The sequence below is a fragment of the Vulpes lagopus genome, chromosome 15, assembly GCF_018345385.1.
Source record: "Vulpes lagopus strain Blue_001 chromosome 15, ASM1834538v1, whole genome shotgun sequence".
Classification (NCBI taxonomy): domain Eukaryota; kingdom Metazoa; phylum Chordata; class Mammalia; order Carnivora; family Canidae; genus Vulpes; species Vulpes lagopus.
In genome coordinates this window covers 32,084,930-32,157,018 of record NC_054838.1, presented here as the reverse complement: position 1 = coordinate 32,157,018, position 72,089 = coordinate 32,084,930, and the positions used below count along the sequence as shown (strand labels likewise).

The 72,089-nt window shown below is 35.9% G+C and overlaps 1 pseudogene; it reads left to right on the top strand.

The window, feature by feature from the left end:
• The first annotated feature begins 21,652 nt into the window (after positions 1 to 21,652).
• On the top strand, positions 21,653 to 45,798 carry LOC121476188 (annotated as a pseudogene).
• The last annotated feature ends 26,291 nt before the right edge of the window (positions 45,799 to 72,089 follow it).

The following is a 72,089-nucleotide window of genomic DNA, read 5'->3' as shown; positions in this document are numbered from 1 at the left end:
ATTTTTTTCACTCAAGTGATATCTATGCATATTAAAGTTTGAGTGTCAATGATCTGGATCAAAGATTCTAATCTAGCAAGGTACAATTAACTGAATGAAATACATACCAGGGCCTATTACTTATGCACTCGGGTAGGCTGGCAATAAAGAATATTTAGGGATTTTTGTCAGTAGATGGCACAATTTAAGTGTCAGATGAGGTTGCCTATAATAAGTACAATGCAGTCTTACCTAAGTTAGTATTCACCTACTCATTCATTCATTCCTGTCAATTACTTATTTATACATTTAGTCATTCCATGCACTCTAAGTGTGAAGTAAAAATCAGAGTTTTTCTCTACATTCAGGGATGTTTCCATCTGATAGGGGAGAAAAACAAGATACTTTGAATTACAATATGAATATTAATTGCCATGTTGGATATAACATGCAGTGCTAAGAATGAAATTTGTACCTAACCCAGTTAGTAGTGGATGAAAACTTCAGGTTGAATAGGAGTTAGCTAAGCAAAGGGGAAGGACTGAAGAAAGGATTGTTTCAGGAAAGGAACAGCTTGTGCATAGGTAAGAAGCCAAATACGAGTGTATTTTGAACATGTAAATAGTTGGAGTGGCTGGAGCATAAGGCAGGAGAATAGTGAAAGATGCATCTGGGGCAGTATAATTCTCGAAGCAAGCAGAACTTTAATGCTGTAGTCACTATTTTTATCCTACATGCCCTGATTTCAATGTAATAAGCTTTTCATTTACCATATGGAGATAGTGGCTTAGAACATGTAGAGAAGGTCTTATTTTCCATAGATGAATTATGTTGTCAAATGGTAAACTGCCATATGGCAAAATGTGGTTCTAGAATTAAATTTCTGAGTGAGGCTTTACCAAAGATGTAAAATTGCCTCTGTAAAAGGGAAATGTTTGCTATGAGGGCACTATTATATTGTTATAAAGAGTTATGCGCTAGTTTATTGTGTTTTAATTAACGCTCACTGCCCATCTCTAAGCTATTATATCTTAAAAAAAATCATGGCTAGTTTGACTATTGAATGATATTTTTCTTTCTTTTTCTTCTTTGGTAGATATTTATCCTCCTGTGACATTATTCAAGAAATTGATTTTACCAATTACAATCCAGTTTCATAATTTAGATGGAATTTTGCCATAAAAGGTATGCTAATTATTTGGCCAAAACAACTTACATGTTGAATGAAATTCTTTGAGAAAGTGAGAAGTTTAAATCTCCAGAATAGTATGGATTTGTCTTCTCTAAATGAAGATTTCCTACCAGTTGACTCTTATTAGCAACTATGGTTAACTCAAACAGATGACTACTCCCCATTTATCCATTCAGTGTCCTGCGTGAATTCATGGCATAAATGCCATACATAACATCCTAAGTTTAATGCTGATTTTTGAGCCACTTTCAGGAAAGAAGAGAGACATAGAGGGATAAAAAGACGTCTTGGAGGTAAAAAGGAAAATAAATTTTTAGCAAAGTTTACTAATAGCATACTTTCTGACAGACAGCAAATAAATTATTACTTTTGGGGGTTTGGTTTGGTTTAGGTTTTAGAACTGGCAAGCTATAAGGTCATTGTTAAGTACAAATTAAATAGATCTGTAAAGTATCCCAATCCTATTTTTATTTCCATCTCCCTAATCCCTGCAATAATAGCATACCTCTCCAAATCACCTCCCACTCTAATATAATCTCCATAGAGCAAATGTGGCCATGCTATTCTTGAGAAGCCTGAATTGCCCATCTCTGAGCATAGACACACACACACACACACACACACACACACACACATACACACACACACACTCTCTCTCTCTCTCTCTCTCTCTCTCACACACACATTTAATGTGATATCCTCCCCTTTTAGATAGGCAGAAAAGACCCTTCAAAATGGACCTGCTTCCTTTTAGCCATATCTCTACCTGTTCGTCATTTTTCAGGGTAGAAAACTAGTTCTTTCATCATTTATAGGACAAAGCCTTTCATGTATCCAGGCCTTTTACATGCTGTTCTCTTTGAGTGGATGCCTTTTGCCATCCCACATGTGGAGGAATAACTGGAACCTTTCCTACACAATAGTGGACAACTTGGATAAAGCTCCCTGTAAGAAGAATATTTTCCCAAACATGTGAGAAACCCTCAGTTTTCACTTTATTTCCTAACATGAAATTCTTATAAAACCTATTCCTCACAAAAGCAGTTTCCATGAACTGCTTCCATTCAGTGTATAGGGAAACTCAAAGACTTTATATAAATCAGAGTAGGCAATGCGTTTGAATTTTAAGTCCCAGACTCTTGATTTTCTTACTCACAGTGCCTGGTTAAGTGGATTTTCAACAGTAACACACTCAAGAAGGAAGAGACAATAACTAAAGGATTCGTGCGATGGGGGTGCACCGTGAGACACCAATTGACTGACTGACCTCAATGTAAAAAATTATAGCTTAGTGCTGAATCCCCTCCCCTACTCTCTGGCAGCTGCTAATTTAGGCTGGTCATCTAAAGCCTCTGAATCTCAATTACCTTGTCTGTAAAATGTAGATTAGTAATACTTAAGAGCTAGCCACTACAGTGCCCATCACTTCCTTGGCCATTAATAAATTATAGTAATATATATACTACTGATAGCAGTAAGGCTCCTAGAATGTTGACCAGTTGTCAAAAAAATGTATGCCTATCTATTTTACTAAGAATATCAAAGAACCATCAAATTGGGTTTTTCTGGTGGAAGATTCTTTTACAGAATGATCTTCAGTCCCCTCTCTTACATGTAATATCACACCTGAAGAAAGAAGAGTAATATGCTTTACTGAGAATTCCACCAGGAATATACTAACCTGTTTATCTGTGGCATAGCAATTTACATTTAGAATCTTGGAATTTCCTAGTAGGAGCTTGAGCCATAAATGGAGACACAACTATAACCAAATCATTGGATTTTAAATGAAATTTTGGTCCTAAGAAAGAGGGTTACACTGAATTTTCTTAGAGCACCAGTGTGTACCTGGTAGCTAGAAGGAGAGAGAAAATTTAGAGATGTTTTATTTGGCCTCAATAAATCCAAATATTTGTTCTGATTTTTGTCAAGTAGATTCAGTTGTTGATCCCTTCAGGAAAGCTAATGGTGTCGGGTACTCTGGCAATGTGGTATATGAAATACAGGATGATAGAAGAAAGAACTATAAGGGAAAAATACCTTAAGAATATTTTAAAAATCAAGATAATAGAAATACTTAAAGAATATGTATGCATGATAAAGTTTTCTAGATGTCTTGTTGAAGCCTGAATTAATATACAAGAATTACTACTAAAATAACTGGTGTCTGTACAGTCTTTTAAGTATGACTTCATTTTCATCTCCCCAGGGCAGAATGTATGGTTTCTTGAACTGGACTCTGTTAGGCACTCAGGATTGAATTTGTATAAAAGCTTGCTTTCTTTCTCTTTCTTTCTTTCTTTCTTTCTTTCTTTCTTTCTTTCTTTCTTTCTTTCTTTTCTTTCTTTCTTTCTTTCTTTCTTTCTTTCTTTCTTTCTTTCTTTCTTTCTTTCTTTCTTTCTTTCTTCTTTCCTATTTTTTTAAAGTTAGTTCTTTCATCCCTGTTTTCCCTCTCTCTCCCAGATGTTTTACAAACTATTTTAAAATAATAGACATATTTAGTATGTTTGTGTATTTTAATAATCCCTACTTTTACCACCATGCCATAAATGTTTTAGACACTTAAGAAACACTTATGGAACAAATATATAAATGAACACAAGAGTTATACAGGGCAGAAATAAATTTGCCATAAAGAGTAATACTGTTTTTATAGAGGGAAGAAAGCTGGTGTGTTTCCTTTCAGCCTGTTTCAAAAGGGGGTTCAACAGTGCTTTAGTGTTGCAGAGATATTTTCCATATACTTAGGAGTTAATGCCTCAATTGCTCTTGCTGACCGACAAATGATTTACTATAAATTATATATAGAAGTAATATGTAATATGTATATATTCAAATTAGCATATGTTCATATATATGTTTTATTAATATGCATTTATATATTATATTTGCATATTCATTCTTTCACTATATTGACATCTTTCATGAAGGGTTTATAGATAGTAATCCACAATTTGTTCACAAAAATGAGAAAGGTTGATTTTAGTTTGTATTCAAACTAGTAAGCTTTTTCAGACACCACCATTTTAGATCTAACAATATCCAGCTAGACTGAAGTAATTTTTTTCTGTGTTACTTTGTGATTTTCCGCCTTTATACCAATTCATTATTTGTCTTCCTTCTGCCTGAAATGCCTTCTTTCATTATATGTTGCTATCTAAACCATATACTTCCAAGACATTCCATCTCAAAAGCTACTTACTCTGGAATTGTTACCTTCTCATCTTCTCAAGTAGAGGCAGTATTAGGTCACATGGTTTCCCATTGACTGTCTCTATATCTCATAAGACATATTTTCTCTTTTATGTGAGAATTATTACACTTGCCATTACATTTTACACTATAAACTTTTTAAGAGTAGGTGATATGTGTGGTTTACTTTTATATTTTGTGAAGGGCTAACAGAGTAATAAATATTTTATGGATTACCAAAAAAGGGAACCAAAAATATAAATTTCAAAGTAAGGTAGAATTTTATTCTATTGACTTACTAAACTTCAGTGAAGACATCACTAAGGTATCAATACAAATATGTTATTTGGATATAAACAACTGCAGTTTTATAAAGTTCCTTGTAAAGAGAATATTCAATAACATATCACTTAAAAGTCATAGAATGAGAACAAGAAATCTTATTTGAAAAAAAACTGATATATGTTAATATGGATGATACATAAAATATGTTTATGTTGTGATAAGCATTCTGAAAGTATAAAACACTTTAATTATAAGATTTCCAGATCTAGTAGTAATGAATAACTGGAAAAAATATTAATTATAAATGAAATTAAAAATAAAAAGCAAGGAAAAACTGAAATCTACAAACTAATTGAAGCAACCAGTTGTATTCTCAAAGAATACCCAGGAGTAATGGTTTATCATACACCTGTTTTTCACATTTTAGAATAAAAATGAACTCAAATGTATATATATATATGTATATATATAGAGAGAGATGATAGATAGATAGATAGATAGGTCTCTTTCTATGATCTTCTTCCACATGCCTTCAAAAATGTATTCCTGATATCTATTGGGAGATATCAATATTTAAACATTATATGACTAAAGAGATTATGATGACTAGAATTATTATATCTTGATGCATTTAGTGGAAAAATGGCATTTATAAGAGATATTACATAAAATTAAAATTCTAATACTGTTTGAAAATGTAACTCTTTGTTTAACCTTAAGAGGATTCAAAGCCTCAGATGAAACTTTGATGTAATCCTAAAGTTACAGTAATCAAAGAACACATTTTGTCTTCTCTATGCAAGAGCTGTTTCATCTGGTCTCTAAGAAAAGACTGGTCTTACGTGATAGGCAGTCATTGGGGATGTCCCTTGATGTCATTAGTTTAATCAGTAGGCAAAAATCCAGGGAAAACCTTTAAGAAATTCTATTATTGTTTCCAATTTCACTTTTTTTTTCTCTTAAGATAAGAAAATGTTTGCATTTGTGTTTTAAAATGTTTCAATCATCATTTATATAGTTCATTTGTAACATTTATTCAGCAAACTCAATGTGGACAGTTTAGAAAATCATCTGTGTATTGGATAATTAAATCTGTTTAAATATGGAATTAGTTATCAGAGCTTGACAAATTCCCATTAACACTTACAGAAATATGGAATGCTGTATACCGTAAAAACAGGAGCAAAGAAACCAGAAAAATTTCAGACTTGATTATTTCTTCAAAGCTTCTTTTTTTTTTTTTTTACCTTTCTAAATATTTTACATAACCACACTGATTGTCATAATATTTTGTGTGTTTAGAAAACTAAATATAAGAATTTCTAAATAATGAGCCAGAAACTTCTGGAATAATGGCTTGGCAGAAAGCAACATTTAATTGACCTCAGACCATTGTAATCTCATGAACCAGTACTTGACTTAATAGATCCTATAGTGACTTGAAAGATCCTATGACAACTTACCACTGTGAATATTTATCTATAGGATTTTAGCAAAATAGAAGAAATATTTATGTGAACTTTGTGGGAATTCAGAGCTCTTAAAGACTGAGGGTTCTTTATTCAAAGTTTTACAGTAGAGAACATTGAGGACTTTTAGAATTTAAGTGAAGTAAAAATGGAGTCTATGGGGCATGCTTAAATAATTCAGTTCTAAACAAGATTTAATTAGTCAATTATCTAATAAACATCAGAATTCATAAACAGTGCACAACTGAGTATGTTGAATAAAAGTTGCAAATTGCCTATATTCATAATGGATGATTGAAACATCATTAAAGATATGTAAATGCAATATCATTTCACTAGAATTTTGAAGAGAGAAAGGTAATTAAAAAAAGAATTGTGAAGTGATATTAGGTATCTTTCCCAGTTGAAATGTGCTAATGATATGTTTCACAAGAAGATGATTGTAGTTCAAGTCCATTTAACAGCCAAGCTGAAGTCTGATTGGCTTTACCCTCTCTCCTTTGTCTAAATTTGGTAGTAAACATGGTATCAGAGAACTTGGAGAATTTTTGTTTATCTCACCTACTAGATTTTGAAAGAGATGTTTGACAGAGTTCAGTTTTTATTGGAAATGAAACTAATGCTACTTAAATTTTCTGAGGATTTTTATTTCACTAACAGTGTGTATCGTTGAGTGCCCCGGAGAATTGGCATGGTTGTCAAAAGAAGCTCAGCTGCTATATTCTCATAAGGTGTACTCTCAGACTTCATTGTTTTAGCTTTTTTTTGAAGGAAGGAACATACCTATTCATAATATCTACATGATTTATATACTGTTATTTAAATAAGGAGACCCGACTGCAGTGGCTCTGATACTTTGGTGGCCTGTGTAAGCAACGGAAAACCTAAGCTAGAGTCAATGCACTCGAATCTAAGAAAATGAAATTTAGTAGCAACCAATCACAAGCAGCAACTGTACTTGCCTGATCAAGGCAACCACCTAAGGTATAACCAAGCAAATAATTTTAAAATCATCTTTATTAAACTAGGCTAGTTAATTTTCTCTTTCCTACACCAATCTTAAAAATATAAACACCCCTTCCTTCACTTTATGCATACTACATCTCCATGAATTAAGGCCTGGTGGTTACTCTCTCTAGATTAGTAATGACCTTGGTTGTTGTTTTCTGTCTTTCTAGCCCAAACTCCAGAACACATCTCCAAATTGGTGGGATCCTCACTATTGCAAGAAATGTTTCTTTCCTTATATGTAGAGACCCAACTTTATAAGTTTACTTAGAGTCACTCAAAATCTGCGGGACTGACTTAACCTAACCAAAGCCATGAGAGAACTTGATGTCTATTTTTATTGGCACTGTCAACTATTTTGCATCACCATCTCTCCTGAGTTATAAAAGCATAAACTTAAAAAAACTAAAAGCATAAACTTCTTTATATTCTTGCATCCAGTGTTTTGTTATCTTCAGTTTGTGCAAACAAGCATGTAGCACTTTATTTGACACATTATAAGTTCTCAATAAAGGTTTGTTAAAGAAGTGAGTATATTACCCTACAGTATCAATAGATCTGATTGGTGGACCAAGGACCATGTCAGCTCTTCAGGACAAATGATTATAACTTGTGACTCTAGTAACCTATAATAGCACTTGCTTCCTGACATTGATGCATTTGTGTGGTCTCCTATGACAAAAGTGATACTTTGACTTCTGAGGTTGGGATTTAAAAGGCATTGCAGCTTTTCTTTTGAACTCTTGGATTGCATTGTGTGGGGAAGCTGGTTGATGACCCGAAACACCCTCATGTAGCCACCAGAGAGGAATTGAAGCCTTCTGGCACTTGTACCAATTTGCCAGCCTTGTGTGTGAACCACCTTGAAAATGGGTTCCCTAGACCCAGTCAGGCTCTCCGATGATTGTCTGAGACATTCTCATTATTGTAACCTAATAGGAGATCCTGAGTCAGAACTTCCCAATCACATTGCTTTCAAATTTCTAACCTACAGAACCTGTGAGAAGTAATAAAGAGTTACTGTTTTAAATCACTCAGTTTTTTAGATGATTTTTTTTGTGCAGAATTAATAACTAATACAATGATCTTATATTAAAAGGTTGGATAGATCTCATCTGAGGTCTGTAGGCCCTATAACCCTTAGGTCAGAATACCAGTCTCTAAAAAACATGGGCAATATCATTAGATTCTTACTTTCCTATTAATTTCACAATGAAATTAAATGGCTGCTGCAAATTACATGACAATATTTATGTCTTATTCAGGTTGGAAACTCCATTTAGTTTGCTGTGATTTCTATATTACTTTAGACTGATCTATATATCTCTATCTACCGATTTATCTATCTATAGATATCTCAGATTATATATCTTCTATATGATGACATAAAAATTACATGATACCAATTGCTATTTTATATATATATATAAATATATACAGTTATATTTATGTATAAATATATACTTTATATGACCCTGACTATATTCTGGTACAATTATAGCCTTTTATACATATTAGTTAATTTAATCTTCATAAAATGGCTGTAAAATAGGTATACTTATTAATCCCTTTTTCAGATGAGGAAACAAGTTCAAATAAGCCAAGCTTATTTTGAACTTTTGGAAGGCTCCAAAGTCTATGCCTCACCGTTATGCTGTGCAAGCTTGCTGCCTATTTGGATAGCAGTGAACAACATCACATTCTGCTACCACGTGCTGAAACATGCTGCATACTAACCACCTTAATATTGGCTCATTTCTGGCATAATCCCAGTGGGGTCCACATATTCTTTAGGTTATGAAACAGAATTTTGGAGCCAAAAGAGTATGATAATGTAGGGATAGAAGAGAGAGCTGAATAGGACAAGTCAACAAGGCATCATTACTTAGAACATCTCCTCCATTTTCCTCCTCTTTGCAACCAAGTGCTCTTCCTTCTTTGTTTAATGGCAGAAAACTATTGGAGAGTCCATGAAGAAAAACCTCATCTTCTTATTAGACAGATGTGAGTCATTAATCACTCTTTTTAAGCTGATAAAATGATTTGATTTCATAATGTGGCCTACATCCCTACAAATTGGCTACCTGTTTCTAATAATGAGTACTGAGCCAAAGAATCTATGGTATATTTTATGGTCAATGTTTTATATAATGATCATATAAAGAAATAAAGATTAAAACAGTAAGAACAACAGCAAGTCTGGTTTTACTTTATTTTGACTTTCCTATTTGCTGCATTTACCCTTCAGTAGTATTTATGAATTCATACCAAATTATCTGGGATATATTTGAATAGATTTGGTTTGGGACTAACTTAGTAATTATGCTTTCAGAACTTTTGAGTTGACCTTTATCGGAACATTCTTAAAAATAAAAACATAGATTGATTCAGATTTTTTTAAGTAAATTAGTCTCCTCCTCATTTTGTATCATCAATCTGACTGAGTTTTTGGCCTTTAAAGCATTATTTTAAGGATTTATTTATTTATTTGAGAGAGAGAGAGAGACAGAGACACTGAGAGCAAGCAGGGGGAGGGGCAGAGGGAGAAGGTGAAAGAATCTTAAGTAGACTCTACACAGAACACAGAGTCTAACTTCAGGCTCGATCTTTCGACGCTGAGATCATCACCTGAGCTGAAACCAAGAGTTGGACTCTTAACCAACTGTACCACCCAGGTGCCCTGGAGTATTATTTTTTCCGTAATTCTCCTCCTATACTTACAACCCCTCTCATCCTGCACCTCATTAGATGCCTCTTATCTCTTTCAGAAGTCTTTTCTTTTGAAAAAAAAAATGCTTTTCATTTTATAGCTGTTCACTCTGAACCAGAGACTACTTGTGCTCATCAGTGTCCCAGGTACCTGGAGCACAGATTCAGGGGTAGCAGTGTGTGTGCCATCTGTCAATCCACCTATCCTGGTTGACACCTCAAGTGTAATATTATATTGCTTTATGAATTGTTGAGAATCCACAGTTAGAGAATCACTGTATGATTATACTACATAAAATAGGCCAGTAATTTTAAAGTTGGCATAATAGCCTTTGAAGTTTTCCTGCTCAAGGTATCTAGATACAGTTTCATGGAATCTTTTGGGTGGAATTTAGAAGCACTTTTTTTTTTATTTTTAATTTTAATAGTAGAAGAGAACACAAATGGCACAGGACATAGAGTTTAAGGAGTAGGATATTAGATTTTATTTTATCTCCACATTTTCTCACTCTGTGACCTTGGGCATGTCTTGAATTTCTCATTGGTTAAGTTGCCCACAATACTAACTGATTTGTTTACTTTCCATGGTTTATGTGAGAAGCAAATGAAGGAGACAGTTTATGAAGGTATTTTAAATATTAATAAATATTTATATATATGTATTATCTTCAATAACAAAGCAGTGCATGCTTGACTATCCCATCTATCCATTTCCCCTCTCCTCATCATAATGGAAGGCAAGAGCTATATTTTATTTGTCCTTTTATCCTCTACACATCAATATCACTGGAGACCAGTAAGCCTATTATCAAATAATCAATAAATGTAAAATAGATTGTGACTGATTGCATTTTGTTTTTCCATGATGTGTGTGCAGAAAAGTGGATGATATCCAAATACAACTATAGTGTTTGGACATGCCTGGGTGGTGGGAAGTGGACATCATGAGGAAACAATATGTTATGTGGTTGCTGATAAATATTTAACAACCAGATTTCCAGTGAAAGTGGGAATGGAAGTTCTGATTTAGAATTTGCTGGCTTATTTCCATAGAATAACTACCATTATTGATTTCAAGTTACCAAAGTGGCCTTACTGAAAGTGGAATTGGAAAGAGATTTGTAGTAGCACACCATTACATGGTATTTTCAGAATATAGAAGCAACAGATATAAGTAATTTCAAGTGTTTAGATAAGAATGAAATGAATGAATAGAAGTATAGAAATAGAGTTAAGAATTAATGACTTTTGAGTACTTATTTTTGTTTTTAACATTATTTAGCTATAAGCTTATAGAATTTATCTTTTTAATGATGGTTGTATTTGTCAATATCTCTGAAAATATCACATTTGGCTCTCATGAGGTCATACAAGCTGGGTCTGCATACATATGACTGTGTCCCTTTGAAATAGCTCTGGCACCACACTGAATCATTATTCACAGTTTACCATAGTTTAGAATTAAGTATTAGTGGGTGTCTGTACTGCAGGCCAGGAATTTTCTTTATTGAAATATTAGGGTGTTTATCCAGTAGATTTTAGGTCCTTACCCTTTTTTATTGCTCCTGTCAAGAATAAAAAATCCTTTATAAATTGTATACTATATTAAGAAATTTGGGATCCCTGGGTGTCTCAGTGGTTTATTGCCTGCCTTTGGCCCAGGGTGTGATCCTGGCGTTCCAGGATCGAATCCCACATCGGGCTCCCTGTATGGAGCCTGCTCCTCCTTCTGCCTGTGTCTCTGCCTCTCTCCCTCCCTCTCTCTCTGTGTCTTTCATGAGTAAATAAAAAAAAAATCTTTTTTTTTTTAAATCTTAAAAAAAAAAGAATTGTACCACTCGATATTATATGCATGTAAACTAAGTAGGTCATATTTTAGATCACTGCTACAACTCGTAGTTCTTACAAATGAAGAATAAAAATAAAGCTTATAAAATTTTATTATTTTTATTGGAGTTCAATTTGCCAACATACAGTATAACACCCAGTACTCATTCTATCAAGTGCCCCCCCAGTGCCCATCCCCCAGTCACCCCAACCCCCTGCCCACCTCCCCTTCCACTACCCCTTGTTCGTTTCCCAGAGTTAGGAGTCATGTTCTGTCATCCTCACAGATATTTCCCACTCATTTTCTCCCCTTTCCCCTTTAATCCCTTTCACTATTTTTTATATTCCCTGAATGAATGAAACCATATAATGTTTGTCCTTCTCTGACTGACTTACTTCACTCCACATAATACCCTTCAGTAAAATCCACGTCGAAGCAAATGGTGGGTATTCGTTGTTTCTAATGGCTGAGATAAAAATTTTAAATAGGAATTACTACTGGTGGCAACAATTCCCTGCATAAAGTACATGGGGTTTTTTTTTTAACTCTTTTAAATTTTATTTTATTCCTTTTATGGCCTTAACACAATACTCTTAACCCTAATTTAGTTATAGAATAAATATCTGAAAATGACAATTCCTCACCCCCATTCCTCCAAGAAGAGTTATCTGTTCAAACCAAAGAAGATTCCTACCATCTACTATCATCTTTTTCCTTCAAATCTTTTTCAGCTTTGTGATTTCCCATCTATTCTTCTTACCCTCTTGCCTAAATCAGGATAATAGTGTTTTCACTTTGGCCAAATCTGAACTAGGTTCTGGCTCCAAAACCCTAAACTGTGAAAAGAAAGGCTGTTTGGAACACGACAGGCAAAAGCTATTATTTTAAAAAGTATTGTGAATTTTATTTTAAAGCTAAAAACAATATGTTTTTAAAGAAGAAAGGTGAAATTATAAACTTTTTAAAAAAGATTTTATTTATTTATTCATAGAAACACACACAGAGAGAAGCAGGTTTCCTGCGGGAAGCCGGATATGGGACTCAATCCTGGAGTCCCGGATCATGCCCTGGACCTGAAGGCAGGTACTCAACCACTGAGCCTCCCAGGCATCCCAAAAGTGAAATTATAAATAAGAATTTTATTTAAAAAAAATGTGTCAGAAATCTCACAGAGGAAGACATTGACATGGCCAACAAGCACATGAGAAAATGCTCTGCATCACTTGCCATCAGGGAAATACAAATCAAAACCACAATGAGATACCACCTCACACCAGTGAGAATGGGGAAAATTAACAAGACAGGAAACAACAACTGTTGGAGAGGATGTGGAGAAAAGGGAACCCTCCTGCACTGTTGGTGGGAATGTGAACTGGTGCAGCCACTCTGGAGAACTGTGTGGAGGTTCCTCAAAGAGTTAAAAATAGACCTGCCCTACGACCCAGCAACTGCACTGCTGGGGATTTACCTCAAAGATACAGATGCAGTGAACCCTGGGACACCTGCACCCCCATGTTTCTAGCAGCAATGTCCACAATAGCCAAACTGTGGAAGGAGCCTCGGTGTCCATCGAAAGATGAATGGATAAAGGAGATGTGGTTTATGTATACAATGGAATATTACTCAGCAATTAGAAACTACAAATACCCACCATTTGCTTCAACGTGGATGGAACTGGAGGGTATTATGCTGAGTGAAATAAGTCAATCGGAGAAGGACAAACATTATATGGTCTCATTCATTTGGGGAATATAAAAAATAGTGAAAGGGAATAAAGGGGAAAGGAGAAAAAATGAGTGGGAAATATCAGAAAGGGAGGCAGAACATGAGAGACTCCTTACTCTGGGAAACGAACAAGGGGTGGTAGAAAGGGAAGTGGGCGGAGGGTGGGGGTGACTGGGTGACGGGCATTGAGGGGGGCACTTGATGGGATGAGCATTGGGTGTTACGCTATATGTTGGCAAATTGAACTCCAACAACAACAACAACAACAACAAAAAACTAGATTTGGACTTCCCAACATCCGCATTTGGGACAAAATAAATTTCCATTGTTTCAGCCCTCAAAAAAAAAAGTGTCATTATCTTTAACAAACAACAATTATATTTATAATAGGTAGAGGAAGGATTAATGGACAGAAAGCAAAAGAAAGAAGGAATAAATAGATGCAGAGCTGTGGATGGACATACAATATTTACCATCTTATATATATAGTTTTTTCTTCTATTTCTTTTCATATAACATTATTCTATAATCACTTCCTCATATATTAATTATAAATATTCTTTTTTAATTGTTTGAATACCACATCCTACAGATGTGTGATAGAACAATTGTCTTAACTTTGCTCTGCATAGGTTGCTTTCTAACATTTTGAGTTATAAATAGCAATATGTTAAATAAGTTTATATGTGGTGTGCCTGAGTGGCTTAGTTAAGCGTCTGACTCTTGATCTCAGCTCAGTTCTTGATCTCAGGAGTGCCAGTTCAAGTCTCATGGTGGGATCCACACTGGACATGGAGTCTACTTAAAAAAATTATATGCTATTCTTTGTATTTATTTCTTTTTTTTTTAAGACATAATTGATATATCACATTATATTAGTTTTAGGTGTACAACATAATGATTCAATACATGTATATGTTGTGAAATGATCTCCACATTAAGTGTAGTTAACAACATCCATCATCACACAGTTACAATTTTTTTCTTGTGATGAAAACTTTTAGTATCTCTCTCTTAGCAACTTGCAAATACACAATATAGTATTAATCAACTGTATTCATCTTTGATTATTTCCTTATGTTGATTACAGAATATGGAGCTTCTGGGTCATAGACAATGGATATTCTAAAATTGTTATTATGTATATTGTGAAATTTTGAGAAAATATTTTACATCTAGTGAAAAAGGCTGACCTTGGTAGTGAAAAAGGCTGACTCATGCTTCCCTGCATCCATGTCTATGCCAGAAAACTATGGCATTGATATCAAGCCATCAAATCATGTTTGTGAGTAATAAAGCAGAAGTGTTCACGTGATATATCAAGAGCTCACAGCTTGTGAGAAAAAGAGATCAGGTTTTTGTTTGTTTGTTTGTTTGTTTAAGCCAGAGCCTAACTCAGGCTTGAACTCATGATCCTGAGATCAACACCTGAGTTGAGATCAAGAGTCAGATGCTTAACCAACTGAGCCTTCCAGGCACCTCTAGATCAGGTTTTAAACCGTGCATTTCACACATACTAACTATGAATGTGTTCAAGTTGTTTATTGTGTATGCGTTTATCTCACCATCTATAAGGAATATGTTAGAATTACCTTCAGGAGTGTTGTAAGGATTACAAATAATGTATGTAAAGTGAGTTGACAATGTTGATTCTGAGTAGATGGTATTTATTTATTTATTTATTTATTTATTCATTCATTCATTCATCCATTCATCCATTCGTTTATTTATTTATTTGATGGTAGTTATTTATAAAGTCCAGGAATAATTTCGGGAAATATTTCCATAAACTGAATTGGATTTCAGCCAAAGAATACAGCTCTTCTCAGCATGTAAAATCAGCTCTTTAATGACCTTACATGGGCAAAACCTGGATTTCACCCCTCAGGTTAACTCTAAACCTGCTTTTATGAGTGAGATGCAACACCTTCATAATTATAGCATTATCTCTCCCACCATGAAAATTCATTAGTGCATCTGCCTTGTTTTTTTCAAGGATTAGTAGGGAAATATTGTGATTCTCATTGGAAAAAATGAAAACGATCTTCATAGTAAAAAACACATGATGAAATTAAAAGTAAGTGCTTTGCCTATAATTTTTAACACAGGTAATTTATAATCACTTAAATATACAAATATGTATTTAAATATATTTTTGAAACTATGTATATTTACTTATGATTACCTAAGTGTTTCTAATACTTATGAATCAGGATTTAAATAAAAGATGTATTTTAGATTCTTTTATGTGAAGAGCTAACTCTTGGCAAGCATTTGCAATAAAATTCTTTTTATGATATTTAAATTTTAAAGCAACTAATTTATTCTGGTATATATCCTTTTGTCCATATAGGGATTGGTCTCTTTATTCCCATGGCAGCAGCTGTTCTATTCTGGGTCTTTGCAATTTCTTAAATAAATTAAAATTAAAGGAGTTTTAATAGTGATCATCAGAATTTCAACATATATAGAAAATGCATGCATTCACCAGATCATCATTGCTCCATAAATTCCTTTCGTTACCCATTGATGGTACCTGCTTAGTCCCCAAAGATCTTATTTTTCCATGTTTATCCTCCACTGTCACTGGAGTATCCTTTCTGTTCTCAAATTTGATTAAAATAATCTGCTTCTCAAGAATCCTCACTGGCTCCCTATTAGCCTCCTGTACATTTTCACATGTCAGTCACGATCCTTTATTTACCTTTAAACTTTGTTTTTGCAGGTAGGAAAAGGGAACTAACATTTTTGAGGCCCTAGTATTTTGCAGAGATTGTGCTATGCATTTTGCACATTTTTTTTCTTTTGCATTTTTAGTCCTCATAACAATCCTGTATTTTAAAAATAAACAGAGCTTAAGAGATAATAAGTAACTTTGTCCAAGGAAAAAAGCTATAAATGGCAAAGCTAGAATTATTTAAACCAATGTCTACCTCACTTCAAGTCTTTTGCTTTTTCTACTATCCCAGTGGAAGAGTAATTGGGCAGGGATCCTTAAAACACCAAAAATGCATGTGTGTAGGAGTAGAATGAAATCAATCTAAATGGTAAATTGAATTAATCATGTTGTATAGCTATAATGTTGACTTTAACAAATTAATGAAGTATGACAATGGCCAATGAATAGTATGTTAGAAAAACACTGTTATAAATGTATATTAGGAATGATAGAAAATGATGCAGTTATGGGAACAGTAATTTTGGGAGAAAAAACACTAAAGGCACAAGAGAGCAGGGAAACACATCTTATCTTGAGCTTGAAAAAGAACCATTGAGAAAGAATACTTGGGAAGGCACTTTTAGCCAACACAAATGGCTCTCTGAAGGCAGACTGAGTCTGTAAAGGGATTGAGAACTAAAGATGCTGACAACATAAAATGTAGTTCAAGATAACAGGCTCCATTAACTTGATATGCTCTTTAATTTAAGTACAAGTAACTAAGAATGAACCTTCTGAGAACAGAAAACTATAAAATGTTAGCACGCCTATTCTGATGGTTTTCTGTCACTTAAAAATATCTCTTTTAATTTAAGATTTTTTTGAGATTTTTCTTCTCAAATCATTTTTTATGCCTGAGGACTGTTATTTATAATAAGGTTTTTTAATGACTTTTTTGAGTCATACAGCATATCATTGTTGCAGTGTAAAATGTAGATGTAAAGCAGAAGAATTAATGGTTATTCTTCTTTCCTTTTAACAGCCATGTAATGAACACCACCAGTTTTATGCTGGGCTAACTCTGTGAGACCCATAACGATGAATAATGAAGCAGCTATTCATATAAGGGCTAAGATGAGCAGGGCAGGCAAGCACAAATGCATACGATGTCAACACTTGTTACAAAATGCATTTCATGAGTGATATTGAGAATTGAAGAGTCTAAGGGAGGGAAAGATCAATTTGATTTTTTGAATATCAAGGAAGACATCATGAGGTCCATAGATTAAATACAGTATTTGTGGACAAGTAAGGCAGAAGACCCAAATCCAAGGTGTTCTCTTGCTTTTTATAGCTCACTTGACTATTCTTATTTCTACCAGATTTAAAACTTTTGCCTTATGAAGAGATTGCATATCTAAGCAAAAAAGGTGAAAAAAAGATTTAGAAGAAATCATAGGAGAAAATCTTTATCTTTATATTAGAATAGGAAAAGATTTATTAAATAGTACCCTAAGAGTTTTAGAATCTTAACCTTATCCTTTGTCTCTATTAACCAGCAAGAGAGTGAAAGACAAAACAGAAGATATGAAGATATTTGTGGTGATATTATGTGTGGAAAATGACTGATATTTGAAATATATTTTAGAAATCTCAGAATTGAATAAGGAAAATAATACACTGATAAATAGGTGAAAGACTTATCACATCACAAGATAGGATGCTTATATGCCTCATATACTTACAAAGTTTTACCTTCATTGATTATTGGAGAAATGCAAAATGAAACCATGATATGATTTTACCAGAGGAGCTGAAATGAAGAATGAATTTTCCAAATGATGAGGAGGATGTGGAGGAACTAGAACTCTCATGTACTTACTCTTAGTAAAAGTATAAACTGGCAAAACAACTTTGGGAGCTGTTCGACAGTTTTCAATAAAGTTATGTATAAACTTACCCTGTGACTTCAGCAAATCTTTGCACTAGTCATATAACTGTATTTTTTATTGCTGCTATAACAAGGTACTATAAATATAGTGGCTTAAAACAACACAAATTTATTATCTTACAATTCTTTAGATCAAAAATCCAAAGGAGTTTCCTTGGGCAATAATAAAGATATCTTATTCCTTTTGGACTCTAGGTTAGAATGCCTTCCCATGCCACTCATATCTTCTAGAAATGTGCTGCATTCTTATAGCTCATTGCTGCTTCCTTCATTTTTAAAGCCAGCAATGTTGGATTCTTTCATCCTTTTTCCCTTATCATATCTCTCTCTATCTCTCTCTGTCCCTATCATTCTCTCTGTAACTTTCTCTCCTTTTCTCTCTGTGTCTCTATATCTTTCTCTGTCTCTCCCTCACCATAGCCAGGAAAGTTTCTCTGTTTTTAAGGACCTATGTGATTACACTGGGCTCACTTGAATAACAAACCAAGGACAATTACCCCATCTCAAAGCCCTTAACTTAATCACATCTGCTAAATCCCATTAGTCATGTAACATATTAACAGATTTGGGGAATTGGAAAGTGGATATAAAGTTTTAAAACAGGCAGAATTAATCAATATATTAGGAATCATGATAGGTGGTATCTTGGGGTTGATGTAATTTATGATTAGAATAAAACATGAGTGGGGCAACTTTCTGGGGTGATGATGGAACTCATATATATTTTTTAAAGATTTTATTTATTCATGAGAGACACAGAGAGAAAGAGAGAGGCAGAGACACAGGTAGAGGGAGGAGTAGGCTCCATGCAGGGAGCCCAATGTGGGACTCGATCCTGGGACTCCAGGATCACGCCCTGAACCAAAGACAGGCACTCAACTGCTGAACCACCCAGGCAGGCGTCCCTATTTTTTTTTTTTTTTTAAGATTTTATTTATTTATTTGAAAGAGAGTGAGAAAGCATGCATGAACAGGGAGAGGGGCAGAGGGAGAAGGAGAGAAAATCTCAAGCAGACTCCATATAAGCATGGAATCCAAGGCAGAGCTCAATCTCAGGACCCTGAGATCATGACCTGAGCCAAATCATAAGTTGAACACTTAACTGACTGAGCCACCCAGGTGGCCCAGAACTGTTGTATTTCTTCACCTAGGCAATGCATAACTTTTAGTTTGTGAAATTGTGAATGTTTTACTTAGATATTATATTAAAAATGTGTTGCACTAACTTCACAGAACTGTAGATAAAATAATCAAATGCTGTAACAGTACTGGGGATTCTCTTATTGGAATTATTTAACAGATGTTTCACTACATTTTTTTCTGTTCTCACATAGCCAATAAGAGAAATATTATCAGCACCATTTAACAAATGATGAGGCTAAGAAACAGAAGTGTTTAAGTGGCATAACTAATAAAGATTAGCACCTTGACTCAAACCAGTGCTTGTACTTCAAAGTCCATGAGTTTCCTTCCATGATATTGGGATTAGGATAATTTATCAGATCTGCAGAATTCTTGGGAAGTTGCTGGAATGTGGACACTCAAGAGTAAGCACCACAGGGTCTGGTCATATTATGTGGAAATAAAAATGCTAAGAAAATTCTAAATCATAAAACAAATGTCATTAGATATAGCATCTAGGGAAAAAAATTATGCACTGAGTTAATCTGCTCTTTTTAGAACCTTTCCTCCATTCTCCAGATTTGATCAGCCAGCCCTACCTCTAGTCAAAGAAGTCACGTACCATTGTAGACCAAAGGTTCCTTATCCAGTTCTCATTTGGTAAGGAAATGTTTGAGCTGTGTTTCTCTTTCATTTTCTAATAGTGGAAAACTTTGACAGAATTTTTGACAGTCATTACTTTCTGAATCAGGAATCTGTGACCTGCATGGTACCACATGGACCTCTCTTTAAGGTTTCTCACATGTGGTTTACCCCCAGAATTATGTGGTGATAAGAGGGAACTAGAGCAAGAACAAGAGACAGAGAGAGCATAACTTGAAAGGGACATACCACCCCTTCTGCCCTTTTCTCTTGACCACACAGATAAACTCTAGTACATTGTAGGAAAGGATTATACAAAAGTGTGTATACCAAGAGGACAGGATCATTGGAGACCCACTTGGAGGCTCATTAATCATTAGTATGGATATAATCTTTATTTATTTATTTATTTATTTATTTATTTATTTATTTATTTATTCATTTATTTAATTTATTTACTTTTTACAAGAAATTGTAGCTTAAACAAATATTTAAGTACTGCAAAGCATTAGCAGGCACTATAGGGTAGTATTAAAAAATAATGCATTTGGATCTCCAAGATACACAGTACTACGCAGAATTGTGTGGTAAAGAAGCCAGTATACTGACATAATTTGCTTCCCAAACTGACTGTTTTTCTGGAACACAACTGAGGATTTATATAAAATAGGTCATGCATGTAAAGTTATTAATACTTATTTTGTTTGCAGGAATGATCCATCATTAACAGCAGACAGGATCACACTCACAACACATTACAGTTTTTTCCCTTTGTATTCCTGCCCTTTTCCAAGCCTATTGACCTTGACCTTAAACTCCGAGTGACAACATATCCTACTTTTGCTCTTAACCTGATCTTAAAGGATTCCTTCAAACTTACAATGTTACTGTGCTGCTTATTTTAATTCTTACAAGAGACTGACAAAGATTTTTGCTATTTTTCTGAATATCTTCACATGATTTTTTTGGGAGATCCAGAAAAAAATGTATAAATTTACTGAGAAATACTGAGAAGGAATTCCTTCATAGAAATGCTACTCTCCAGCGGGTTTTGAGTAAAGTCCAAACATAGAACAGCTAGTTAAATTTTAATTTCAAATTTAAAAAAATTGAGTATAATTATATACCGTGCAATATTTGGGACATGGTTATGCTAAAAGATTATTATTGTTTATATGAGAATATAAACATATTATTTATATGAGAATCAAATTTAACCAGCATCCTGTATTTTTATTTGCTTAATCTGACAAACCTACCAGACTAGCATTATGTGACAGTGTAATTCACCTGGGCAGCAGTTTCTTGCCAAACCTCAGAATCTATATTCTGTTGTTTCATTGTCTTTAGGTTTCAGATTCATTCTTGCTTAGTTGTGTGTCCAGATAGCTTACCATTTGGAATAGGGTATTTTCTCTGAGTACCATCTTAACTTGCCTGGGTTCCCAAGTTCTATTTCTTTTCAGTTTCTTTCAACAAGAGCTGGTTCGTCCTGTGACTCTAGGCACTCCATCCAGGATATATTGATTAGGAGACATTATCCAGAACTATAGCCAAACTCTGTCTCAGCAAAACTGTCCACTATTGCAACTGTTGAATTAATTAAAACTGTCCCCTAGATGGCATTATACCTGAATGAGATACAATGGAGTGGCCCATTAGAAGTGAAAGAGTTTGTTTTTTTTTCCCTGTCTATAATTCTAGATGTTGATTCCCTGATTGTGCTGAAATCTAAAAGATCAGCCTGAGTACTTTGAGTTTAGGAAAGAAAACCAGCATGCTTCTCACCACAGCTGTAGTCAAGGGGAGGAAGCAGCATCCCATCTCAAAGATAATGCCAGAGTTCATATGATCCCAAACAAGTCTTCAAAGGAAAAATGCTTAGGCCAGAATGGCTTGCAGAAGTACAGATTCCATTTTGGGAACAGCAGGGACCTGCTTGGGAGCAAGACCTGCTAGGAATAGAAAAGGAAAACTAACAGCATTTAGATCATTGCACTTCAGTGAGCAAAAGACCTCTGCAGGGCCTTTACATGTCAATAGCAGGGTATGTGCATGGGGAGAAAAGGTCCATTTTGGGAGACAGCTGGTCAGTATACAAAGCTCATATTCATTACCTTTCCATTGCTGTTTCTCAGTCCTTACAGGCCCTGGACATAAGGGATGTATCTGGAACAATATTTCCATATTGTTATTGATAGTAACATACAGAAAAGTGTAGTATCTATAGCCAGATTGCAAAGGTCTAACCTCAGCAATCTCATTTGCTGTCTGTGTCATCTCGGGAAATGCACTTAATTCCTCAGCCTAAATTGCCACATCTGATTGACATTAGGGTTGAATGGATTGCATAGAAAAGTGTTTGGAATATGAGGACTATATACATATTAGCTGCTATTAATATTATTAATTGGTGTTATTTGGTCAAGACGGACTTCTCTCAGCATACCCCTGTGTAGTAAGAAAATGGGCAAAGTAGAAGAGAACTAATTCCTCTTGAGTGAAGCAACATTCTAAGAGCTTTCCTTACAACATATTGAAGCTACATGGCCATCAAGAAAGATTGATACTATCAATGGCCATTTGGCGGATAAAAAAAAAACTGAGGCTTAGGAAGGGAAAGCAACTGATAAAGGTTACACAGCAACAAAGTGATGGCTCAGAATTTAAATACTTCTCTATCATTTTTGAAGGCTTCTGTTCATTTAACACAGTAAGAAGAATTTTCATAAAGCATGCATTTTAACTCTTTCTTGACCTTGAAAAGCAGGTGATTAACTTCATTTGAAGAAACTGACCCCAAACATATGTCCTTTCTGTCTTTCAGTGTTAGGAGTGTATATTTCTTGGTGCTGGTTCTAAAGAAACAGGTTGGGTAAATAACTATTCAGAAACCATTGGCAGGAGTAGAAGGCAAGTAGGGAGATTCAGAATTTCAATAGCCATGGTTGCCTCCTTCTTAGCTCTAGGGATTTTAAAGGTATAAAAATGAGGTAGACCATACCACAGTAGAGTCCACAAGCTGTCTTTGTTACTGACAGCTTTATTTCACAAAAAACATTTGGAACTTCCTGTTTTCACATGGACCCAAGCTTTGCTTTATACACATACCACATAGATATTCAAGATATTGTTAAATGAAAAGATTATATGAAACACTGAAATTGGTACTAGAGAGAGCTTTAAGATAGGGATATAATCTCTAGAAAGACATATTTTGTCTCCTATTAATGGAATCACATTAAAATGCCTAAGGCAGAAAGCAATGTGAAGAGTTGTTTAAATTTTCTTTCCTTTTATGAAGACAATTCCAGTGCTTTGTTTTAAATAGGTAATTACATATTCTAAGTCAGAATCACTTACATCTTTGTTCTTCATTTCATAGCTTACAAATGAAATAAATTTAGGACAGAAGATGAGACTCTAATCAAGCTCTTATGAGCTTCCCCTCCTACTACCAGTACTACTACTGGTATTGTTTCTACTACTGCTACTGATGCTACCACTACTGATGTTAACATTATAGTGTTCCTCAACATTATAGAGTTGTTAACATGTGCTGACATTCTGTTGGGCACTTTACTTAGCTGATTTATTTCATTGAACCCAAAAAAGTTCTACAGGTGAAGAAGTTGAAGTGAATTGATCTTTAGAAAAATCAAGATTATTCTCCTAGTAAAATAGTTTATCTCTTGGCTCTCTGGGAGTTGAATTTTGACTCTGCCAAATTATCTAAAAATTACTTTTGGTCATTTGACCCCATTCTGGGCCTCAATCCCCTCCTCTATTAAATGCAAATAATAGGGTCTGCTGCATTGGAAATGCTGTTAGGATAATGAAGGAGTTATTAAAGAGAAAACACTTTGAACCAAGAACAAATGCTACCTATTATTACTTAATATGATCTGCCTTAGGTCACAAAGCTTTGTGTGACATAATTAAGCAAAAGCAATTATCCCACAAAAGTTGAACAGATGAAGCCTGATTATAGTATTCTAGGTCTGAAAATATTACAGCCAGTGTATCTAAAATAAATACTTAATCAGAGCAGAAATCTTATTGCTTCTTGAATGGGAGTGAGAAGGCCAGTCCCAGAGACCTGTAGTAGTTGGAGTGAAGTTTCTGGAAGGGCACCTCCTCTTTGGAGGGAGCCTGAATACTTGCTTGGCAGAGGCGCTACATGATGCCAAAGCCGTCACTAATGAAGGTGTCTCCAACACTACCCACATGTTTGCATTTAATAAGTGCAAGAGGATTTTACTTGTTTGCGTATCTGATCAAAGCAGAAAACCTTACCATATAAATAATATTTAACCTTATTGAAATTAAGAATTATATAGAAGAGTACATAATTTTGTAAGAGTTCCTTCTTTAGGAGGAATTTCTCTTAGTAACAATTGCATCCATGAACATAAGTATTTTTATTTGTGCTTATGGATGTGCCTAGTGTGTACATCTACCTGCTATGTGCATATGTGTACATTTATCTATGTGTATGTGTATGTTTGCAGGTATGCCTTACACATTTGCTAATTAATAGTCCTTTACATAAATGCATTAGATTTTTGGTAACTGACTTTTTCATAATTATATGTTCACGATGCACATTTGCAATTTCAAACATAATTTATGTTAAATATAATTTCTTAACCATTTTTACATTTTTATATTTACAAGAATAATTACAATTTGGTTTATTTATGAGGGAATTGAGGTTTAGAGATTTTAAGTAATTTACTGCAGGTCACACCCCTGTAGGTCCATGTGGAACTAAATCCTATAACTTTTCATTTGTGCTATATCTAGCTTACTTTTTTCATACCGTGCTATTACATTTTAAGTTAAAAAAAATAAACATCTCTCTCTCACTTTCCTTCTCTTAATTAGTGAAGTAATTAGGTTTTCCTATAGGATAATAGACATTATTATCATACTCTTGCTATATATATATATATATATATATATAAATATGTATATAAAACCATACACAATTTATCATACTTTGTTTTCAAGCAAAGCTGAAATAACTTAGATTTAGATAAATTCAGTAGCATTTATCAAGCATCTATAATATACCATGTAGTCAGGATATACTCTTGAGGATAAGAATCTCACTATCTTATACTTAAGATAATTGTAACAGTAAAGCTATATTCGATATGATAGATCAGGGAATGGCTCTTTTATGACTTTTGCCATGATGATTTTAGGGGACTGTATTCATCTGATATGTTTTCTCACAGAAGAATGGCATCCCCCTCCCTTTTAATATAAATTCCATGGATAAGATAATTTAGATTAGACATCATAAAACCCATGATTTTGCCCCTAATATTACATACTATGTATAACTCCAGAGGTGCTTATTATGTGGTTCTGAATGAGTGTAAATTATCTAACATTTTAAAATGCCAAACTCTGCATTCTAACATATTAACATTGAGCTAATAGATTCATTTTAGAGTGTGTAAGTTCTTTATTCTACAGAAAAGTCAACTCATAGCAAGTTACGTGAAATTAATTTACCAAAATCACAAATTGAAAGAGACATCAAAGTATAGTAATATATGAAAATGCCATCCCACTGTCAATGAAGAGCTAATAATGAAATTATAAACACTATATAATGTAATTTGACTCAACATAATTTAAGTGAACATTATTAATATCTTTATTATTAATAATTAATATTATTACTATTTTTATTGGAGTTCGATTTGCCAACATATAGTATAACACTCAGTACTCATTCCATCAAGTGCCCCCCCAGTGCCTGTCACCCAGTCACCCAGTCACCCCATCCCCCTGCCCACCTCCCCTTCCACTACCCCTTGTTCATTTCCCAGAGTTAGGAGTCTCTCATGTTTTGTCACCATCTGATTTTTCCCACTCGTTTTCTCTCCTTTCCCCTATAATCCCTTTCACTATTTTTTATATTCCCTGTATGAGTGAAACCGTATAATGATTGTCCTTCTCCGATTGACTTACTTCACTCAGCATAATACCCTCCAGTTCCATCCATGTTGAAGCAAATGGTGGGTGTTTGTCATTTCTAATGGCTGAGTAATATTCCATTGTATACATAAACCACATCTTCTTTATCCATTCATCTTTCGATGGACACCGAGGCTCCTTCCACACTTTGGCTATTGTGGACATTGCTGCTATAAACATTGGGGTGCAGGTGTCTCGGCTTTTCACTGCATCTGTATCTTTGGGATAAATCCCCATTAGTGCAATTTTCTGGGCTGTAGGGTAGCTCTATTTTTAACTCTTTGAGGAACCGCCACACAGTTTTCCAGAGTGGCTGTACCAGGTCACATTCCCACCAACAGTGCAAGAGGGTTCCCCTTTCTCCACATCCTCTCCAACATTTGCTGTTTCCTGTCTTGTTAATTTCCCCCATTCTCATTGGTGTGAGGTGGTATCTCCTTGTGGTTTTGATTTGTATTTCCCTAATGGCAAGTGATGTGGAGCATTTTCTCATGTGCTTGTTGGCCTGTGTATGTCTTCTTTGGTGAAATTTCTGTTCATTGTCTTCTTTGGTGAAATTTCTTGCCCATTTTATGATGGGATTGTTTGTTTCTTTGCTGTCGAGTTTAATAAGTTCTTTATAGATCTTGGATACTAGCCCTTTATCTCATAGGTATTTGCAAATATCTTCTCCCATTCTATAGATTGTCTTTTAGTTTTGTTGACTGTTTCTTTTGCTGTACAGAAGCTTTTATCTTGATGAAGTCCCAATAGTTCCTTTTTGCTTTTGTTTCCCTTTCCTTCCTAGATGTATCTCAAAAGAAGTTGCTGTGGCCACGTTCAAAAAGGGTGTTGCCTGTGTTCTCCTCTGGGATTTTGATGGATTCTTGTCTCACATTGAGACCTTTCACCCATTTTGAGTTTATCTTTGTGTATGGTGCAAGAGAGTGGTCTAGTTTCATTCTTCTGCATGTGGATGTCCAATTTTCCCAGCACCATTTATTGAAGAGACTGTCCTTTTTCCAGTGGATAGTCTTTCTTGCTTTGTCAAATATTAGTTGACCATAGAGTTGAGGGTCCATTCCTGGATTTTTTATTCTGTTCCATTGATCTATGTGTCTGCTTTTGTGCCAGTACCACACTGTCTTGATGACCACAACTTTGTAGTACAACTTGAAATCCGGCATTGAGATGCCCCCGACTCTGGTGTTCTTTTTCAATATTCCCCTGGCTATTAGGGGTCCTTTCTGATTCCACACAAATCTTAAGATTATTTGTTCCAACTCTAGGAACTTTTGGTAGTGTACATAATTGTCATTCAGGTTCACATGAGGGCTTTTGTGCTTAAGAAACCTTTAAACATTCATGGGTGCTCACACACACACTTCAAAGTATGCAACTGTAGATACAGGACAGGATACCCACAGTAAAAAGTCTGTTTTTAGAAAGGAAAGAAGACGAAAACCATAGCAGTCACTGGTTCACACCATTGATGGAATCTTATTGACATTTTGTGAGAAACTCTGCAGTTGAAAAAGTCCTTTAAGTAGAAACTGGATCTGTTTTCTGAGGTAATTCCATTGTCATTGTTCTGCACAACTCCTGCTCTGAATTGGAAAGTTCTTTTTTGTTCAATATCCTCATTGGAGATCTGAAGTGGGTTTTGCAAAGTACTCTCTGGGCTGCTTACTTGTCAGTGAGGATTAGGATTTCTGAGGACCGATTATCAGTCATGAACTTTTGGGACAATATGAATTCCCTTGAAAATTTTTGAGACTGTTAGTCCTTTTACTTCTATAACTATCATGTTAACATACAATCCGTCAACACCACCAAATTTCTTTCCTAAACATAGAACTCGTATCTGTACATTTCTTTGCTGCTTCCTCAATTCTGTGTTCCCCCTTTTCTGATTCTCTCTCTCTCCCTCTCTCCTTTCTGTCTTATTCTTAATCTGGTTTTTGTCAAAGGGTTTACTCTCTGTGTTCAATTTAGAATTATTAATAGACTTCTATTCCTTAAAATATTTGTTCATCTCATTTTCTCCTATACTAAATTCAGAAACAATGAACTTTTCTAACTCTGCAACTACCCAAATTTTCTGGATTCTCTCTTTCCTTCCATTTATCCTCTCAAAGCAAATAATTCTTAGCAGAGCTCATCCTTTTTGTTTAAAGTCTTAACATGGGAAGTAACTTCTAATACACACTAATATTTCTTCTTTTTTCACCGCTCTCCCCTTGAACTACAGACTTCTAAGCACTTGGTCTGCCTTTCAAGTTATTACAAGCAAGAGCTTCACCAACTATTTTATCATCAAATTAAATGGATCTCTATTATTCTAGGCTCTAATTGTTATTTTCTTGTCACCTTCAAATGCCATAGTTTATATTTTTGTTACAGCAACATCCCACTCCAAGGTACTAATTCTTCCATTATTTAGCATAGGATATTCTACAATAATAGGTAGACCCAAAAGTTGTAGTGGCTTAAACAACAGCCTGAGGTGGATGTTTCTGATCTATAAGCAGTTGTCTTCTTTGCAAAGACCTGTTTTCTTCTGGCTTCATGATCTTCTATGGTCTTGTTATCATTACATCCAGCTGACAGGGGAAGGAGCATGGAGGCATGTAGAGAGCATGTACATCTCTTATAAAGCTTGGCCTCGGAATGATAGATAATATTTCCGTTCATATCAGGCACATGGCTACATCACACTGCAAAAGAAGCTATGAAATATAATCTAAATGTGTGTGAGGAAAAAAACCAAATGAATGTTTGTAAACATTTATGCCTGCTATAAGGTCTGTGTGACAGATTCCCCATGGTTAAAATAGTGTGGCTGCTAAAAATAAAATTATTTTATGTATTATTTAAACTTATTTTTTTTCCTATAGGAGGATAAAGAGGGTGAATAACTGATAGAGAATGGTTATGTGCTCATCTTATTATGGTTTTGTTTTTGTTTTTTTACCATTTGGATAAATTGTAGGCTCCTTTAAGAATGGACTCAGGGTCTTACATTTCGAGTCTTTATAGTGCCCTAAGCATAAACATGATAGCATAACGGTACTAAATAAATCATTGTTTTTCTGTTCACTATTGAATGCTCTAGAGCAGAGTTTAGCAATTTTTTTTTAATATGGCCAGACAGTAAACAATTTAGGCCTTTCTAGCCACATAGTCTCTATTGCAACTATGCAAATTTGTTTTAGTGTAAAAGCAGCATAGACAATAAATAAATGAATAAATGTGTCTGTCTTCCAAAAAATACTTTATTTATAAAAACAGGAAGGGATGCCTGGGTGGCTCAGGGGCTGAGCATCTGCCTTTGGCTCAGGGCATGATCCCGGAGTCCCGGGATCAAGACCTGCATCGGGCTTCGTGCATGTGCTCCCTCTGCCTGTGTCTCTGCCTCTCTCTCTGTGTCTCTCATGAATAAATAAATAAAATATGTTTAAAAAAACAGACAGCAGGCAGGAGGACCCTAGAGGTAATTATCATTTTGCTCTTACCAGTTGCTTGATACAGGGCAACTTGCTAAGACTCTCTGAGTCTCTGAATTCTAATGTAAAGTGGAGAAAGCTATTGCCTATAGGTAGTTTTAAATTTGTGATAATGTGAGAATTGCCAGTCACAGAGCCTTGAACAGAGGAGCTTCTCATTCAGTAGACACATATCATCATCACATTTATTCCATATCAAATGTTTATAGGTGAGAAAGTTAATTTTGAATGTCTTCCTAGTCTTTTGATAGTATAAAGAACATTGGAGGACTGAAACTATTATTTTTCCTTTTATTTCTCACCATGAGTTTGATAACGGATGCTCAATAAATATTTAACTAAGGACTTGAAGATGCGTGTTTCTGTGTTGTCACATACTAATCACATGAGGACCCATAACATTGCTCTGGAACAGTGATTCTTAACCTTTCTGATTTTATATTCCTCCCATTACTACATCAAAGAACGAGGATCTCAACATGATAGAAATAAAAGGACACTTTATTCTGAGAAATATATAGAGATGTTTATAGACCTTGTGTTGTTTCATTTATCATTGATGGTAAATTTTAAGGACAGGATTACTGCTCTTGTATTGATGGGAACCAGTTTTACAGCTCTGGCTTTAAAATAAAATGATTCTGTTCAGTTTTGAAATGTATATAGTTTCGTAATGATATAGATGAGAAAGAAAGATATTGCCATGGTAACTGTGGAACCCAAAGATAATAATAATTTTTAAATTGAAGTCATATTATTGTCAGGTGAGGTTGGCAGGAGAAATCTACCATACTGGATAAAGGATATAACAAGTGAAGGATGGTAGATTGTTAAGAATTCTTTTGAAAAACTTCAGCCCATTAAGACATTTTCTTGTTCCTTCAGGGTGAGGCTTGTAGTTGGTTAATCATAACTCTGTAGAGAAGCTGAGAGAAAAAAATTCCATATTCCTTCCTAGATTTTAGAAATTCATGTGATGGCTCCATATAAGTACTTAGTGTGAATGGAATTTTTAACTTGGAGTAAAGAATACTCCCTTTTAAATGTATGAAAAAAATGATTGTTACAGTTAATTTTTTTCAGATGTTATTTAATCAGTATTTGAAGTACCACCATATTCCAAAAGCAGTGGTGAGTAATTAGGGCATCAAGTGAATGAGATTATTTATATATTTGAGACTCTAATGTACTAGTGGAACAAACAAGTAGGTGCATTTAATACAATGCTACCAGCTATAGAGACGGAGACAAAGTATTATTAGCAAAAGAACAAACACTAAGTTCAAATCAGGTATTCAAAGGTTGATGTGTGAAGTGAGTCCCAAAGATTGAAGATATCTTCCTCCAAAAATTAAGATGGGAAGGAAATTCAGAGAAGGAAATTCCAGGAAGACATATAGAACAAAACCCACTCATGTTTCTTATATATTGCTTCACCTTTCCTTGAATTTGCACATCGTTTTTCTTCATTTGTAAATACCTTTGTTGCCTCTTCTCTACCTGTTAAAAATCATTATTCTTCAAAAATCAACTCAGATATCTTCTATTTGTGAAAGTTTCTCTGTCTTTCATAAACACACTGAATCAACCTTCCCTTTGTTCAACAAATGTTATGCTTCTGTTATAACTCGACATCAAACTGCCAAACTCGTCTGTTTGGCAAATATTTTTTCACTTGCTTTTTTTTCCTCCTTAAATTAGAGGCATCTCATGGACAAGCATTACTGTTGGCAAACAATTGATCATTAAATCTTTGTTAGTTGTATAAATAAACAAATATTTTCTTATTCTCTTTTGACTAATAGTCTCTTATCTCCAACTAGATCATTGGCTTCTTAGTGGAAGTCATAATTTCTAATTATCTAATGTCTAGTTTTTGCATCATCTAAGGAATTTAATATATCATTATATAGGTCAGTGCATATCTGTTATAAATATTAAATGGATTACTTCTTGATTTGATTATTTTCATTGTGTAGAATCATATGTCAATCAAGTGACACTATTATTCCTTTTCTTTCATCACATTATTTAAAGCAATGGCTATCTAAAATAGATTTAAAACATTATCAAGGTACTATTTTAAAAATCCAGTGCATCCTTTTATTTGTTAAAGTGACATTGTAGTTAGTCATTTCTTATTTGTGAGCAATTATAACTTTATGGCAACCAGAATAGTATTAAATTCTGTCTCTCACATTTTTTCTTGCTTCTACCCAGAAATTAAAATCTGTGAAACTATTTAGGTCCAGACCAGTAAGAAAGTCTTAGAAAAAGATATGTGTATGTTTATATATACATACACTCCCTTTTAAGGTATGAAAAAATGATTGTTACAGTTAATTTTTGTAAACATAAAGTTAATATTAAAATATAAACATCACCTACTTAGACCTTTCATATCTGAGAATTTACAAATATCTCTCTACCTACAGCATTTACAAACCACCTCATTTATAGGATTCGCACAGATCATTCTATTTGAATCTACCAAGACTCTTGTGGGTTAAGTGTAGCATTTATGTTTTAACTCCAATTTTAAAGATTATAAAAAGGAGAGAGAAGTGATTTGTCCAAGGCCACACAGGTAATAAATGGCGGTATCAGCTTTAGAACCAAGCTCTTCCTAAACATTTCTCATTCTGTGTGAATTATTACTATAGTTAACATCTGGAAGAATGATTTACAGAATTCAAAATAATATCCTGGAATCTTGTCAATTACTTAAAGATATTACCTGGAGAAGGAACATGATATACTGAGAGAACAATAGGTAAAAATTCAGATGGTGAGAATTAAGGCCCTGGCACAAACATTAGTGATGCTTCTAACCAGGTGGAAGTCACTTGATCTGTTTTCATATCTAGAAAACTGATATGGTAGTAGCTTCCCTAACCATACCCAAATTGCTGTGAAGATCACGGAACTTTATAAACTATAAATCATTGTCTAGTCATAGATTATCGTGATAAAGTTGTACAATAATAAATGCAGAGAACAGTACACCCTGCCTTGTGGTGAAATACCTGTTATGCTTTTATATAGTAGCTAGGACATAGAAGTTCTAACTTTGGCTCTGCTACTACTTGACTGTATGTCTTTGAAAAGTTCCCATAACCTCTGTCTGTTTCCTGATCTGCAGTATTAGGATGAACTATATAATCTCTAAAGCCTTTTCCGTGTTGAAATGTATGATTCTAAGTGAATCCAACCATACTTTTTGGCTTAGACTCCCTAATCATCAGCAGAATAAATTGCAGAGACAGCTGGCTGGTGTTAGGGGTACAGTCTCTGGCCACAGAAGTGCATAAACTGAGGGGAGCACATAGTCATCAAACAGATGACAGAGCTCTCATTAGCAATGTGCTGAAGCTAGTGACATCCAGGGACAATGGCAGCTGGCATTTTCTCCCTGTTAGAATGCCTGTTCAATTAGTTTTTTGGTCCTAGTTCAGTCTGAACTCACCCTCTGAAAAATCAAGAAAGTGTTCTTTGCTTAATAATCAGAGTCAGGGCAATAATCATTAAGTTAACACTTTATAGCATGTCTATTATGTGTATGCCGACATGCTATGTAATGGTAAAAATTGAAAAAAACCCTTCTGTTTTGGAAGGAGCATGTGTTTTGATACTGAAGAGCTTTGAATTTGGGGCCTGATTTCTTGCTCATAGGCTATATCTCTTTTATAAATTGCCCTTAAGTTCACTAACACCATACTTGACAAAAGTAGATACCTGTTATGTGTTGACCAAATAGATATTATTTGATTATACCATATTTTCTCTAAGTTTCTTCAGAGAAAATGGGATTAATAACACCCAGTTTATAGAGTGGTTGTGAAGATTAAGTGAAATAAGAACGGAAAGACCTTTGCATGGTGATTACTCAGTAAATACCCCCTTTTTTTGCACAACTCTCCTACTTTTCCTTATATTCTAGTGTGAGGGAAGTATCAAAGACATTCGCCAGCACAGATTTAAAAGTAAAATAGTCTACATAAATAAATAAATCATATCAGCAAAAGGAGCAGTTAATTCAGATTGAGAGATGAGTATGATAAAAATAAAAAAATGCAAGTAACTGAAAGCCACTGATGTGACCACTTTGGTTAGAGAGGTGTATAAAGAAGCCAAACATGGTGGAAGCCCCACATCCCCCTGTTCTTACTGTCCATCACGACAATGAGATGTATCAAAACTGCTAACATGAACACACTTGGAAGGATTGCTCAAAATTGAAAACTACTCTAGATTAGAATTAAAGAGAATGTGTTGGGGAAGTACCCATAGTGATCGGACAGCAGGATTTTTTTGTGTACTATTTTTTAAAAAAGAAAAATGGCATTACCTAAGAAAGAAAACTTTTAGGTGAGAGTCATAGAGATCCAAGTTCAAGTTATACCTCTAATACTTGGATGTTGTGAAAACAGGAACAAGTAATTTAATCTTTATAGTCATCAAATGCTATCACCAGAAAAAAAATGGAGATAAAAATACTGATTTTGCAGAGTGATTGTGAGGATTAAGTGAAATTATGTAACCAGCACATTGCAAGAACAGACTACTGCCACAGTGTAGACTACTGCCACAGAGTCCAAAATTTAGTAGATACTCAATATGTATTTACTGGTAACTCAAAAGTCACTGAATTAATTATTAAATTGGGGTAACTATAGAAGGAATAGATGATGGAAGGAAGATATGATGATTTAATATGAACTTATTTATAATAATAGTAAGTACTCAAAAATATTTCCTTCCTTTGACTTAGTAGAAGAATTATTAGAAATGTAAGAGAATATAATTAGGATCAACTGAACTTTTGGAGGTTTGGTTGATTAACTCAAATAAGAATAATTCAGAAACCACAGTACATGTAAACACTCCACATTCAGAGAAAATCCTGGTTTCTCTATTACTTACTGCTTAGAACACTTTATTGCCAAGGTTAGCAGAGCTGGCTTCATGAGGATGTGACCAATGCAGTGTTCAGAGGCTAGCAAGAAGGGCCTTTCCTGTGGAATGTGAAACTCAATGTTGAAATTCTTAATAATTTGGTCTTTGTATTTGTGTTTTGTAAGTGAATCCCGGTGATATAATGGAACATTTCCCTGAGGAATTGGGTCTTTGGCTCATAAGTGATACTGCCTCCCACCTCCTCTCCACCTTCCTGGGATGGGCTTCTCTGTTGCCTGCTTTCTGCTCCCTGGAACCCAGGGTCACAGTCTTGCTTCCTTTTTCTGCCTCTGCCCAGCAACTGCTGACCTCTCCACCTAGGGAGACTATTTGATCACATGAATAGGAGGTGAATGTTCTGCTGTGCCACTGCCACTCCCTGATTTGGGCCCATGTAAATAAGGATTGAGAGTCAGGCACACACCCTGAATTTTCTTTTTTTTTTTTTTTAATTAATTAATTAATTAATTTTTTTACACCCTGCTTTTTCTTGGGCTAGGCAAGATGCAGGCACTCTTGAACTTCATAACAGTGCCATTGCACATTCAGCAGGATTTCACCATGGCCCTTATAACCACTCCCCTTAACTAGATTCTGAGCACATTGAAGCAGAGAGAGGTTTTAGGTACCCTGGGTTAAAGTGGTGGACTCGTGGGAAGGAGAGATAAACTTGCCTACCCTCTAGCAGGGGCCCGCCTGCACATTTCGTGCTGGATCTCACAAATGAGGTAGCAGAACTTGAACATGAGGGACACAATATAACTGAGGCCAAAGCTAGCACATAATCTCAAATTCAAATGGCTTAATTAACACTCAGAATCACTCTATCCAACCCTGCCCTGACTCCCCATCTGATTATTTTCCAAGAATGTCATGATTATCTTTTTCCCTTTTACATTCTAAGAATTCAGTCACATTTGAAAAATCTTTGTCTCTCACCCCTTTAGGTGATATTTGTGAATTATGGCTCATAGAATTTAGTTTCAAAATATCTCTTTAGTCTAGCCATTTCTCTTTGTCCTCACTGTCATCATCTTAATGTAAGCTCCCACAACTTGTCTGATCAACTATATCCACTCTCTCCTGCCCTCAGCATCTAGGATGATCTTTTTTGCAAAGCATTTCTGGTTATATTACTTCCTTTACATTAAACTTTTAAGCTTCTGATTTCTCTTAGGAAGAAAGAGCAAATTCTTAACTTGACCTGAAACACCCTGCAAGATCTACCTTCCCCTGTCCATCCCTTCAGCCTTGTCACACATCATGCTCTTTGATACTACCCAGGCGTTGGACACACACTGCATTTTTTTCTAACTCCTTTGAATGTGAGTGTGCTCATGCTGGTTTAGTAAGTCATCTTCCCAACCTTCTAATCAACTGAAACCAACTTTTCTTCAATTGCAGCTCACTTAACAGTTCCTTGGAAGAGACTGTTCCAATTTTTAGAATTATCACACAATGCAGAGTACAATGTAACATGTTTTTGTAATAACATATTTAATCTTTTTATTTATATGTATGATTCTTTGATTGATATCTGCCTCCCCTCACTAGACTAAGGCCAGATATATTGTATCTCCAGGGTTTCATTTGAGTGAATGGTACATAAGGAGCTGCTTAATAAGTATTGATTAATTCATTGAATGAATGAATGTGCATTTAGTATGTTTTTCTTTAATAAAACCTTTAGGGCAGATAACACAGTTCCTACCATGTAATATGTGGCATGACTAAAAGTCACAGTTTAAGACTGTAACTTTTGGAGTATCGTTTAATCTTTTTGTATGTTAGAGGTACTTAACATATAAATCAGTTGAATAATAGCCTGTCAAAGCTATCTGTCACTTAATAAGGAATTATTTTTTGGTTGCCTGGGTGGCTCAGTTGATTAAGTGGCTGCCTTCAGCTCAGGTCATGATCTCAGGGTCTTGGGATCCAGCCCCTGTGTGGGGCTCTCTGCTCAGCAGAGAGTCTGCCTCTCTCTCTTCCTCTGCCCCTTCCCTTGCATGTGTATACTCTCTCTCAAATAAATAAATAAAATATTTAAAGAAAATAGGGGAGTCTGTTTAAGGAACATTACTTTCTTTTGGCTTTGTATTTTCACATCTTTTGTGTGTTTTGCGTATGTATGTTTTGAAGACGTATATAAAACTGGAGGTGTATTTTGGTTTCATAAAATAATCAGTTCATTTTTCAGTTGTTTTTTTTTTTTTTTTTCTTTTCTTTGCTTGCTAAGTATTTTACATGTTCGTGCCTCTGGATATTTTTTAAGATGTAAACTGTTCACCTTAGTAAGGTTAGAGAGGTGTGCTTGTTTGTGCATGCGTGTAAATGCATGTGAGATTAATATTTTATTCTGCTGTTTTTATTTGTATGTCTCTTTTGGTAAGGTCAAAATCTTTCCTAGAAAACATTCTGATTTCTGTACTAACACACTTCTGCACTTCCATTTAGCAACCTGCCATCCTAGTAGCCTTGGGTAGTCAGTCGTATGTGTTATAACTACATTGGGCCCTCAGGCTTTACCCCAATCTGGTGTCTATTTGGTTGTCAATTTAAGAGCAGTCAGGCTATTGGCCTTGTCTGCATTTTCAGTCTCTTGAACTTCGTGATCAAATTCAATTGTTCAGGGTATTTGTCTGGATTCTTCATAAGGTTGCAAGTATTTTAAAGGTAGGAATAGTTTCTTTTTAAAGTTACATTCCCTAGACCCTAACCTGTAGGGTTCTCACATCTTTGCTGGATGAATGGTTAAATTAGGCCTTGTAGATAGCTAGGAGATGATCGCGTAGGACTCCCCACCACATTATCTTAGTATTGCCATACCTGACTAAGCATACTCTGGAGCACTTTACGGAGAAGAGTCAGTCTGCCAGATGTCTATTTCTCTACTCTGCATGGTCCAGATTTAAGACATTTGTAAAACAGGGCATTTCAAGAACTTGGCAGTGATTAGGACCCTTTCATACTTCTTTCATACTTCAGTGGTGTTCACAAATGGAATTCAAGAGTTTTGGACTCAGGCAACTCAAGGTAAATGCTCGGCAATGCCATCTGTTATCTCTGTGTATCAGAACTAGTCAATTATCTTTAATTCTCCATCAATAAAGTAGGCTTGGTAGTAATGATTTTGCATGGTGGTTGTTAGAATCAAGTGAAATATAAGTGAGGTCACTTTATAAAGAATAAGACACCTTGTTATGCTTGTTATCATTTATTTTCCCTTACTGATTTATGAGCTATTTTATTTTTAAAGACTAGATTGCAAATGTCTTTTGGGAGTATGATTAACACATACCTGTTCAGAAAGGAAATTACTTAATAATAATTCTGTAGATGCCATTTCTGTAGGAGGTTACCAAAGAGAATCTTGAGTCTATAATTTTAAAATACTGAGTCTAAGATATGACTACATATTAACTATATGATGATGGTGATAATAGCAAATTCTATGTGCCTCTCATGTTAAATTTTAAAAGAAAACACTGCTTCATTTGTTGCTCAAAACAGCATGACTTTGAGGTATAATCCCATTGCATAGTTGAGGACACTGAGAAATTAATGAGGACACTGAAAATTTTAGTTTTCCTTTCTTCTTTTCTTTTCCTGTCTTTTCTTTCTTTTCCCTTTAGGACAATAAAACCAGCCAAGAACTAGTGATGGTATTACTCCTTGCATATAATCCAGAGACAAGATAAGTCTTTCAGGTTTTATGAAATGAAATTTATTCAGTATTTGTAATGCTTTCATAAGGATATATTATTTACTTATCTTAACTGATTATCCTTATTAATTGTGTTCCAGGAAACATACTATTTTTTGTCAGTGGATTTAAAATGCATGCAATTATTTGTACTATTTTGTTCTTATTTCAAAAAAGAAATTGTCTTGATCAATCTAATGGAAATTTGGGGGGAAAATCATTTTTTCTACATTTAAAGAGAATACTTTGCACAAGGAAAATAACTCCAATGACAAAAGCCTCGGTTGTTTCTAGTATCAATGTCTGTTTTTTGTTTTTTTGTTTTTTTTCTCTTCAGGAAGAAAAAGAAAGTCATGCGAAAATGTGATTCTTTAGTGGTTTTGAGAAAAAAGCTTTCTCACCATGAAAATTTTGACAATCTCTGTGAAATCAATGCATAATTAATAGTAACTGCGAGCTATTCATGTTTATGGGGTCTAATATATTAGAATAATAGTCTTGGCCATGACAGCTTCTTCTAAATATTTCTCAGCATAGTGGTAGCATAGATAAAAAGCAAATCAACTGTGTGTAATCATGAGAACTAACTTAAAATTTCTCTGCAGGATCTAGACACAAAATTACTGGTGTTAAAGGCCTGTGATTACTTAATTCTCCTTCATTCCAACCTCATTAATTAAAACAATTTTTGTCCACTGACTTAATCATGAGATTTTCCTAAGCTATAATTATATTTTTAAAAATTTTGATATACTAGTACATTTTCTCATAAGGTGATGATTATTGGAAAAAACACTTAGAATTATGCTTTATGTAATGTATTTTGAAGTTCAGTGGAGAGGAGATTTTATTAAACATTCCTGCAGTCCCTTGATCATTTGGAAAATGATCCTAAACTTACATTTCTTCCAGATTTTAGACATGTTTTGAATAAAGCACAGTACCTGCACTCTGTACTTGGACCCCTTTTCAACACAAAGAAGAAAAGAATAAACATGTGAATGGATTCTGTGTGCTTATTATTCTGATATACTTATGTTTTCTCATTTTATTTCTCAATAACTATGTGAAGGGGAAAAAGTGCTAAGATGCATTGAAAAATTGCTATTTGCTAGACTATTTGCTAAGGCAAATACCCTATTTAACTATTTCAGTAATTCTAATGGGTAGTCATATTCCAATTTTACACATGAAAAAACTGAGTCTCAGAAACTTAGTGATGCACCAGGTTCCCCAGGTTGAGAGTAAAAATCTCAGGATCAAAACTTGGGTATTTTTTTTTTAATTTTTATTTATTTATGATAGTCACAGAGAGAGAGAGAGAGGCAGAGACACAGGCAGAGGGAGAAGCAGGCTCCATGCACCGGGAGCTCGACGTGGGATTCGATCCCGGGTCTCCAGGATCGCACCCTGGGCCAAAGGCAGGCGCCAAACCGCTGCGCCACCCAGGGATCCCAAAAACTTGGGTATTTTGATGCAGTCTTAGGCTTCTTTCATATTGTAGCTGCCAGGCTGGCAAAGGTTGCTTCAGAATGAGTGCATGCATAGGCCCCTTTTGGAAACTCATTAAACTATTCAAGCTGATTTCTTTCAACACTCTTCCACAGACACAGACCATGGTCAACAACAATTCTATATTGAAGTGTCAAGTGCAAGGAAAAGACTTGGAAAGAAACTGTTATCCTGACTGGAACAAGAACACACAAAGCACGTTTGTTGAAAATTATCCAGGTACTTTAGGTTGATGAGTTCTCACCAGGAGGATAACATTAAGTACTTACCAGATTATCTTTCTACCATAAAATTAAGGTTCTGATGGATAGAGAGAATCACATTTTCCACGAGTGAATACAAGTTAAATTATGTCTCTGGGACGTCATCTACCATGTATCCATAATATGAAAAGTGCATGCATGACATCTGCATTAATAAAAGTAATTCTGGCTGCACAAACAGAAAACCTTTAAATTGTTAGTGGCTTAAGACAACCTAAGGTTTTCCCTTAACACAGTCTGATGCATCATTCCTAGTCAGGTAGTACTCAGGCACCCACTCTCTTGTCAATACTAGGAGCCTTCTCTGTTCAACCAGGAGATAGGGAGAAACTATAACAATTCAAACTTACTCCTTAACTCCTTTTGCCAGAGTGATATGTTCACTTCAACTCATATCTTACTGGCTAGAACTGATCACAAGACTCTGCCTAGACATACGAGGTGCTGAGACTGTAGCCCCTGATTGAATAGCCAGTGATTATACCCTGAAGGGGAGCAAGAATTATTAAACATTGACTAACTGCCTCTACCAAAGTTTTGGCTTACTATGTTATGGGGAATATTAATGTGTAAGAATACAGAAAAATATAAAGCAGATAGTCCACTGCCAAAGTAAAGGTATAGATGGGGTGTAGGTGAGAAAGGAAAACTGTTAAAATGCAGTCATGAGGTGTGGGCAGTAAATGGTGCTGGTGTTCAAGGTGGTGTTTGCAGAGGGAGGGGATAGTTGGACTTTATCTTGGAAGAATAAAAAGCTTAAAATGAGTGGGTGGACAGAAATTGGGAGAAACAGACATTTAGGAAGCATTTACTGTGGGGGGATGGGATCAGGTGGAAGGGCAGGTAGTGAACGAATTCCCCTGAAGCAGAACAAAGGAGATAGAGGTTTATGGAAGATGCTGCAAGGGAGCCAGGCAGGATAGCAAGAGAGAGACTGCCAGGAGGCAGTGGTGAAGGGCTGGAGTTAAGGGGAAGAGACCAAGTGTGAGAATGTATAGCATTTTCCTTTTTTTTTTTTTTTTTTTTGGTACCTGTGCCCAGTTGTGCGTTGCCCACTGGTCAGCTAGCGTTCATGGGTATTCTTAGTTGGGTCACCTACCTAATGAATGAGCCTGTTTGCATTCAGCCAGTTGGTCACTGCAGGCCTTTTTACCTTACTCAGGTTTCCATCCCTGAAACCTGTTGCCTAAAACAGCCTCTACACTTAACTGTGATCAAGAAGACTGTCAAATGCTTTGCATGTAGCATATCATTTAACCATCAAATCATCATACAAAGTTGATATTGCCAGGGCTTTTTTTAGAGGAAAAAAAAACTAAAAACAAAACTAAGATTTAGACACTAAGCCAATATGCATAGCTAAGATGGCAGAGTGTAGTGGAAAACACGCTCCTGTGTGTACCCTACTCTCCATATTCTACTATAACACTGTTTCACTTTCTAATACCAGATTTCTGGACTTTCCATACATCAGGCAATTCTGCAGCACCAGCTGGGTGTCCTGCAGATAATGTCAGATCCCACAGGTTAAGGGCTCAGTCCTACAAGACTATCGCCTTACTCAACTTCAGATGCAAATCACAAGCCCAGATTGTCACCTGTGCTTGTGACCAAGCGGCTATAGGTCCGAGGTTCCGACCATTCAATTAATTTGCCATTGGCTCATAGAATTCAGGAAGACATTTTACTGTCTAGATAACCAGATTATTATAAAAGAGTAAATAAAACTCAAGAACAGCTAGTTGGAAGATATATATAGGATAACGTGTGTGGGTAGGAACATGGAGCTTCCATGTCCTCTTTGGAAATGCTACCCTCCCAGCATCTCCAGGTGTTTACCCACCAGGGAGCTTTTGAACCCATCCTTTTATGTTTTTATGGAGGCTTCTTATATAGCCAATGATTGAATCATTGGCTATTAGTAATTGAACTCAATTTTCAGCTCCTCTCCCTTCCCCAGTGTTAGGGCGCAGGGCTGAAAATTCTAACCCTCAAATCACAGGCTGGTTCCCCTGGCAACCAGCCTACATCCTTAGGTGCTTTCCAAAAGTCATCTCATTAACATCAATTTAAATGTGATTGTGGAAGGGTTTGTTCTGAATACCAAAAGACAGTATAGGTCTTATTACTTACGAAATTCCAAACGTTTTAGAACTCTGTGCTACAAACAGGGCAAGGCCACATATAGGTTTCTTTTTATAATTCACAATATCTCACAGGGCTATCTCTCAAGCCAAATTCTATGCAACTCAAAATCTTATATACCAAGAACAGGGATAAATTGAAATCTCTTGAAAGACTGTTCCAGACACAATTGCACTTGATTAACTTTTCACTCCAGTTTCCTACATACAAACTTCATACAAGAATCATACAAACTTCAGCTATGATGGGAAGCAATTAGGGAGGGGGACTCAGAGGAAGATCTGTTGGGTAATACACTACACCATAAGTAAATTCTCTCTGATAATGATTTAAAATACAGATCCTTGTGGAGAGGGCTGACATTGAAAGCACTTAGGAAGAGGGAAAGTCCTAGCAGATATTTAGTTGCTACTGTACACCAGAAACTTGTGCTGGCACTTACTGTACCATATTCCATTGAACCTTCATGAATTAATGCTGTTAATATCCTCTCTTTTACATATGTAATGAAACACAGACATAGAGGTTATACAACTCCTGATACACAGAGAGAGTCTGAGCCTGAATTTGAATTCACATTGTCTGACTTAAACTTTCAGGTATAATATGATGCTGTAGTGTAAAGGGAAGATAGAGATACACAAAAGGAGAGTCTGTCTTTGGAAACTTCAATGAACAGAGAGAACGTGGAAATAGAGAATAAAAAGAGAGGACATACTATGCTCTGTTTGTTTTGTTTTGTTTTACTTTTTTTTACTTTTCAGTTTAATGGAAAGACATAGAGGGCAAAGATAATATTTGCTAAGGAAAAATAGAAATATTATGGCTAAAGTATTCAAACTTTAAACATATTTTTTCAGGCTAAGATTTGAAAGAGATTCCTAACTAAAATGTTCTGTAAGCATAAATGCAAAGCCAGGTTAAGTATTTTGGTTAAAATACAACAATAATGAGCAAATCAGACAAAATTCATGGGGTAAGGAATGTGAGATCCTGGATTAAAGCAGTCAATGTGAAAAATAGTTCTGGATTCAGATGACCAAGAGTATGTTGCAAACTTAAAAAGTACCTGTAAATCTGACTGCATTAGGAGAACCATAGTGTCCAAATGATAAGAATTGTCATCTTTTTGAGGCAGAAGCCTTGCCTCTCTTAATTACCACTGTATTTAGCAAGACACAACCCTTTTTGGAAGATAGTTTAAGTGCTCAAAAAATATTTGTTAAATGAATGGGTAAATGAATGAATATTAAAACTGATCACATGATTTGTGCAACTCATAGAATTCTCTTTTCACATTTAAGGGTCTAAGAGAGGCTGATTAAATTATGTTACAAATATTTATTGGGCCTCATGATATCTCAAGTACTCTGGTGGATAAATGAAGATAAAATGATGCCAAGACAGGGTCTGTTTCTCATGGATCCAGTATACTACGGAAACACAGATGGAAGTATCTCCAAATTCTCCTGTATTAGAAAGAGGTGAAGAGAACTCTTTGAGTTATAGAAAAGTAAACTTTAGGATATGTGCATAGAGAAAGTAAATATCTGGAGCAATTTGCAGGGATGCCATGTGGGGAGAAACATTTAATCACTGTGTGTAGCTCCAAAAACCATAACTAGGTGTAATGTATAAAAGTTACAGGAAGGCAACATTCTGCCTAATATTAATGAGAAACTTGTTAAACCATTATTCTTCTCCAAAATAGAAGTTTCTGACTCCTGAAGTGATGAATTCCTTTTCCCAGATGAATTTGAGAAAGGTAATTATCATTATTTTATATACATTTATTTTTTATTGGTGTTCAATTTGCCAACATATAGAATAACACCCAGTGCTCATCCCATCAAGTGCCCCCCTCAGTGCCCGTCCCCCAGTCACCCCCACCCCCCCGCCCACCTCTCCTTCCACCACCCCCTCCCAGTTCGTTTCCCAGAGTTAGGAGTCTCTCATGTTCTGTCTCCCTTTCTGATATTTCCCACTCATTTTTTCTCCTTTCCCATTTATTCCCTTTCACTATTTTTTTATATTCCTCAAATGAATGAGACCATAAAATGTTTGTCCTTCTCCGATTGACTTATTTCACTCAGCATAATACCCTCCAGTTCCATCCACGTCGAAGCAAATGGTGGGTATTTGTCGTTTCTAATAGCTGAGTAATATTCCATTGTATACATAAACCACATCGAGAAAGGTAATTATTATTAATAACAACTACATAGTTGTTATAAAGTTAATTTTTTAGTATTTTGTGCACTTATTTGAATATTTGCAAAAATTTCTAGTAATTGTAGTAAAAGAGACACGGATGTGGAGAAAGATGGTTGGTGGTAGAACAGACAGAAACTTGTCATTTAGATCCATGGAAGAGAGAGAAATTTACCTAGTTTGCACCTTCATGCTTGTCTATTTGCTCAAATTTGGAATAAGAGTACTGTACTGATGTTGTATTAAATCAATCGGGTTAGAGATTGTTTCTCAATTCTTATAGCTCCTGAAAAGGAGTGCACTGGCATAGATTATTTGGGTCAAGCAAAGGTATCTTTAGCATTCCCTTCCATTGCAGAGGGATTTAGGAAATCCTCCATGAATTTCACCTCTGTGGTGAAATTGAGTTAAATATGTCACCAAAAGTTATCTAAAACTTTTCTCTCATATCATACAGGTTTTCTCTGCCTCTAGATAGGATCACCAATTTTTTCAAATAAAAATACAGAATGCCCAATTAAATTTGAATGTAAATTTTAGGATAGCTTTTTGCTGAACGGTTATGCTTTGTTTATCTGACATTCAAATTTGACTCTCTTAGATATGTTATATTATACCACACATTTTATATTAATTTGGCAACCTTACCCTAGAGCAATATTTCATAATGGGACAGGTATCAGCAATAATTCCTGTTAACTTGAAAAGATGAAAATGTATTAATGTGGCAGCCCGCCTGGTGCTGGATGCCAGCCCGGGGGACACCGATGGCGGGAGCCACCTCTCGCCCTGCAGGGCCCCGACGGGCGGGCACGCTGCTCGGGGTCCTCCTCCGGGACCGAGTCCCCGTCAGCTGTGTAGCTCGGTGTTGGGGACCGCGCGGGCCGCAGAGCGCCGCTCGAGGTCAGTCTGGCCATCCTGGGGGCCACGGGGCGGGCAAGTCCGCTCTCACCATGAAGCTTCTGACCAGGGGGTTTATCAGCGAATATGACCCCAACTTGGAGGACACCTACAGCTCCGAGGAGACAGTGGACCACCAGCCTGGCCACCTGAGGATCATGGATGCTGCAGACCCAGACACCCCCCGGAACTGTGAGGCGGCCTGAACCGGGCCCAGGCCTTCCTGGTGGTGTACAGCATGGACAGCCGCCAGCGCTTCGAGGACAGCAGCAGCTACCCGGACCTGCTTGCTTTGCATGCCAAGGAGACACAGCGCAGCTCCCCTGCCCTGCTGCTGGGCAACAAGCTGGACGTGGCCCAGTACAGGCAGGTCACCAAGGCCGAGGGTGCGGCCTTGGCGGGCAAGTTCGGGGGCCTGTTTTTCGAGGTCTCCGCCTGCCTGGACTTTGAGCACGTGCATGTCTTCCACGAGGCGGTGTGGGAGGCGTGGCGGGAGCTGGAGAATTCTCTGCCCCGAACCCGTTCATCTGCGAGGAGAGGGCCCTGCCCCACCAGGCTCCACTCACCACCCGGCATGGTCTGGCCAGCTGTAGCTTCAACACACTTTCCACCGTCAGTCTGAAGGAAATGCCTGCCCTGGCCCAGGCCAAGCTGGTCACGGTGAAGTCATCCCGGGCCCAGAGCAAGCGCAAGGCACCCACCCTGACTCTGTTGAAGGGCTTCAAGATCTTCTGAGGGCACCCCCTAAGTCTGAGGATCCCAGACTCAGCAGCTGGGTGGGGCTGCAGGACAGGGGCTGGCCTCTCCCAGTGGCCTTCCCTCGAACAGAATGATAGCCCTTGCCCTCTGGTGGGCAGCTGACCCCTTTCTGGCATCAAACCAGTTCACAGTGTGAGCTAGAAGGACAGGCAGGAATGCTGCTCTTGCTCACTCCAGGCCTTGGTTTCCATGGTAACCACCGCATTCCCTGACCCTGAAGGGAAATAGCTACTGAGACAACCCAGAGACCTTGGGTCAGCCTGAAGTGGAAGGAAATTGTGGTGTCTGTCATGGTGCCATCACCCCCTTCCTGCTCTAGTGACAGCCAGGCCAGATGTGGCCTCTAGTAGACAGCTCTGCATGGTCCAGCTCTAGAAAGGGTAGGCCGGGATCGGTCTGCAGGAGGCGCACCCTGAGGTCCTAGCACCACCTGGTGAACAGGAAGGGCAGAGTGGCTATGGGTCTTGGGGAGGGGACTTGAGCCTGGCCCTCCTGTTGTCCTCTGACTTCCCAGAAGCCCCAGGCAATAAATCCCAAGTTTATCCAAGTCAAATCTGGCTTAAATAATCCTATGGGACAGGCTGTGAGAAGTAAAATTCCCAGAAGGGCTATTTCATGTGCTTTGGCTTTCAGTGAGGATTGGGGGCTCTGGGTCGTCCAGAGTAGGGAGCCTCCAGTGTTTTTGTTTTACCAGGAGACAGGGCCCCCTTATTTTCCCATCTTAAATTACAGACGCTCTCTACAGAGCCTCAGATCTAGCCTCCTGAAGTTTAATGATCCAAACTGCAGAACAAAATCATTCTCTCTAGTGACCATCACCCAGGACTCCAGGGAACCTGCAACTGGCAGTATCAAGCACCCAGTGGGCACTGTTAGCCTGACCCAGGCTCATAGGTAGAACCACAGTATGCCAGCCGGGAGTCTGGTCTAGCAGGACCCAGTACCTTCAACAATGGCTCTGAGTGTTCTAAGTTCACTCTTGAAAGATAGAACCTAAGGCATTTTGAGTTCATAAAGCAATTTTTTACATAAATTATTTGGGGTCGCCCCCACCAATGGGATTCCATTGTTAGCATAGGGAGTTTCATAGTTTTCTAACGCTGTTTACCGCGGGGCCCCTAAGTCTCTTAGGATCATCAGCAGATAAGCAGGTAAAGGAGAGGGCTCCGGTAGGAGGAAGGAGTGGAAGGGGATTCTGAGCCCAGAACCCTGCTCTTGGCAATCCTAGGACGTGGAGTTAAGAACAAGAGCTCTCCCCGAGCCTTCAGCCATATTCTGTAGATGGAGAAGCTGAGGTCAGAGCGAGGCTGTGAACCCCTCAAGACCACATGGGGAGTCCTAGCCAGGCTTCCTGATCCACAGGCTGGCTCTGGATTTCATGCTTTTGCTCCAAGCTGCTTGTGTTGGACCACTGCCATTTGAACAAACTATGCAATTCCAAATGCCTGCTTCCAGAAGCATTTTAATATAAAGTGGTCCCCCCCCCCAAAAAAAGAAAATGTATTAATGTGAATATAGATTCTTACTATATATAAGAATTGTTCTAGGTGTCACAATTTTTTAAGTGAATTTAAAACTGTCCTTTTTCCCTTATGGATATCATAAGCTAGCAGTAGGTGACAAAAATGTAAACAAAAAAACCCACATCGCATTATAGGTGCTATGAGAGAGGTCTGAGTGGAGTACGGCGGAGGTAATCAAGGAGAGAGTGTAAGATCTGACCTGGCAGGAGGTGAGAAGGGTTCAAGGAATGTTTTATAACAGAGACAGAGTTTAAGTTAAATCTTGACAGGTAAAGTCGTCTTCACTAGGAAGACAAGTTCTACTGTAATGATTATTGGATATGATTTATCAACACCTATCAACACTTATCTACCTACAAGTGTAGAAAGTGTAGAAAGTGTAGCAGTAAAAAGCTTAATATTGAAAGTACTCTTTATTTTTTATTGTACGATATGTATGCTTTCAAACCTATGTTGTTTCTAATTAAATGCTTAGGACTCCCAAGCAGAATCCAGAGAGTGTCTTTAGAATGAAAAGCCGTACTTTAGTGATTGAGTCAGTAATATATTAATTATCATTTTGAACTAGCTTGCTGTTGTCTATTTATTGGCCTTCTCATAAAGTATTTCATTTAAATTTATTGGGATGGATTCTGCTTGTAGCATGTAACAAGCTATTAAAAACAGTGCCAGTGAATAAAACAATTACCCAAAATCATGGCTACCAGCTGAGCCAGAGGCTTGATGGGTTAGTTGTCTGGAAAGCAGTGGCTATGACAAGATGTCTTTATTTAAACCTCTTACAGCCCTGTGCAGAGTCACAAAGAAAATTCATTTGCATATTATCAGCTTTGTATTAGAAAACAGACTGGGGGTGAATTTAAAAGAAAGATAATGTCAAAAGATTTTACAAAGGGACTTGAAGAAAGGTGGAAAAAGAGAAATCAACAATTGAAGAAAAGTAGAAAAAGAGAATCTGCTACATTTTTATATATAATCTCATTTAACCCAAATATAGCACTATAAGTGAAATGTCATTGTATATATATTTATATTTAATACTTGATGTGATAGGTTCTGAGATATTAATCAACTAGAAAAAGAATACATAGCTAAGCAGAAGAACTGAGATGTAAACCAGACTTATCTAACACTAAAGTCCAAACATCTATATTCTACCAAGTTGTAGGTACTCATATTTAATTGATATCATTATTACTATCATAATTATCATCATTGTTACATAGTGATTTGAATTACAGGAAAACAAAACAGACTGCTCCAAAAAAGTGACAAGATGAAGTGTTTCACCCCTCAAATTTCTTTTTGTAAAAAGCTTTTTATTATGATTTATTTGAGAGAGAGGGTAAGGGAACAAGTAAGGGGGAGGGGGAAAAGGAGTGGGAGAAGCAGACTCCTCACTGAGCAGGGAGCCCAACTCAGGCTCAATCCCAGAACCTTAAGATCATGATCTAAGCCAAAGGCAGCCACTTAACTGACTGAGCCACACAGATGCCCCTTTTTTGCCCCTAAAATTTCTAAAGAAGGGCCAGATGACCATAGATGAAAAAGGAGATTTCTGTATAGAGAGGAAGTTCAGACTAAAAAAATCCTTCCCACTTTTTCTAATTCTTCTTTCTCCATCATATTGCATGTGGCTTACTCTCTATCCATTTGAGATTACTTCCTGATATTTAAAAATATCACTTTCAAGAATCTTTATCCATTCTGGTATTGTTTCTTCTTCAAATGCTTTCTTAGTTTATGAACTACTTTTGCCTTGAGAGTAAACTACTTGTTTTTGACTCCTCCTGCTCTTTTAAATTTCTACTTTATTTTAAACATATTTTTATGATTGTTTTACTCTTACTTATTAGAGATAACATATGTGTTTCCAAATCTACATTATAAGCACTGAGCTTATATTATAAGCTCATTGGGGATCAAGAGGAAGTTATTAAAAATTATTAGAGACAAAATAAAAAACTTAACAGCCTTATCTGGAGTTGGGAGTGGGGGAATCTACAAAGCCAAAATTGCTTCTCAAATGGATAGAGAGTAAGCCACATGCACTATGATGGAGAAAGAAAGAATTAGAAAAAGTGGGAAGGATTTTTTAGTCTAAACTTGCTCTCTATACAGAAATATGCCAAAATTGCCTTGTAGATTCCAAAGACATAAACACTGCTATCCCATAAAGCCAGTGTCACCATTCACTTTTCTAGACTATATTTCTAACTCTGTCTAGTCATATTCCTTAAACTATGCCTTCTTTATTCCTATATATGGAAGTTTGCTTATATTCTGTGACTTCTCAGAATAATCTACCTCAGAGATGGCAAGTAAGTTGCCTACAGAATATTAAAATGGTTGAAGGTAGCTGCCTCGGTGTTAGTACAATAAGAAGGGTGACTCTATATGTGTCAAAGAACACCATGAGGACTCAAAAAGTATCTACATGAGTAAAGACAGGGGCAACATGTGTGCCTATGCTGGTGATCTTAATGCTGTATCTTGCATTTTCCTCATTCAAAGATCCCCTCCTAAAACTTGCACTTAACTAGAAAAGACCACATTAAAACCACTACTAAAAATGCAAAGAAAAAGAAAAAAATCAAAATATATCATGAAAGAAAATCAGCATAATATGAAAGAGAGAAAGACAAGAAAGGATCAGAGAAAATCTCCAGAAACAACGACAAAACAAGTAATAAACAGGCAATAAATATGTGTCTATAAATATTTGCTTTGAATATAAATGGATTGAATGCTCTGATCAAAAGACACAGAGTATCAGGATGGATAAAAAAACAAGACATATCTATATGCTGCCTATAAGAGACTCATTTTGGACTAAAAAACACCTGCAGATTGAAAGTGTGGTGATGAAGAAGCATTTGTCATGTAAATGAATGTCAAAGGAAAGCCAGTGTAGCAATACTTGTGTCGGACAAAATAGACTTTTAAAACAAAGACTATAACAATAGACAAAGAATGGCATTGTATAATAATAAAAGGGACAATCCAACAAGATCTAACAATGATAAATATTTATGCCCCCAACATGGGAGCACCAAAATATATAAAGCAATTAATAATAAACTAATAAAGGAACTAATAATAAAATAATGAAGGAACTAATTGGTAATAACAGAGTAATAGTAGGGGACTTTAACACCCTACTTACATCATTGGATAGATTTTCTACAGAAAATAAACAGGAAACAATGGCTTTGAATGACACCCTGGACCAGATGGACTTAAAGATATATTTAGAACATTCTATCCTAAAGCAACAGAATACACAGGCTTTTCAAGTGCACATGGAACAGTCTCTATAATAGATCACATACTAGGCCACAAAACAGGCCTTACCAAATACAAAAGATTGAAATTACATCATGGACCTTTTCTGACCTCTTCTAGCACTGAGAAACTAGAAGTCAACCACAAGAAAAAAATCTGGAAAGACCAGAAATATATGAAGGCTAAATAACATGCTACTAAGCAATGAATGGGTCAATCAGGAAATCAAAGAAGAAATAATAATAAAAAAATACATGGAAACAAATGAAAATGAAAACAACAGTCCAAAATGTTTGAGATGCTGGCAGCCTGGGTGGCTCAGCAGTTTAGTACCACCTTTGGCCCAGGATGTGATCCTAGACACTCAGGATCGAGTCCTGCATCAGGCTCCTTGCGGGGAGCCTGTTTCTCCCTCTGCTTGTGTCTATGCCTCTCTCTCTGTGTCTTCCATGAATAAGTAAATAAAATCTTAAAAAAAAGTTTGAGATGCTACAAAAGCAGTCCCAAGAGGGAAGTATAGAGTAATACCGGCCTACCTCAAGAAGCAAGAAAAGTCTCAAATAAATAACCTAACCTTAAAAGTGCTTGAAAAAGAACAACAATTGAAACCTAAAGCCAGCAGAAGGAAGGAAATAATAAAGACTAGATGAGAGCAGAAATAAGTGATATAAAAACTAAAAAAAACAAGAGAACAGATTTATGAAGCCAGGAGCTAATCCTTTGAAAAACACAATTTATAAACCTCTAGCCAAACTTATCAAAAAGAAAAGAGAAAGCACCCAAATAAATGAAATCGCAAATGAAAGAGGAGGAATAACAACCAGCATCATAGAAATACAAATAATTATAAGAGAATATTATGAAACTATATGCCAACAAGTTGGACAACCAGGAAAAAATGGATAAATTCTTAGAAACATATAAATTACCAAAACTGAAACAGAAAGAAATAGGAAATCTGAACAGACCAATTATCAGCAACAAAATTGAATTAGTAATTAAAAAAAAAAAAAAAAAAAAACAACTCCCAACAAACAAAAGTCTAGGACTGGATGACTTCACAGGCAAATTCTACCAAACATTTAAGGAAGAGTTAATACCTATTCTTCTCAAACTATCCCAAAAATTGAAGGGAAGGAAAACTTCCAAATTCATCCTATGAGGCCAGCACTACCCTGATACCAAACCCACATAAAGACACCAAAAGAGAGAGAGAGAGAACTATGGGCCAAAATCCCTGATGAACATAGGTGTAAAAATCGTCAACAAAATATAGGCAAACTGAATCGAACAATACATTAAAAAAATCATTCCCCATGATCAAATGGGAGCTATTCTTGGGGCTGCAAGGGTGGTTCAGTATTCACAAATCAATCATCACATTAATAAAAGAAAAGATAAGAACAATACAATCCTTTCAATATATGCAGAAAAAGCACTTGACAAAGTACAACAGCCATTCATGATAAAAGCTCCCAACAGAGTAGGTTTAAAGGGAACATACTTCAACATAATGAAAGCCCATTTATGAAAAGCCCACAGCTAATATCATACCAAATGAAGAAAAATGGGGAGCTTTTCCTCTACAGTCAGGAATAAGATATGTCAACTTTCACCACTTTCATTCTACATAGTACTGGCAGTCCTAGCCAGAGCAATAAGACATCCAAATCAGTAGGAAAGAAGTAAAACTTTCACTATTTCCAGATGACATGATTAAAGAAATTGTAGATGATCTGAAGAACAAATGGATCATAGATCTGAAGAACAAATATTGTCAAAATGTCTATACTAACCAAAACAATATACATATTCAGTGAAATCCCTATCCAAATACCAATAGCGTTTTGTCACAGAGCTAGAACAAACAATCCTAAAATTGCATGGAATCACAAAAGACTCCAAGTAACTAAAACAATCTTGAAGAAGAAAAAGCTGGAGACATCACAATTCCAGACTTCAAGTTATATTACAAGGCTATAGTGATCAAAACAGTATGATTTTGACTCAAAATAGGCACATAGAGCAATGGAACAAAATATGAAACCCTGAAATGAACCCACAACTATATGGTTATTTAATCTTTGACAAAGTAGTAGAGAATATCTAATGGGAAAAGCGCAGTCTCTTCAACAAACGGTATTGGGAAAATTGGACAGCAACGTGCAAAAGAATGAAACTGGACCATTTTCTTCAACATACACAAAAATAAACTCAAAATGGATAAAAGACCTAAATGAGTGACCTAACCTACAAAAATCCTTGAAGGGATTACAAGCTGTAACTTCTCTGACATTAGCCCTAACAACTTTTACTAGATATGTCTCCTGAGGGAAGGGAATCAAAAGCAAAAATAAACTATGGGGACTACATCAAAATAAAAAGTGTCTGCACAGCAAAGGAAGTAATTAACAAAACTAAAATGCAATTTTCTGAATGGGAGAAGATATTTACAAATGACATATTTGATAAAGGGTTATTATTAAAAATATATAAAGAACTTAAAAAACTCAGCATTCATGAAATGAATAATCCAATTTAAAAAATGGGAAGAGGACATAAATAGACACTTATCCAAAGGAGACATACAGTGACATCAAATGTCACTTCACATCTCTCAGAAAGACTAAAATCAACAAAGAAACAACAGGTGTTGCTGAGGATGTGAATAAAGAGGAACCCTTTTGCACTGTTTGTGGGAATCAAACCTGTTTGGCCACTCTGTAAAACACTATGGAGATTCCTCAAAAAGTTAAAAATAGAACTACCCTGTGATCCAATAATCACACTGCTATATATTTACCCAAAAATACAGAAATACTAATTCAAAAGGATACATGTACCCTGATGTCTATAGCCACATTATGAACAATAGTCAAATTATGGAAATAGTGCAAATGTCTATTAATTGGTGAATGGATAAAGAAGTGGCATACACACAGTAATATTACTTAGCCATAAAAAAGAATAATATCTTGCCTTTTGCAATGATGTGGATGGAGCTAGAGTATTATACTAAGCAAAATAAGTCAGTCAGAGAAAGGCAAATGTCACACCATTTCATTCGTATGTGGAATTGAAGAAACAAAACAAAGGAGTAAAGGGGAAAAAATAGAGAGGGAAAACCAAGAAACAGATTCTTAACTATAGAAAACAAACTAATGGCTACCAGAGGAAGGTGGGTGGGGAGGATGAGTTAAATAAGTGATAGGGAATAGGTATTAAAACAAAACAAGATAAAATAAAATACCCACATTTTGTTTTCCCTCTCTGATTCCAAGTGTGTTTAGTCTGAATCCCATTGGCTAACACTCTCAGAGATGATTTTGTTTCTCTCTGTATCTTTAGACCCCAGTCGCCTATGTACTCCTGGGGGGTAAAGTTTTGTTCTCTGTCTCCATAGCATACTACTGATCTCATAGTGGAAAATACATTTTCTTTTGACTAATACCACGGTTTTAATTATTTCTTGGGTGTGTTCCCTGGCTACATTCTTCTAAAGGACTATTGGTAATCCAGATCTTCATTTTATCCCTGAACTTTTCCAAGAAATATGAAAAGAACATATGGAAAAGAACTATGTCTGACGATAATTTAGGAAGAAAATTTTGAGCACCTGCTATGAGTTTGTGAGTTATGAGGATAACAGTGACTTAAGAAAAAAAAGTTATCGATTCATCTTTCACAGCGTGGATACTTTGTATAGACAGTACAGGATGATATAGGAGCTCTGCTTGAAGAAGGAACCACAGCTCTGTTGTGTTTGCTACTCTGCCAGAGGCTTGTCTCATGGGCTTACAATGACAGTTGTGTCTCCAGCCATCACATTCAGACAGCAGGATTAGGGAGGGGTAAATAGCAAGGGATAAAAAAGTACATGAAGGTGTCTTTTAAGGAACTTCTTGGGAACTACAAAAGGACAATTTTGCCAACCCGATGGACAAAACTCAATCACATGGCCTTACTTCACAATGGAGGCTGAGAAATGTAGTTTTAGCCTGGCCAGACTTTTGTACTGCTGAAAATTTATTTCCTATCACTGTGGAAGGGAGAAAAGATATTGGAATCCAATTAGCAATTTCTGCCATAGTGATTGCTTTTTGTTGTGGGTTTTTTGTTTTGTTTTGTTTTCTGTTTTTTTTTTTGAGGTTTATAGAGATAAACAACATCAGTACTCGTTCTGGAAAATATTCTAGTCTCCTACGATAATTTCCATCTCTAAACATCCATTCACAGGCAAGGCTATAGTAGTGGGATAAATAAATTGATTAGAATAATGAAATAATCTATAAGCAAGCAAAGACACAGCTACAGTATTATATAGACTGTATAATCACAGGACTCTGTACAGAGTCTAGTGGTAATTCATGACATCTCTTGGTGGAGAACTGGGAGAAGCAAAAGAGATATTGATTTACTGTACAGGGACACACATAGTTTAGCTGCAGTACAAAGTAGAATATAAGGAGGACTTAGAGATTCAAAAGAGAAGGAAATCACATTAAGATGATGGAAAGAAAAAAAGTTTACTATAGCAGATAACCTTTTACATGAACACTGAAAATGGGAAAGTTATTTAAAGCTAGATATGGAATTGGCGTTGAGGTTAAGGTAAATTTATGAGCAAGACAAAGGGGGTGATAAAGCAAACAGTCAGTATTCTGAGAAAAAGTGCTTATCAGTTTCTTGAGTTGAAGCAGTTTTGCTGTTATTTTGGTTGCCAGCAACAGAAATTCAATCCAATCTGGTTTAGGCATAAAAAGGTTCATTAAATGAACCTATTTGTTAAATCACACCAGACATATATGTATTGAGCATTTACTATATGTGGAGTATAGCACCAGGATCTAGTGACTAAGATAAATATAATTCTAGGATGCACACAGTTTAATTCTAACTTAATCTTTATAGTGATTTAGAAATATTTATTAATCCTGTTTTAGATATGGAGAAACTGAGAGAGAGTTTGCATGACTTACCAGAGAATTAACAGCTAATAAGTGTTGGAGTCTAAATATGAACCCAGATCCCCGGGTCCCTAAAGCCTAGGCAAGCATATGATTCTAGAGGCATATATTATCTGTGCCTTGGGCTAACTTTTGGAGCAGGTGTTCCATCTTTGCGAGAGAGGGACTTTTGCTTTCTTTAGAAATTTCTAGTTAGTCAGTCTATGAATCAGCTTTGCTTTTGATATCTTTCAGACTATCTCATGCAAATTCTGTGTAGAATATATATTAAACATGCAGCAAAACTCACAAGCTTGAATGAGAGTAAAGAAATAACAGAAACAAAGTTACACTGTTTGCTTAGCAGTGAATTGTAATTTTGATGTATAGTCCTTCATAGTATTATCAAAATATTGTTTAAGTTTTGTGATTCCTTGATGACTTAATAAAAAAAAAAACTAACCATCTCAAGTCTCCTTACCCAATTGCAGTCCTTGGTTTGGTGAATAGAAGCTAGGATGCAGATTCAGATTAGTCTGATTGAAAAGCTCACTATCTTAATTTTCATAATTTAAGTATTTGAATACCATAGTACCAATCGTTGAGAAGGACCTCCAAGTTCTCTCTACACAAGGGTGCTCAAAGGGAATTTATTTAATTCATTCTCTATCATAGTCCCTAATGTTGCTTTCATGTTGCTCTTTCTCTGACAATTTGTTTTTGGTAATGATGAAGATATAACATGTCCAAGAAGAATAAAGCATAACAGTGTATTCACTCACCTACCAAATTGGGAATACAGAAATCAAAATGAATTTAGTATGTGCCCTAAAAAAATAATGTTTTTATGGAGGACAGAGAAGCCATGGAACATCAATAGTTTGTGGTTAGTGTAGTGATGAACCTAAGATGGGTGTGCAGAGAAAGGCAGCTAAATCAGACTAGGAGTGGGTCCCTGGCCATGGATTAGGGTCAGAGACCACGTTGAAGAAGTGGTCTTAGGGGGATCTTTCAGGGAAAGTACCAGGAAAACCATGTCTTCCTCCAGGGTTCTTGCAGTAAACAGTTTATGACCTGAAACATAAGATTTTATTACAGTTATCTTTAAAAGCATACTTGTTCAAATGCAGTTTGGGAAAGAAAATTGCCAAGCTCGGCTCCTGAACTCAGGATGTGTCTGAGGCTGTGAATCATCCCCAAATCACACATGGTGCAGAACCACATTTCCATTTATTTGCTTGACATTTTACTTCCAAAGGGAGGAACAAGCTAGTTTTTCCTCATCTTCTTGAAAATATGAAATGTGTCAGCCAATTATCTCCCTCAGCTCTTCATCTACACAAAAGACAAGACTAGCCCACAAATTCCCCCAGAGAAATGCCAGTATGTGCTCTGTGTTTCATCTAGTTTTTGTTTAATGTCCTCATCCAAGGGTAAAGTAATGTTCAATTGTCATGGAAACACATTAAATTCAAGTACAATTTATTCCTACACAAACTATAAAGATAGTGTTCACCATCTTTAGAATTAAGTTCACTTTTATCTTCTTTTTTCCCCTTGTCTTCCCTTTTGGTTTTCATTTTACTTTTTCTTTTTATTAATTATGAATCCAGTAAGTTTTCTATAGTATGCAGTATAAATGGTGACTGTGGAGCAAAAAAGATTGTTTAAAAAATAGTTGTGCATGATCACTGTGCCAGAAACTTCACCTTTACTTTATTATTAGATTCTCATAAATGCCCTCTGAGGAAAATTTCATTCAATTGTAGATGAGAAAATTAAAAATCATAAAGGTAAAGAATTTACAAAAAGCACATGTCTATAGCAGAACTATAGGGCTCAGGCCAGAAGACTTTGAAGGCTATGTGTTTTTTTGTTTTTTACTTTTTTTTTTCTTTTCCTGGACCTAAAAATGTTCAGTAGTCAATAAATGGAGAAACTCTAGAAAGTTTTTTTTGTTTCTCTCCTGACTACAAAATACAGCTTTATAAATATTATGTTTTATCATTTACAGAGCATTTTTCATAGCCATTGCCTCATTGAAAGCGCCCTACAATATTATGAGTTAAGTGTTGTTATTAAGCCCGCTTTTACAGATGAAGAAACAGAGGCTCAGATGAAAATGAATTATTTTCCAAAGATGTTAAATCTAGTAAGTGACAGAGCTGATACCTGAATGGAAATTAAAACTATATACTCATCTCTTACTGCAGTAGTTCACTGAAAAGCCAGATTCTACTGCATTCAGTGAGGCTGGGTATCTCAGCAATTATTAAATTAGGCTTTCAGTTATAATAGGAAACACTGGGAAAGCTGCAGTAGCAACAACAATGGTTGGGCTTAAATGGTTACTCCTCTGCCTCCTTCCCATCTCCATGTGTGTATACACACACATACACAGACACACACATGCTTTCTGAGTGTTCTGAATGCTTTTTGAGAAAGAAATTAGAAACCACTAGAGAGTGGCCAAGGCATGTTAGATCACTAAGATTTTCAATCTCAGAAATTAACCATATGTTTCTCAGTTGAATATTCATATTTTAGAAGATTAAAATTCTTACAATTATTTTGCAAATTGAAAAAATTTCTAAAATCCCAAAAGACTCTATAATTTGCAAATAAAATTATATAATATAAATAACCCCTAATTTATCTACTTTAGGATTATAAAGTTTATAATAAGGATAACCTCAAAAGGAGTAATTTAATTAAATACTAATTAGTTAATATTACCAAGCCAGACTTTTTCATCTTCAGAGTTTTGGATATATACATATGAGAAGAAATGCATTTAGAAAAAAGGTGAAGTGAAATCTTCTATATATGCAGTGATAAGTGAGGTACATAATTTTTCTACTTGAATAAATGCCACCCACTTTTATGAAAAGAGATGGTAAAACATTTAAATATCACTCTCGCAAACATTTATCAAGCACCATTATATCAATAACAATGTGCTATACTTTAATTTCAAAAATAAATGCCTAATACACACATTTCTGTCCCTTGTTTCTTTCTTTTTTAAAAGATTTTATTAATTTATTCATGAGAGACACAGAGAGACAGAGAGAGAGAGAGAGAGAGGCAGGCTCCATGCAGGGAGCCCGATGTGGGACTCGATTCCGGGTCTCCAGGCTCAAGCCCCAGGCTGAAGGCGGCGCTAAACCGCTGAGCCACCGGGGCTGCCCTGTCACTTGTTTCCAGCAGCATAGAAAATAGTGAGAGATTGAAAAGATTCATAAACAAGTATATTATAAAATGGTATAACAAACATTGAGGATGCTTTTCAGAGTTACCAATAATATTTACCATTTAGTATTTAACTCTTAGCTTAGAAAAGCTCTTATTAATGAAATGTTAAAGAAGTTTCCAAGAATAAAGTGTCATTGCATAGTCAAATGGGTCTGGGTTACAAAGTAAGTCAGTAACTGAATTACCTTCCTAAGACTCAGTTTTTCTTTCCATTAAATAGAATATTAAAACTGATCTTGGGAGTTTGTGGCATGGATCTGGAATGTTGTATGGAATCACCTTTAGTACTGTGTGGGCTCTTTCACTGTAATCATCATCATATTTTTACTGCTAACTCACTTTTGTTTTTAATGCTGTTGTTTGCTGTTGCCCTTCTTTTTATTCTTAATATCATTATTAGCATTATGCCTGACCAAGGGTGCATTTCCAGAAACTTCCCAAAGAACCCTTGGCAGCTTCATGGGTTTAGGGTGTGGTGCTATATATTGTTCTTCCAACTAATTACTGAAACCAAGCATTACTTCAATGTTGGATGAAGGACATTATTTTCATTTTTGTATATCCATTTATTATTTACTGACCGTGTGCTAGATATTGTATATCCCATGGTGGGTATCAGAGGTCCATTTCCTCCCATTAAGGAATTTATAATCTAATTGGGAAGAATTAAATTAATCAGACAATCCCCAAAACACACTTCAAATTGCAGAAGTGATAAGACTACCAAGAAGTGGCATATAGTGAATAAGAGCTCATAGGAGATTTTGTGGTCAGCAAATTTGATGCTCAATGGAGTATCTGAAACTGTCCAGATAGTAAAATCCATAATGTTATAAATGTCACGGATTTGTTTTCAAGTCCCAGCAGCAGTACATCTCCCTCTAGCTGGCTTCCATAAACAAATTGATTAATTTGAATTCACCTGAGGCTTAAAATACATCTATTACCTTAGGAAAATAAAATGCTACAATTTGTGGGAATTTCAACAGAGAACTTGATAATTGATGAATTAAAACATGACTATAAATGTATGAATATCTAACTACTGCACTTCATAATCAAGTCATCCACAAATTAGCGTAAGAAGAATTGGGCTAAGATTGGTGTTAGCTGTTAATGAAATAATTATATAAAATATGATGTGATTGGCTCATGCAATTGTTCATTTCTCATTGTTTTCCTATTCACGTTAGAAAAAGTTATCTTCTATAATTAACCTTCTAGTACATGATCATATAGCTCTCTCAACTAACAATTATTAAACGCTCACTATTGGAAAGACATTAGTAAAAACTCCAGAGCTTAATTATAGACAGAATGGCAAGTAAATATCTACACAACATGGTGGTAAATATTTTAACAAAGTACAAGGTACAATAACAACAAAAATGAGAATGATTTTTAAATTTCTCTGGGGAAGGAGAAAGGGAAGAAACAATTTGAAAAAAAAAAAAAAAGGAGCCAACTAGTTCTGGATCTTAGAGAATGGATATGCACTTGCTTAAGTGTAGGCATATCTATCTTAGGAAAAAAAAATTCAGTCTATACAAAGACACTGACGTAAAGAATATCATAGCTTATTTGGAGGAATAAAAAGCCCATAATTATTGGAGCATGAAGTTTTAGGATAGATATAACAAGGATTAAGTTTGAGGAGAATCAAGACAGTAAGTCTAGATGATATTAAAGAGAGGAACAGAAGCAAATCATGATGTCTATATATACATGTATGCAGGTATACATTTTTAATAACATGTTTCAATATTTTATCATCCATATATATTAAAATTTATTTGCATGCAGTATATTCCCTAGAAAGTATCATTACTATAATTAATTAAGCTGGTAGCAAAGAAATAAGGATTTCTGGACTTCGCTTTTCTACTACTCTATTATTATTTTTCGAAAAATAAGTTGACAAGGGGATAGATTTTGGGAAAGTATAACATTCAGTGAATACAGAATAACCATATGTAAATTGTGAACCATATGTAAATTAAGTGAAGCTGATTGAGAAATACAATTGTAAATAGTTTAAAAATCTGCTTTAGGCCATTCTTCTCCTTTCAAAGAGGACTGAAAGAACTGTATGTGGGAAATGTACTGTAGTTCTGGGGGTCAGAGGGAACCTCTCTTCTACACAGATTTGAGGAGATGCATACTCATGAAAGGAATGGGGAGTCCCAGATATTAGACATTGCAGAAGAAAGCAGAGCACAGTGTAAAGAATTTGGAATTAGCTTTATGGAGAGGTTTTAGATGGGCTTTGGACTTTTTGCTTGGGTTCAGCATCCAACAAGTAGCCACCAATTAGCCCCGGTGGATTAATTTAAAGGAGTTGAAATGTAGGGGACAATTTGTTTCATTTGAAAACATTTGAAATTTTATGAAAGCAAGACGTTTTTTGGGGAGAGGAGGTTGCTCTGAATTGGATTGGCAGGCTTATTACTTTTCTGACCTTCAGGCATTTCCACAATCACTTTCTTGACAAGTGTGCCCAACATAACTTTCTCTTCTGTGCTAGCCTCTGCCACTAGTTTCTTTGGAGCTCCCTCCATTGGTAACTGGCAATTTCAGTGAGAACATTGTGGGGGGAAAGAAGGACAGACACATCTGTGTCCTTTTAATCGTATAGCTTCTATTGTACAAAGTTTTAGTAGTGTCACACCTTGATTATAAATCATGCCATCTAGAATCCCTGGAATAGATCTTCAATTGAAATGGGCCTTATACATTGGATAATTAGATGAGAAAGTTAGAATCATAGGAGACTGGAGTAAAAGTGATCACATCAACTTATAGTTATTGGACATATCATATATGATAGCAGAGTAATCTATAGAATAGCTGATTTACCTACCAAGCACAACTGATATTATTCCTTATAGTGAAAGAACAAGAGAGTTCAAGATTATCATTGGATCCAAAGTTACACAACTAGCCAATAATAGAACCCACCTAAGAACTAAACCTGTTCTAATTTCATCAATGATCATACTGGTATTAATAAGAATATAAGAAAAAAGAAGGTACTTATTGAATGCTTTCTTTTAGAGACTCTGCTAGCCTTCTACATTAAATATTTCTTTTACAAAAAATCACTATAAGCTATGTAGGTTGTTATCATCATTTTACAAATGAGAAACTGAGTCCTTAAAGGCAGAACTTACATAACCAAGCTTTTAGAAGCAGTGAATAACTGAGGACCTATTCAAACCCATGTAATCCTATTCCAAAGCTCACACTCAGAGCTATGAAACCATACTCTTTACTCCGTGTAGGTAGAATGCAAACCTTTATGTTACACCTAAAATAAACATGGTAATAGTTAAAATATCTCCCCATTTTATTTTTGTATTAAATGATTTGTAAAGGGTAATGTCAAAAGGTGAGGGATTTGCTCACATTCAAAATAATTGTTAACTGACAAACCAAAACTAGAAGCCAAGGGCCCTGATGCACAGTCTGGAATTATTTATTTGTCCCATGTCAGCAGTACAGAAGAAAGGCAGAGAATATTCAGTGCATGGAATTTATTTGATTTAATTTCTTTCAAGCGTGTGGAACTGTGAGTTTTTTATTTGAATGTAACTCAAAGAGACAAAGAATACAAATCACTTCAAAATACTTCACTGCTCTGTGTATGAAACTAATCATTTTCTCATCCTCTATTCTGTATTTCATATACACTTTGAGAATAATTACAGCCTGAACTTAGACAATTTCTCTTTTTTCTTTTTTTGTGCTAACATCAAAAATGCCAATCCAGTGCCCTTCATTTTTTTTAAATGAGTGACAATTTGTCATATCTGTTTGGGCCTGTAAGGCTAGGGTGAAGATTATTTAATCAGCATGTTAGTGTGAAAGATGGCTTAGACAGCCTTCAATTTGTACCAATTAGGCTAGTCACAGTCTGTTCATACTGGACAGAGGCTCTGTGTGAGCTGAAATTTGTGCAGTATTCGTTGGAATCTTATGTATCCAACAGCTAAGGGAAATATATTTTTATTGAGCAGATATTGTATGCCAGGAACGGGAAATACAATAAAAGCCCACTATTTAAATTTTGCTTGCACATTCATACTGGTGCTAACCATGGGGGGGTAGTAGTAGATGGTATGGTTAGAGTGGTAATGAGGGTATAGTATAGTAGAAGGAATTGCAGCTTTTTGAGATTCAGTTGTGCTTTCGGCAGAATTTTACTTACTAACTTTATGACCATTTGCGAATCATTTAACCTCTCTCATTTCTATCGCTTCTTTTGTGAAGAGAAGGAAGTCTGGCCATAGTACTATGGCCCCCATAGGGCCATAGTAAGTATTTTGGCATTTACTCTGAGTGAGTCAGAAATTTTCTGAAGGGATTTGAGCAGATGAGACATGGTCTGAATTTAAGGGGTCCACACCTGATTTAAGTTCAATATAAAAGCATTAGGTGGCTCTGTAATAAGTTCCTTTATTGTATTAGTATTCACATTTAGCCCACTAACTTCCAACCTGAAAAGAAAGGGAGAAAGGAAGAAGGGAAGGAAGGAAGGCAGCAAGGAAGAAAGGAAGAAAGAGAGAAAGACAAGAAAAACTGTACTAAATTGATGGAACATCTTCCATAATAACTCACTGGCTATCCTCAGTGTTTACCGGAGAGCTCTAGGTCTCTTCTAGCTGCCTGTCTCCATTTATTTTGAAGACTATAATTTTATCATCATTATCATCATCAGATTAATTTATCTAAAGGCTTGTGGCCATTTGGGATGTGGTAAAGTATGCCAAAAAATGAAGTTAAAATGATCTAACTGGGGGCACTTGGGTGGCTCAATCAGTTAAGCATCTGCCTTTGGTCATTATTCCAGGGTCCTGGGATGGAGCCCCACATTGGGTTCTCTGCTCAGTGCAGCCTCCTTCTCCTTCCCCCTTTGCCTGCTGTTGCCCCTGACTGTGCTTTCTTTCTGTCAAATAAATAAATAAAATCTTTTAAACAAATTCTATAACTGGGAAATCATCTGGAATGATAAGCAATCTCAGAGATCTGGGAGTGAAAGAGAAAATAAAATAGAGGCACTTGTTTTTATGTGTTTTTGGTGAATCAACATATGTCTACCTGACTCTAAATGCAATAGTATTCTGTTTCATTTCACTTTCAGAGATATATGGCAGGTGTTCCAACCTTTCCCCTCTTTATTTCCACTATTGATTTTTCTGAATCTCAGCATTATCTCCAGATAGGGCTCCAGAATATTTCCTATCAGTGTTCTAGGTGGCCAATTCCAGGAAGATAGAATCAGTCCAGGAGATGAGATGGAGCTCATTTCTTTTCTATTCTTGCACTACTCCATCTTGCTCACCATTCTTACCTTTCAAATGGTAACCAATTTCCCTCCAACAATTAATTGTACAATATAATGTGGTAGAGCATTAACATCACGTAGTCATTGAGTTAACATTCATCAAAAAAGAGGCCTTCTTTCTCAGGTGACTGACATTACCACATACAATTTATTGAAACTGGTAAAAGAAGGATTCTCCTGGATTCCTTACATTGCTTCATACACCATATGCACTCCATCATAATGTCCTGTCAGCTCTACTTCCAAAGGATATCCTTAGTTTGACCTGTCTGTCTTCACTGCTATCAACCTACTGCAAGATGGGTATCTAGCCTACATTGGTATCAATCACATCTTGCATAAATTACCACAATTACTCAAACTTGCTAACTAGACGTATAACAGCCTCAATTACCTTGCATCTGCTCGCTTCTGTGAATGCAACTTCTATCATCCTTTTTTTCCTTCTTACTCCTGAGACCAAGATGTTCTAGGAATTTTCTGTTGAGCTGCTCTAAATGCCTTAGATGCTCTAGAAAACAGAGAAGCTCCCTTGACACGGCCCCCTTTGTGTCATTGCAGTGAGCCCAAGTTCATTTCTGTCTCAGGGCTTTTGCTATTGGTGTTCCATCTACCCCCAGGTTCTCTTTCCTGGTCTACTTCTTTCTTTTTGGTCAGGTGTCTGGTCAAATATCCCCTTTCCACAGAGCATTCCCTGACTTCTATCTGGAGTAATCCCTTATCTTCCTTCACATATTTCTCATTGAAGTCGTCTTATTCATTTGTTGACTCATCCACTGCCTGTCTCCATATATGGAATGTAAACTCCATTAGAGAAGTTTCTGTAATCTCTCTTCACCATCACACCCCAGTGCTTGCATCAGGACAACAGCTCAGGCTAGTTATGCTTTCCAATGAGAAGGAGTAACAAGTATTGGAGTTGTTAGACCCACTGATCACAATACCTAGTCTAAGCTTATATGTAAGGCAACAACTCCCTGTTCTTTATGACCATTACTTTTGGGAAAATAGAGCAAAAACAGACCCTAAAGCAAATGTGTAAAGCACAGTATATAGATAGATGACAATCTTCCATTTTCTTGGAAGTTTTTTCTTTGGTCTACAATGAAAAGAAGCATCTCTATATTAAGACTGTTGTTTGCACATGTTAAATCCTGCCCTGGGCACAAACTTTATTGATGCCATAACCATGGTCTGCTTGGTTCCTCCTGGGTTCAGTAAGTCCTGTTTTGTCAATATCCTCCATTCCCCCTCTCACTTTAGATAATTGCACATGATCCCTGGAGAAAATTCCAAATAGCCTTTGTGGTCCTTGTGCCTGGGTTTTGCTTTTTGGTATTCAGAATATCTAACTTGCAGTTTTCATATAGATTTTATAACTTGATCTGAAAAAAATCCTAAGAGACAAAGTTATATTAGACTATAGAAATAAATGTGGTTGTAAGAGCAGGCTTTGCCAGTGTCCCCGAACTGAAATATGTCAGTTCTGCAGATGCAACAAGTTCTTCTTTTCCTCTGGACCTTTTCCAGTGTTTGAACCTCTGTCTGAAAGATGCTTCCCCTCTCTTTACTGACTGGCTCTCCTTTAGCTTTCAAGTCTTATCTTCATTATCTCTTCCTTCCGAAAACTTCCCTTACACTGCCACCACCAACCTCATGCTGCCCAAACTGGGAATACTCTTCATTCATATGAATGTCTATAACATGTAGAACTCTGACTGGCATCTGTCTAGTTTTTCACTTAGTTGAGCTCCATGAGGGCAGGAGCTGAATCTGTCTTCTTTGAGTCATGTTTATATCCAGTAGTGGTTCAACAAATACTAAATGAATGAATGAATAAATGAGTCATTTCTCACTGATCCTGCTCCTAATTATCCTATTGTGTACATCTCATCAAAAGATAATTCCGTGAAGACAAGGAATAATTCTTTTATTATATATTTGTATCCTTCATGGAATGAGCATATTTCAAATCACAGACAGATGTTTAATCAAAATCATAGTTAATGCTTTGAAAATCAAATAAAACACAGTACTGTCACTTTGTAAATTTCAAGCCCTACACTTGCCATTTGTACACTTTTGTGTGTATATTTTATGCTTCAATAAACAATGTTTAAAAGTATTTTACAATACCAGAAGAAAAATATTAGGTAAAGGAATTGATGCATTAGAAGCAATAATTATCTTTTGTAAGATTTTGGAAATTGATATTAAAATTGAGAGATATAGGGATCCCTGGGTGGCGCAGCGGTTTGGCGCCTGCCTTTGGCCCAGGGCGCGATCCTGGAGACCCGGGATCGAATCCCACATCAGGCTCCCAGTGCATGGAGCCTGCTTCTCCCTCCGCCTGTGTCTCTGCCTCTCTCTCTCTCTGTGACTATCATAAATAAATAAAAAATTAAAAAAAAAAAAAAATAAAATAAAATTGAGAGATATATAGGAATAAACAAATAGGAGGCTCTCCATAGAAAGAACAGTCCTTGCAAAGGCCCCAAGAGTAGGAGCAAGCAGCCACATTGTGTTTATGGGGTAGATTGGAAAGGTGGGAGAAAGTAGTTTAAGCAGCTACAAAAGTGAGGCTACAAAAGTGCAAAGGCCATAGGAGAGAGGACCTGAAAGTCATTGCTGAGAATCTGGATTGTCATTTTAAGGTCAACAGGCAGCTGCTGGATAGGTTGTAAGAAGCTGAAAGAATGTTCTGACTTCAGAGTAGAAAGCATAGTAGTACATGGGACTGTGTCCTAATGATGGAAATGAAGGGGGGGAAAAAAGGAAGACAGGAAGATAGGAAGGCAGGAAGGAAAAAGAAAGGAAAAATGAATTTTTATATCTAAGAGGTGAACCAGTAAATTTATATGATATGTAGGGACCCCAAGATTATTGATCCTTATTTTCTTATCAAATAAGTATTTTATTGCTTTTAGTAATATTAATTTTAACAAGAGATTTCTTTGTTCTAGGCCTTAGTTCACTGCCTAGAAAGGTTCTGTACATTCTTTTATTTTAAGCTCTCTAAATGAATAGTCAAGAGCATCTTATTGGCTATTAAATTCATTAGTATGTACCTGTTATTTTCAATATAACCATTGTTTTATGGGACCACTTTGGATGAAAAGATGACTGAATTATTTAGTAGAACAATAGCCTTTGGTAATAAGAGTGGTTGATATAAATGAGTATGATTAAAGCGGGAGGTAATCAATAAGCTTCTCTGCTTCTACCTAAGATTTCCTTTTGTTTTTAATTGAAGATATTTGCTTTCTCTTTAGACACTACTGTGTGACAGGTGTTACGAAAATGCAGAATTTTTTGATGGCAGAGATGAGACTCGATTCTTTTGCATCTCATACATGCAAAAATAAAGCAACATATATACACGTAGACACACACACACACACACACACACACACACACACACCTTAGCATGTAAAGCTCTTCATGATCTATCCTCTGTTCACTTCTCCACACTCAGTTTTTATCATTCTCTCAAATACCCCTGTGTCATAATGATGACCAAGTATTTTATAGTCTCTGGGTCAATATGTTTATTAATTCCTTAGGGACTTAATACTTGTTTTCATTGTTTCATATTCCTTCTCCCTTTTTCAAACTGACACACAGTGTCCAATAAAAGCCTATTATTTAAAGAACCATGAAAATTTTAAACAATAATTTTCACAACTAGATGGCATTTTAGAAAGATTGTTTTAGATGAAATGTGGAAGAAGACTGTTTGTAGACCATGAGCAATCCAGGGAGGAATGAGAGTTATAAACAAAGTTAGGAGCAATGGGCGTAGAGATGGGAATATATATTCTGTTGGCTCTTAAATAGATAGAAGGAGGAAGACTTAGAATTATTCAAATGAGTGAGGTTAAATGACTACCAGTGTTCTAGTTTGGATACCTGGGTTGGTAGTGTTAATTTTCAAAGGACTAAGCTGTGAGTTGTGAGATAATAAGCCCAATTTTGTATGTATTTGGGTTGCAGTATCTGTGGGGCAGCCAGCTGAATGCCTTATAAACAGTTAAACATATGCATAAGATAATAACCTTAATGTAACCAGTAATTTAAAAAATAAGTATCAGAGAAGTGATTGCCTCATTCTGCAAAAGGAGGAATCATTGATATGCACAATGCTGATAGTGAAGACGGCACTGTTCATTTTGGTTAAGTAAATTACTCAGTCATCCAGTCAGTTAGTGCAGATTCTTCATTTGAACGTAGGTCAATCTGATGACCTTACTTTTTCTACTACACATTTTTGTCTTCTGTACATGGCAGAGTAAAAGGAGATGAATTAGGAAATTTGGCATGAGCAAGATTACCTTCCTTCTCCTTTAGCAGATGTAAGAGCACCGTCCAATGAACATGTACTGAACATCTGTGTGCCAGAAAGTGTGCTCAAGTGTTTAAGGTATGACAGCCAACAAGGCATAGTCGATTTGTCAGCCTATCTCCAAGGAGTGTTAGGTCCAAAAGATGGATATATATATATAGATAAATTACCATTTTATGTAATCCTTAGAGGAGCCTTTCAGTGTTTGATAATAGCAATCAGAGAATGAAAACAGTGCTTATTGCCTCTTGTTATGTTTTTGCTGTTGTTGTTGTTATATAGTGTCATCCCCACCTCCTAAGCTGCTCTCATCAATTCTTTCATCACTGGGGAAAATTATGAAATTGAAAAGCAGCATATTTATCTCTCATGTGCTGGAGAGGTTGGGAAAATATAGTGGAATAGGTTGGGAGGCTCTATTAGAAGTTCAGTTTCTTTCCAATCCATCTACTCCCTTCCTCTGTTGCAATAGTGAACACACAGACCTGTACTGCTGTTCTGTATTTTGAAGTATTTTGACACATATATAATTGAGCTATTTCATATAAAGTTCTTTTTTAAAAGAGTTTTCATTTAAATTCAATTTATTTAACATATAGTGTATTACTAGTTTCAGGTGTAGAATTTAGTGATTCATCAGTTGCATATAACACTCAGTACTCATTCCATCAAGTACGCTCCTTATTGTCTATCCCCTAATGACCCCATCTCCCATCTACCTCCTCTCCAGCAACCTCAGTTTGTTTCTTATAGTTAAGAGTCTCTTATGGTTTGTGTCCCTCTCTGTTTGTATCTTATTTTAATTTTCCTTCCCTTCCCTATGTTCATCTGTTTGGTTTCATTAATTCCATATATAAGTAAAATCATATGGTGTTTGTCTTTCTCTGACTGACTTATTTCACTTAGCATAATACCCTTTAGTTCCATCCATGTTGCAAATGCAAGATTTCATTCTTTTTGATGGCTGAAAAATCCATTATATATATATGCCACATATCAAGTTCTTTAACCATTTTAATCCCAGTTCAGAAATGCATCTTCATCAATCCTGAAGCTGAAAGAAAATGGAAAAAGAAGCACTCCAGAGCAAAGATAGAACTCAAGTGCATTCACATCTGTTATGCACTCAATACTCATGAAAGTTCTACAAGGTAGGCATTACTATCTCTCTTTTAAGGATCAGCAAACTAAAGAAGTTGGAGGATAGGTAAATTACTTATCCTAGGTCATACACCTATGGGAATCATACCTATATATTCTCAAAATCAGAATTTATGATGTAAGGAGAGGAGATATGTAATCTTATTTTTTTTTAAGGATTTTGTTTATTTATTTGACAGAGAGAGAGAGCACAAGCAGGGGTAGTGACAGGCAGAAGGAGAGGGAGAAGCAGGCTCCCCATTGAGCAGAGGGCCCAATGCAGAGCTTGATCTCAGGACTCTGGGATCATGACCTGAGCTGAAGGCAGACCCTTAACCAACTGAGCCACCCAGGCATCCCTGCAATCTGATTTTTTAAAATTAAAATATATTTGAGGAGTTGAACGCTCATGACGTACTATCAGATGCAACGTGTTTCATGGCAAGTTGGTAAGTTATGTAACACAAATACTCTTGAAATTAAGGGGGAATGAACAGGAGGCAGGCATTAAGTATTGGAGTTAGCAATGAAATTCTTACTGAGGTCTTGAAAATCAAGATAGTTCTAGGATGAAAAGGATTTTGACGCATATAGTATAGGGTATCTGCAGTGATTGGGACATCTAGAGAGAATGAACATTGAAAAGAGGGTAGCATGTTAATGGTGGTAAGATTTAGTCCTTTAGCAAGGAATGGACTCAAGCACACCCAGGATCAAAGTGGAATGAAGTTCCACATCTCTGTGTCCTCCAGACGGTCTAGTTCCATATAGAATAACATTCTAGTGATTTTGCTGATACAGACACCTACCTCAGTTCTGTTCTGGGTCAACGTGTCTCAAGCATTATCTGATCTAAGTTTTTAGGGATTCTAATCATTATGTTTATATAGTGTCATTAAGCAAAAACTACCACCAATAGGAAACAGTTCATTCTTTAAAGTAGAGAAAATTAGCTCTGCTTTCTGATGCATTGCTGTCATCATTCTTCAATAATTACCCATATGTTCAGAAAGGTTTTAGAATGAGCTTACCATTCCCATGTTAATTGTTGGCTGTGGCAAAGCTCAGTTTTCATTATTGGGATCATACTATGTTTTTGGGTCCTGATGAGTTGTTTGTTCTGGATTAGTGCATTGCAATTTTGCAAGAAGTTGCACATTTGAATTACAAATCTATTTTAAGATAATGTAAAAACACAAACAAACATGCATTCCAGGCAGTATAATGCTCTTAGGGGATGATACTAACTTGAAAGAAGGGTAATAGGCAAATATATATGTACATGAATTAACTATAAATGCTGATTAATTATTTACCTGTTGGTCATCTGTCTTCTAATTCTTATATGCTATATCTACATCATTAAACTAATTTACAGAAACTTGTTTTGATTCAACATTTTTTTGAAGATTTGTCAATATTCAAAATTCACCTCACAGATAATGTGATATTGAAGAAAACACAGTTGTAGAAATGCTCCAACAAATCCTCTATTGTGGTCTGAGGAGGCCTTAATTCAGTACATTGCTTCAGATTTCTTCAGTAAATTTCTACTGTACTTTCAGAATTGACCTTTATTTGACTAGTCCTTCTGCCCAATTAAGATAAAACATAAAGAACTGGATTCTGGCTTCCTATGCTCATGTGCAGATGTGCCAAATGAAGCTTTATTCATTGACCTTGGTTAGTGTTTCCAGGAGGATCCATAGGACTCTATTCTTTCAAGATTGTGCAAAAGTTATGCAAACCAAGTTAACTTGCATCCAGTACACAGCGTTCTTTCTCCTTCATTAAAGGCTATAAAGTGATGTCAGGATTTCATCATGGAGAGAATGAGAACACTAAGGAAAATGAGGGTTACAACATCATTTTTCATCACCCTAGTTCACTGTCTTGTTTTAGGAGCTCTTCCCTAGTCAGTGCTTATTTAGCAAGTATCTGGGATACACTATGCATTTTGACAGAGCAAGAGCACAAAATTAAAACACGAGCGCTGCTTTCTGTGGCTTCTGCTTTTACGAGTAAGTGATTTGTGTTTACAATATTGAGCTAGGATTTAAAATAAGAGTAGTTTTGTCCTGGATAAAGAAAAGAGGCATGGGTATTGCAATATTGCCAAGTGAGTAGGAGCAATTCTCATGGGACAAATGTTGCTTGAAAGGATAGCTTGGAGTCCTACTTTATTGCATTCCAAATGTCATTCTAAGGAGTTTGGACTTTACTCGTAAGTAATAGGGAGGTGTGGAAAATTTTTTTAAAGAGGAGAGGGGATTCTTCGTGTTGTATATTTTTAAAAAAAACTCAGTATTTTTATCGCTTATCTATCGTGTGCCATGTCTGAGTTGGATTCTTTCTGTATAAGAGAAATTAAATAAAAGTCAAGTCTTTAATGAGTTAATAATCCTACGTGGGGGAAGTAATGTGTATCTATATACATACATATAAAAGATTCAAACCTCTTTTCATTTATGCTGCCCCTTCTCTTAATTCCAAGACACCATTATGTCCTGTCTGACAGCCATTATAGCATTTCTCTGGGTCTCCTTTCTTGCCATTTTTCTGCAA